The sequence below is a fragment of the Nannobrachium achirus genome (genome assembly GCF_963921795.1).
Source record: "Nannobrachium achirus genome assembly, chromosome: 9".
Taxonomy (NCBI): Eukaryota; Metazoa; Chordata; class Actinopteri; order Myctophiformes; family Myctophidae; genus Nannobrachium; species Nannobrachium achirus.
This window is the reverse complement of record NC_137818.1, coordinates 6,450,884-6,522,972: the sequence shown is the minus strand read 5'-3', so window position 1 is coordinate 6,522,972 and position 72,089 is coordinate 6,450,884. Positions and strand designations below refer to the sequence as shown.

The following is a 72,089-nucleotide window of genomic DNA, read 5'->3' as shown; positions in this document are numbered from 1 at the left end:
TATATATATTTTTGTCGCATTCTCAAGACAAAAAAATATTTTTTGTAAATTTACCCCCGTTGATTCCGGATGGGGACCCGAAACGATTTGGGTCCCCATCCGGAACGAATGGGAGTTCCATTATTTTTTTCACATTTTTGTGACAAATATTCTTGAACTCAAGTCTCCATGTCGTGAGTAATCAATAGAAAAAAAAGGTCATTTTGGGGTGAACGACTCCTTTCAGACGACACCGTTTTCTTTAGAAAACAGCAGAATAAAATGTCAGATATGTGGTCTGTTTAGAACGCTGTTCTCTGGGGTTGAAAACACAACAAAGTTAACCTCCTTCCACAGTGGAATTGTGTGAACTGGCTCAGCCTGGCGTCTCCATGGGAACCATAGACTGTAAAAATATATGGACAAAGCAAAGCCATTGGTTTCTATGCAGCGCAAATGACGCATTTTGGGTCCTTGGCATGGGCATCGCCATCATAGATTGTAAAAGCACCAGAGGAGGCTATTGGCTGCCAACGGTCACTAGCAACCGCAGGGATACATGGGAGAATGTGGTCGGAGCCTCCCGAAATACAGCACACGAAGAAGAACACAGCCGGCTGGTATCAGCTTAGTTGGCCACGCCCCCCGCAACTTTATCATCAATTTTAACATAAATGGGACCTTATTTTCACAAAACGCATATCATCGTGATTGAAAGGCAATTTTTAACTAGCGATAGGAACCATAGGAACCATGAAAATGTTAATTAAGGTTAGAAAACGAAAGGGGAAAATGAATGGGGTCCAATGGAGAACAACTAGCGGCCAATCATAGGAAGTTTTAGTTCCGTATTGGAATCATTTTAAATCGGCAGAACTATGCCCCTGATGTGAACAGGAGAAACACAGGAAACCACACAACATGTGATGTCATGGCTCACCTGCTGATAGCGAATGAGAGCTAGTCTGGTTCCAGACCCTGAATCGCTAGCCACGCCTCTTTAACAATGTGTTTGAGACAATTCAGGGGTCTGGTGGTGCTCTCATTGAAGTGGTTTTCCACGGTTGAAAATCTGTACGGCGAATCAGCGTCGCTTCAACTCGATGACGTCGGGGCTTGAGAGCAGCGTGGTTGGGGTTTTCCCAGAACTCATGTGTGATTCCAAGTAACCCAGCGCCGCCGCCAGACCGTACCGCACATTACCAAACATAAACATCGCGTCGCCCGCCGCGGTAACGTGCGATCGTATCGATCTTGCTATGAAACATCAGTAGCAGACAGGTTTTACTGTTTTTGACTACTTATTGCACCCGTATTCTGCCTGTTTCTTCTTTGGTTAGCAAGTAGCAAGCAACAGGCTAGCCACTGCCACATAACACCAACAATTACGTCATCTGCTTTGCTACTGTTGTGATTGGTCATGCGGTGAACCAATCGCAGAAGACTGCCTCTTTGGCAACGGCAACGCCCATCCCAGAAACCGCTGCAGATGGAAGCGATTTCATACTGATTTCAGAAAGATTGCATGCAGCAGTCCAACGCACTACAGTCCCTTTGAGCTGCATTCGGACGCAGAAGCATGCAGTCCCCACAACAATATGTACTATTCTGTCCCCCTGATGTAACATAAGCAGTCCCCTTAACAATATGTACTATTCTGTACCCCAGTAGATGAAACAGAAGCAGTCCCCACAACAATATGTACTATTCTTCTGTCCCCCAGTAGATGTAACAGAAGCAGTCCCCACAACAATATGTACTATTCTGTCCCCCAGATGTAACAGAAGCAGTCCCCTTAACAATATGTACTATTCTGTCCCCCAGTAGATGTAACAGAAGCTGTCCCCATAACAATATGTACTATTCTGTCCCCCAGTAGATGTAACAGAAGCTGTCCCCACAACAATATGTACTATTCTGTACCCAGTAGATGTAACAGAAGCTGTCCCCACAACAATATGTACTATTCTGTCCCCCAGTAGATGTAACAGAAGCTGTCCCCATAACAATATGTACTATTCTGTCCCCCAGTAGATGTAACAGAAGCAGTCCCCACAACAATATGTACTATTCTGTCCCCCAGTAGATGTAACAGAAGCAGTCCCCACAACAATATGTACTATTCTGTCCCCCAGTAGATGTAACATAAGCAGTCCCCATAACAATATGTACTATTCTGTCCCCCAGTAGATGTAACAGAAGCAGTCCCCATAACAATATGTACTATTCTGTCCCCCAGTAGATGTAACAGAAGCAGTCCCCACAACAATATGTACTATTCTGTCCCCAGTAGATGTAACAGAAGCAGTCCCCTTAACAATATGTACTATTCTGTCCCCCAGTAGATGTAACAGAAGCAGTCCCCACAACAATATGTACTATTCTGTCCCCAGTAGATGTAACAGAAGCAGTCCCCTTAACAATATGTACTATTCTGTCCCCCAGTAGATGTAACAGAAGCAGTCCTCACAACAATATGTACTATTCTGTCCCCCAGTAGATGTAACAGAAGCAGTCCTCACAACAATATGTACTATTCTGTCCCCCAGTAGATGTAACAGAAGCAGTCCCCACAACAATATGTACTATTCTGTCCCCAGTAGATGTAACAGAAGCAGTCCCCACAACAATATGTACTATTCTGTCCCCCAGTAGATGTAACAGAAGCAGTCCCCACAACAATATGTACTATTCTGTCCCCCAGTAGATGTAACAGAAGCAGTCCCCTTAACAATATACTATTCTGTCCCCCTGATGTAACAGAAGCAGTCCCCACAACAATATGTACTATTCTGTCCCCAGTAGATGTAACAGAAGCAGTCCCCTTAACAATATGTACTATTCTGTCCCCCAGTAGATGTAACAGAAGCAGTCCTCACAACAATATGTACTATTCTGTCCCCCAGTAGATGTAACAGAAGCAGTCCTCACAACAATATGTACTATTCTGTCCCCCAGTAGATGTAACAGAAGCAGTCCCCACAACAATATGTACTATTCTGTCCCCAGTAGATGTAACAGAAGCAGTCCCCACAACAATATGTACTATTCTGTCCCCCAGTAGATGTAACAGAAGCAGTCCCCACAACAATATGTACTATTCTGTCCCCCAGTAGATGTAACAGAAGCAGTCCCCACAACAATATGTACTATTCTGTACCCCAGTAGATGTAACAGAAGCAGTCCCCACAACATTATGTACTATTCTGTCCCCCTGATGTAACAGAAGCAGTCCCCTTAACAATATGTACTATTCTGTCCCCCAGTAGATGTAACAGAAGCAGTCCCCTTAACAATATGTACTATTCTGTCCCCCAGAACTCGGACGGCGCTGAGTCGGCTCATGCGACCTTCGCACCGCTCGACACAGCGGCTCGCTCTGCGGTGTCTCACGGGGCTCAAGGTCGCCTGAGACGGCTTACCTCCGTCATGGTTAATAATTAGCTACAGGGAGCTTGTAGCTGAAGGGGTTAATGAAGGCTATGTTTTGTAATAATAATAACCAAAAGTAACTAGTAGTGTTGTATAAAGTACTGGAAACCCATACTTAAGTAAAAGTACCGATATTCCACTTGAAAGTTAATCAAGTAAAAGTAAAAGTCACCGATAATATTATTACTTAAGTAAAAGTATGAAAGTAGCTCTCAAAAAATGTACTTAAGTATCAAAAGTACATAGTGTTAAAATGTACTTAAGTATAAAAGTAAAAGTAAAAAGTACAAGTACAAGTAAAAGTACAAAAAATATTTTCAAAATGCCTACAAAAAATTAAGACCAAAAATTCTCAAAGTGTTTTATTATTAATAGGTTGGAACATTCAGTGACCCCTTGATACCAGGGGCACAAGCACACACCTACAGTAAGAACAAAACATTTTGATCCTACGATGCAAAGGTTCAAATAGCACTGGGGTACTAGCCTGGCTCCAGCCAATAGACCCGCCCACTCTCTGAGTGAACTCAGCGCAGAGTCTGAAATCAGGCTACTGGGGTACCAAGTTCCCCAAAGCTATTTGAGATGTTTATAGATTAGAATCTTTACACACCTGCTTCCGAATAATTCATTATATAATTCCAGTTCACTGCATATTATGTAGGTGACAGTTCATTTCAATTAAGCTCTCACTCCAGTCTGCACTTTTCTGAAAAGAGTCAAGCAGCTCCCTAGTTTAAACTAGGCTATAAAATGACACAATAGGCTATAGAATGGATCTTCAGACAAGAAGTTAATTGTGAATGAAAACGTAGGCCTGTGCTTTCTTATTGTCACCTCAAAGTAAACGCTGGATTATTATTTCTTCAAATTGACTGGATTCAACCTCGATCACACAAGTAATGAGGTAACATCCAGCATATGCGTGTGAGCCACACTTTATATGCGTTGGCGCATGCTTAAAAATAACAGATCTAACTAAGGGGGCGTTCTCACCCAAAATCCGCTTAGGATCAGGGACCAAATGTTTACATTGTTGCATTTTGAATTTGGTCCAGTTAGCGTTCACACGGGACTTTTGTTAAAAGAACCAAATATGTAAACAAAATGACACGTGGACGTGGTCATACAGGCTGCTGTTGATCTATTGACAGAATAGGCTGGAAAATTACTTGCTGCCTATTCTAATTAATGTTGTGTTATTAATCACAGCCGCTTCCTATATCTTTTTTTAAAGAAGCGAAACTCACACATTTCAGGCAGTAATATAGCGATGGATGGATGGAGGAATATCTCTCTCTTTTTCTCTCACTCAAAATATATAGCCTAATATAAAGCCTACTTCTTGATTCATTTAACAATAAATAGCGCAAGAACGCGTGGCCAAATAAAAACATAATAAGCGTCACCGTTTCCACATCAAATAATCTCTCTCTGTCTCTTTCTTTCTTTACAAGCAACGGGCGTGCGTGTGAGCCATATAACTTTATGCGGTGGCGCATGCTTAAAAATAACATATCTAACAGGATGCTATAGCTTGAGATCTGTTCTTTTTAACCACAGGATTCATTTAGCTCTGAAACAGCGTAACAGTGTAAGCTTGCAAATGCAGTTATTTTTGCGCACAGCACACGATGACAGGAGTAGGCTATGGACATCTTACTGCCGTCCCAACAAATTGTGAAAAGTTTGACTCATGAACGCCTGTCCTCAGGGGAACAGCAAGTGAGAGAGCGAAAAGAGAGCGATATCCTAATCCCTTGAAAGAAAAGCCAAGTTTGAAATGTCCTTGTTGGATGCTCCGTCTACTCCCGTGGGCCGTGTTACACACAAGATGGTGACCTTACTTTTATTTGTGACAGTATTTGCGTCAAAAACAAACAATGATCACCGTGTTCGGAGAGCGACCCCTGGAGTCACCGCACGCGATGGGTCACCAGTTTCCATGTAGTGCCGCACCGCAGCATAGCACCGCAGCGCCGGCTCAGGGAGAAATGATACAGTATGAGACAGACTGCTATGATATTAAGATTTTCGATTTGTAGCGAGTAACGAGGTGTCCAATTTTAATGTAGCGGAGTAAAAGTACGATTTTTTCCTTTTAAATGTAACTAAGTAAAAGTAAAAGTTCAGGGTTGAAAAAATATAAATAAAAGTACAAATTCTCAAAATGTGTACTTAAGTACAGTAACAAAGTACTTGTACTTCGTTACTTTACAACAAAACTTAAGTTTTCACATACTTGTAGTGGAGTAAAAAAGTAAAATTTTAAAAGAGTAGAAGTGAAAGTATAGAAATTGGAAATACTCAAAATTGTACTTGTGCTTTATGTCACTGCCAAATCATATCCACTGTACTCTGTAAGAAAAGTCTGACCTGCAGGGGTGTCACAGGCGTATACTTTAGCTATTGAAAAATAGCAGATATAAAAGCTCTGCTATTTTTGAAAAGTCGTGAAAATGTGTGCAAATCTTTGAATACATTTGTAAGTAAAATTTTGCTTCTGGGGGGTCCCTAGAACTAAATATTCACATGAAAAAGTTTGAGCACCACTGACATATAAACAGTTTTTTTCAAAAAACGATTTGAAATATTCAAAGAAGTTTTCACAATTTATCAAAAATAGCAGATCTACAAGCTCGCAGCTCGCTGTGTGCTTGTATATCCTTTTCAATAGTTAAAGCACAAAATAATGCATAATAAAGCGTTCCCAGTCTAAATGGGTTAAACCCCCTCCCCCTATGAAGAACATTCATGGGGGGCCCACAGTGAATCCTTGTACCCAGGGCCCAGAATGTGGTGTGACACCCCTGCCGACCTGCCTTAACCTATTATGTGTAAATACTGTCAGTCCATCGTTTGTTTGTCTCTTTGATTGGTCAAAAACCTCAGAACTTTGAACAAAAACACATTTCACCCACTTTTCTTCCTTTTTCCTCCTCCTGTCAACCTGTGATGTGATCAATAAATGAAGCAGAATTTTAAATGGAATTTCTCTCACCTTTCACCACAAGAGAAGATGCTGTTGAAGTCCTTCTGCTCTCACTACTGTGTCTGTCTGTCTGTCTGTCTGTCTGTCTGTCTGTCTGTCTGTCTGTCTGTCTGTCTGTCTGTCTGTCTGTCTGTCTGTCTGTCTGTGTGTGTCTCTATTTATAGCAAACTTAACTCCACCCTTTGACACAGTGTCATGTCACCCTCTCAACACACCCATTTTATACACTCTCAGAGTTACAGACCTGTAAGGGTCCATTTGGTTCCATTTGTACACTCTCAGAGTTACAGACCCTGTAAGGGTCCATTTGTACACTCTCAGAGTTACAGACCCTGTAGGGTCCATTTGTACACTCTCAGAGTTACAGACCCTGTAGGGTCCATTTGTACACTCTCAGAGTTACAGACCCTGTAGGGTCCATTTGTACACTCTCAGAGTTACAGACCCTGTAAGGGTCCATTTGTACACTCTTAGAGTTACCAGATTTCATGGTATTGTTTCTTCAAATGTACTGTTTTAGTAGGATATCTCTTCTGTCAGGCCGAAACCTCCTAACTCCAAAATGTTCATTTTCATGAAAATGAGCTCAAGTGGAGTTAGGAGGTTTTGACCGAAGGGCTTTTTACTACTTTTTATTGGTTCAATATTATTCTAACCAACACAGAGACGTAAAGGGTGTTCAATAGCACATATTTATGAAAAAAAAGGAGCCAAATCGGGTGGAGTTGGCTGGTTTGGCAGAAAGTGTTGAGTTAGGAGGTTTTGTCCCAAGCACTTTTTACTACTTTCCATTGGTTTAATATTATTTTAACCGACACTCAGATGTAAAGGGTGTTCAATAGCCCTGATTTATGTGAAAATAAACATTTATGTATGTGAAAATGCAGTTAATCTAATCTGCAGTTAACCTAATCTTCCAATGTTCAATGGCAAAAATACATTTAATTTGTTAATCACAATGACGGTGTGAAGTCGTTAGACGTTAGTTACTCACCAGCGTTAGTTTCAGTGAGGTTAAGGTTAGGGTTAGGGTTAGGAATAGTTTTACTGAGGTTAATGTTGGGGTTAAAGTTAGGGTTAGGGTTAGGTTTAGGTGGTCACACCTCCGCGCGGTCCAAGCGAACAAAAAGGAGCGCTCCCTAGCTCCAGTTCAGCCAATCAAAAGCTTCCATGGGCGGGGTTTGCCCAGAACTCATGTGCGTTTCCAAATAACGCGTCGTGGACAGCCGTACGGTCCCCGACCGTGGCCTGTTCGTCTGACTCAGTGGTGGAAAAGTACTCAAATGTTTTACTAGAGTAAACGTATCTATCCTGCAATGTAACACTTTTTTTGATTGAAGAATTTATTAGAAGTTTGCAATAGAAAAAAGTACAGTTTCATGACAGTACAAATCACTGGTACAAGGTCAACTAAAAGGAGATCCTAGAAAGCCGAGGCTTATTTCCACAGGAACCACACTTTAAGTATCTCATATAACATTGAAAGACAGACGGATAGAACATAGTACTTTATCTAGGATAATATCAGTTTCAAAAGCATAACATCAAATACAAAAGGCAGAATACAAAGAAAAAGGGGGGGGGGGGAGCATGGGGGCTTAGTCTATTTACAAGTCACGGGTAGCTGCTGTCTGAAGGTGACTTTTCATACCAATTTTGAAGGAGGCTAGGGATTTGCTCTCCTTTAGGGCTTGTGGAAGGGCGTTCCACATGTTGATGGTATAGCAGGAGAACGAGTTAGCGCCTTGTTTAGTGTTAAATCTACGCTGATGATGATTAGTGGAGCTGCCTCTGGTGTTATGATCGTGAACATCCTTGACCTTTAAGAAGTAGTTTGTCAGGTACATGGGAATCTTGGAGGTGTAGTGTATCTTGTACACCAGGCCCATTGCAAGATGCTGTACTCTGTCAGCTACTTTGAGCCACCCCACGCTTTCGTGGTGATGCTCGGTAAGGTGGGTCAGAGGAGGGAGACCAAGCACAACCCTAATTAGTTTGTTTTGGGCTGTTTGGAGCTTTAGCTTTAAGGCAGCTGGGGCGTCGCGATACCAGACAAGGACTCCGTAATCAATGAGGGGCCCAATAAGAGCACCTCCTAGTGTCTTTCGGGATTTAATATTGATCAGTGGGGCAACTCTTTGCAAGAAGCGAATTCGTTGATTGACTTTATTGATTACACTGTTACAAGTAAACGTAGGGAATTCGAAATTAAAAGTACTTTGTCGTACGGGGCCGCCCAATGGCCTAAGCCAGGGGTTCCCAAACTTTTTTGTCTCAGGGTACCCCATGAATATTTATTTTAATCCGAGGCACCCCTACATTATTGCGACCGTAGGTCGCATTTACTATCAAACCCTGCACAAAGTGTAAGTCCGTCAGTCCGTCAGTCCGTCAGTCTGTCTGTCACACCTCACACGTCACACTCTTGCCCTGCTCATATCTCCGCAACCGTTGCCCCGATCCATGCCAAATTTTGCACACACACTCCTTACCTGCCAAACTACAACCTCCAAGGACCCCCGGAGCTCCAGGGACCTGGGGGACCCCCAGATGTAAAAAATGACCAAATGTGCTAAACTGACCAAATGACCACCCCAACGGGGCTGCTCACGGGGAATTCCCGGGGACCACCGACTCCTGGTGCTCCAGAACGGATGCAAAAGTGGTGGCGCCCCCAGTGGAGGACCCCCTACACTGCAGCTCACATAAAATGCCGTAACTCCGGCTAGGAGCGACCGGGACAGCCGGGGCCGGTACCTATTCGTCCGCCTTGCCGGCGCGGAGACCCCACCCCTCATTTCTCACATGGCCCTCTTCTAGCGCCACCATGAGGCCGATTCTTGCAAAACACATTTTTGGACACTGCTCCTACAGATTTTGCCCTAAAATCACGAAAATCACTACACAGTATGTCTACACTCATGTCATCAACATGGATCAGGAAGATTTTGGCAAAACACATTTTTGCCCTATTTGTGGAGATAAGTGACCTACGGTCGCTTATCTCCCGATTAGGGAGCCTTACTGGTAATTGTCACTCCCAGCACCTTATATTTATAGCATATCGTTGTCGGGTGGAAACCTTGTATGTCCAAAACCGTTCGTTTTGTATTTATCATCTATGAAATGTACAGATCTACAAGCACACAACGCCTTGCATCGCAAGGCGTTGTGTGCTTGTGTGTGCAAAATTTGGCATGGATGGGGGCAACGGTTGTGGAGATATGAGCAGGGCAAAAGTGTGACGTGTGACGTGTGACAGACAGACAGCCCGTGGAGGTTTTGATAGTAAATGCTCCCTACGGTCGCAATAAAGTTGATTCAGATTCAGATTCTGACTATGAGAGTCTGAAAACATGACTAATGACTAAATAAACATCAAACTGCCCTATCTGCTGGGTGAAGTACAACAATGTGCAAACACAGCAGCGAGACTGCTGATCCGGTCCTTGTACCCATAATATGGAGATCCCTGATGTCATCAATATTAAGCTCATGCCTGGGAATGCCCATATATGGACATATTGTGTCAGTCGAGGTGCGCGCGCACACACACACACACACACACACACACACACACACACACACACACACACACACACACACACACACACACACACACACACACACACACACACACACACACACACACACACACACTCTTAAAATATAATCTTAAGTATAGGAAAGTAGCCTGGACATGGTTTGAACATGCACAGTACTTTCACAGATATTACATTTACCCCTCAACTTGTGTTCATGCCCAAAATCATTGGATCAGGTTTTGCAGCAGTAATATACCCTAAATCAAGGGTCTTCAACAGGGGGTCCGGGACCCCTAGGGGGTCCTCAGAGTTACTGCAGGGGGTCCTCCATATCTTTGTGTGAAAGAAACATTTCTTTAGCCATAAATTCTTTAGCCATAAATAGCAGATCTACAAGCTTGTAGATCGGCTATTTTCTGCAAAGAGGTTTGGTGTAGAGGGGGAAAAAGAGCAGACTAAGTAGAGAGTGAAAGGTCAAGTTTATTAAGTATTGACGGTCCAAGTGTTTAAACATCTGAAAAAACCAATTTACATGAATCCAAACCTTCTCGGCAGGGTTTGCCTGCGTCACCGAACCATTTGCCTAGAACTGACGTGGGATTCCAAATAACGCATCATGAACCTAGCTGACCTCTCACCTTCGGACATCACAAAGCCCAGACAGCCTCAGTGCAGCTACACTGTCACACACATACAGGGGCGTCACAAGGGGGGGGTTCTTCTTCTGGGGGATGCCCGGAACTAAATATTTTGAGATGGGGGTCCGTGGCCAAATAAAATACATATCATCTTGGGGGTCCTTGACATGAAAAAGTTTGAGCACCACTGACGTGGAAACATAGATTTTCAAAATTAGCAGATCTACAAGCTCACTTAAGCTGAGCTTGTATATCTGCTATTTTTCAATAGTTAACATCCATGGGGGGCCCGCAGTGAATCCTTGTACCCTGGGCCCAGGATTTGGTGTGACGCCCCTGCACACATAGATTAGACCCAACCAAATGATAACTAGAGAAAAGGATGAATACATCACTGATTGGAAGGAGCTTACACAATCACAACACAAACACGGAACATATCTGGCCCTAAACGGACTCAGCACAGCAACTGTGCTGTGTTTGTGAACTGGGTGAATTGAGGACACATGTCATCAAACGGTGCTTCTGAGGTTCAAATATGCTGAATAAATGATGGACCTTGATGTGGAAAGGGTTGAAAAGCAGTGTTTTAAAGTGAACTCTAGGTTATCACTCTAGGTTATCCTCTGCTGTATTTCATAGGGGTGTAACGATACATTTTAACAACGATACGATACACATCACGATACATGGTTAACGATACATAGACGATATTGGTTCATTCATGGCGATACGATACAATTCGATTCATTGATTTAAAATCGATATAGTAACTATTTAGCAACAAAATTAAATCTGTGTAAAACGTGTAAAAATCTATTATTATGGAAGTAAACGCTGTGATTATCTAGCAAATACAGGGACATTATATTTCAACGCATATGAAGAAACCCACCTTGACATGAACACAGAGATTACACACATTTATCACACAAAATCTGTAGAAGCAGTGTCCAAAAATGTGTTTTGCAAAAATCGGCCTGATGGTGGCGCTAGAAGAGGGCCATACAGCTGGTGGAGCTATAGTCATAGGAACGGACTTAAATTTACCCTTCAACTTGTGTTCATGCCCAAAATCATTGGATCAGGTTTTGGGTCCGGGACCCCTAGGGCAGGGGTTCCCAAACGTTTTTGTCTCAGGGCAGCCCATGAATATTTTTTTTTAATCCGAGGCACCCCTACATTATAATGTTCACTCACAGCACCTTATATTTAGAGCATATCGTCGTTGTTGGATGGAAATCTTTTATGTCCAAAACCGTTAGTTTTGTATTAATAAACTATAAAATGTAATAAACTAGTGAAAACAGCAGATCTATAAGCACACAACGCCTCGCATCGCGCTGTTTTCACTAGTTTTGTGTAACGGTCTTGTATGATGAAGCAGGGCTTTGCTTTTCCAAAAGACGTACACATTTGAAACTTGGAGATACAAGGTTTCTGTGACAGTGACGATATTTTAGTGATTATGTTGCGAGGAAAACGTTGAGATAATAGCCATTTTGGTTAGACCTGAAAATAACTTTGTACTTCAAGTTTAAAATTATACTAAAAAGTGTCCAAATAAATTCCAAATATTATCAAATTATCTTGCGGCACCCCTGGACTGCCGTCACGGCACCCCAGGGTGCCCCGTCACCCACTTTGAAAACCCCTGCCCTAGGGGGTCCTCAGAGTTACTGTAGGGGGTCCTCCAAATCTTTGTGTGATAGAAACTTTCTTTTTCTCCTTTTTTATATTAACCCCTTGAACCCTAGTGTCCAAATTCTGAGAACTTTAGCCAAAAATAGCCGATCGAGAAGCTCACAACGCCTCGCAGCACAAGGCGTTGTAAGCTTGTAGATCGGCAAAGAGGTTTGGTGTATAGTGGAAAAAGAGCAGACTAAGTAGAGAGCGAAAGGTCAAGTTTATTAAGTATTGAAGACGGTTCAAGTGGTTAAATAACACCAATTGACATGAATCCAAAATACACTGATGATAGTGCTGTCAAACAATGAAACGATATGGAATCTATGAAAAGGTTGTGGGGGTCAATTTACAAATCAGGCATTTAGCAGACGCTTTTAATCCAAAGCGACTTACAATAGGCAGGCATCAATATAATAAGCAAGATAGGAGGGTCCCTGCTTCATCTCTCTCTCAACTAAAAAAGTCGAAAACCCCTGTAGACGGGGATCCAGTCACCAAAATTGGAGAGGACCTGTGATGTTCTGCCGCACTTTTTACTTCTGTTTTATCTATTAGTTTGGTCATTAAGGTCCACAGAATGAGAGGCCTGCTCTGCCGGAATCATCGCGAAAAAAAGTTATGGCCATTTGTATTTTCACTGTCCCATTGACTCTACTAGAAATATCTGCTTTAAGTAGCATGTGAGGGGTCAAACTAGGTGTTCTTCATCATTCTGAATCCATTGCAAGCATTTGTTTTGCATGAAAAACATTCCTTGGGCAAAAGTTTGGCCACCCAAAACTGTGAAAAGTGGAAAAAAAGTGATGACTCATCACTTTTCACAGTTTTTGGGGGCTAATATTTTGCCCAAGGAACGTCTTTCATGCAAAACAAATGCTTGCCATGGATTCAGAATGATGAAGAACCCCTAGTTTGACCCCTCACATGCTACTTTAAGCAGATTCTTTTTTCTTTTTTTAATATTTCTAATGGAGTCAATGGGTCAGTGAATACAAATGGCCATAACTTTTTTTTCGCAATGATTCCGGCAGAGCAGGCCTCTCATTCTGTGGACCTTAATGACCAAACTAATGGATAAAACAGAAGTAAAAAGTGCGGCAGAACATCACAGGTTCAACCCTATTCCTTGAGCTTTTGGGCATGTGGATCCCCGACTACTGCCCTAAACCACAGGAGTAAGGACACTCATATCATGTGTTGTGATCTTGTAGTTGTAGACCTGCTAGTTTTGTTATTCAAAACACGCTGGGTGGTTACATTGATCCACAAGCAATAAAGAACACTAGGCTTATTGTATATACTTAAATAATACAACAGAATACATTATAATCAGCAATGGTGTATGAATGAATGCATGGTTGGGCTGAACTGCAAACCTTCTCTGCAGGGTTTTTCCTGCGTCACCAAACCGAAACACCTGGAATAAAAGGGAGTCCCCTGCCCAACCAGGGGGCTTCTGAGCAGCGGGGGCGGGGTTTGCCTAGAACTGACGTGGGATTCCAAATAACGTGTTGTGAACCTAGCTGACCTCTCACCCTCTCACCACATTTTGTACTTTTACTTTTGGTACTTTAAGTACATTTCGATGCCAAAACTGTCATACTTTTACTCATGTGCATTTAGAATTGACTTTCACTTGTAAGGGTGCCCTCACACCAAAATACCTACAGTGGAATCCGCCAATGCATTTCAATGAGAATGTAGCGTTTTTTGCAGAAATCCAAAAAACGCTCCATTCTCATTGAAATGAATTGGCGGATTCCACTCTAGGTATTTTGGTGGGTGGGCACCCTAACAGAGTATTTCTATACTGCAGTATTGATACTTTTACTTAAGTAAAACATTTGAGTACTTTTTACACCACTATCACCCAGATAGATTAGACGCAACCAAATGATAACTAGAGAAAAGGATAAATACATCACTTATTGGAAGGAGCTTACACAATCACAACACAAACACAGAACATATCTGGCCCTAAACGGACTCAGCACAGCAACTGTGCTGTGTTTGTGAATTGGGTGAATTGAGGACACAATCTAAATGTCATCAAACGGTGCTTCTGTGGCTCCAATGCTGAATAAATGATTGACCTTTTTTTATACTTTTTATTGCAATTATTTAAAATTTAAATAGCCTAGGCCCCCCACATTACTATTTAAATTTTAAATAGTAATGTGGGGGGGGGGGGGGGGGGGTCCTCTATGTTGCGCACTGTTAGTTGTCTCTTTTTATGGCTGATCTCACGATCAGACCACCTTCTTCCACTTAAACAAAATAATTCACAAGACCTCGCCCGAGCCTCCTATTCTCCTTTTGCACAAAGTAGTGCATTGCAAGATAGAGGGCGCCAGATCCCTTTTAGTCACACTATACCACTACTTCCTGTTCATCCACAGAACATTGATTCTAATTGTTTTCTCCATTAGATTTCTTTTCACTTTTTTTCAACTTTTATTACTTGGGATGGTAAAAAGATGAGGCAGACAAATAAAATGTATTTTGACAAGTAATAAAAGTTGAAAAAAGTGAAAAGAAAGCACTTTAATCTAAAGGAGAACACAATGGGGCTGTTAAGTATGACATCATTTTGTAGGCAGAGCAGAATTTCTGCCCCCAGTTTCCGTGAATCTTTTTACTATTTTTTACTATTTACACATTTTTCTTCTCTTTGTTGTTGAAAGGAAAGTGTTAGAATTATACTTTAGTCGTTATTTTTGTCTCGGATCTGTTGAAATAGCGAGAGACAGAAAATGCTCTGGGGGCAGAGTTCTCCTCTGCCTACAAAATGATGTCACGGCTTAAAAGCCCCAAAGAATCAATGTTCTGTGGATGAACAGGAACCAAACAGGAAGTGTGACTAAAAGGCATCTGGCGCCCTCTATCTTGCAATGCACTACTTTGTGCAAAAGGAGATAGGTGTCGATGCTATAGGTCTCAGCAATCATTCCCTTTAGTCAAACGGCCTGATCATTTGTCCATTTATTCCATCTACTATTGAAGTCAAGCTCCTTATATTTCTAATTCTGAAAAGTTATTCTCATATAAATGATGGACCTTGATGTGGAAAGGGATGAAAAGCAGTGTTTTAGAGTGAACGGTGAGGTTATCACATCCTCTGCTATGGGAGGAATGATGCATATGCATGTATGTCTGTAACAAACATTGAATTTTGACGAAAAAACACAAGCCAACGTGGCGATGACCTCTGGCCATTGGTTATGACATCAGGCAATGTCTCATTCTTTTCAGCAATCTTCATAATATGGGCTTAATATTGATGACATCAGGGATCTCCATATATGGGCATAAAAGGGACAAGGACGGAATGAATTAGCAAGTGTGACTCGCATAGCAACAACCACACTAGTTATCATGAGACTGACACAATATGTCCATATACGGGCATTCCCAGATATGGTCTGCGCCACCAGCGGGTCAACTTTAGCTAAACTCATTTTTGGAACAAAATGCCTCAAATCATGCATACAGCGTCCGATCCCCATGAAAGGACGAAGAAGACATGCTATACCCTTTTCACATTGGCCTATTATAGCGCCACCAACAGGCCACAATAACCTACCTGACCTGGTGGAGACCTGTGCTCGGAAGAGCACTGCTTCTAATTTGCGATGTTTTTTGAAAACCTCATACCCATACCTAACACCATGCCAACAATCTAAAACTACTCACCAAGTGCATAATTGTTATGATTTTTTTTACATATTAAATCCCAGTTTATGGGCATTTTAAGCTCCCGGCAGCCATCGTGGACGCCATCTAGAAAATGATGCCTTTCCAGAAGTTTGTATTACCAATAGTAACAGAATCCATTGACAAACCTTGTTTATCAATTATTTGGGGTTTCAACCATATACTGACCCATCTAATATTTGATTCATTGCAAACAGACCACTAGGGGACGAGCCCAACTTGTTTGCGAATGGTTTTTGAAAACCTCATACCCATAACACCATGGCAGAAATGTAAAACTACTCACCAAGTGCACAGACTTTACCAATTCCTCCCCAGGTATCCACACGCTTCCTGTGTCCCATGAGCCCTTGCATGAAAGGTGGGCATCACTTCCTGTTCTCAAAGCTGTTTCATTTGTGACTGGTCACAGACATATAAAGCTAGACGCCTCCTTCGGCTAGGGGGCGTATGCATCTAGCAACCAAGGGAATCTTCGTCACTTCCGTGTTCATTGCTTCCGCGTGCGTCGGTAAGCCAATCAGAGGCAGGTGGGGGCTGGTCTTTACGTATGCAGCCTATGAGAACAGCTGAGCAGCGCAACATCGGAACTGGCTCTGTTGAATTGAATTGTGGTCCTTGGATAAGTCACGGAAAAGACACGCTGTGATTGGCCAGTAGTCACTTTGACTGACAGCGTTCCCTTGGTTTTTTCAGGAAGTCCGGTCTAGAAGTTTTGCTCCATCGCTCCAATTAACTGCAGAGGCGAAAGAGGCATCTAGCTCTTTATATCTGTGTGACTGGTTGGGGCGAAGCCAAGGAAGTTCAGATAAGGAAAGGACGCTGATGCGTTCTTTTGGCACCACGGCTGCCACTCTTTGACACTCTCGGTGGCAAAACTAGCACTGGAAGTTCGGTGAATAACATTGGAGTCTATGAGCGCCGGCTGGGACAGCTCATGAACAAAACAAAATATATTCTGAACGATAAAGACCTTTATAAAATACTCAGCTCAGGAATATAAAAGAAAAATGTCACACATTATTTTCTGCTGTGTTCCTTTTCGACGTGTACACTGTATGACTTTATAGAGGCATCCAAACGGCACAAAGTACGTTTCTGAACTAGCTAGTATCGCGAGACTCTCCACCATTCCCTGTCTGGAATCCAAATCTCGCGATATCTCCGAGACAGAAACTATACTTGCCGCTGTTTCGCTGCCTCAATAACATTATGTACTGTGCCCATTGAAAAGCATGTGATTGTAAAAATACCTGTGATGTGTCTTCTTTTATATTCCTGAATCGATTATATAACAAAGGTGGCAATCGTTCAGAATTATTTTTTTGTTCATGAGTTCATGAGCTCTCATAGACTCCAAGTTATTCATCGAACTTCCGGTGCAAGTTTTGCCACCGAAAGTGTTATGGCACATAGCCATGGTCACTGTGTTGTTCTGTTTACTGTTGAGTGAGAAAACAATGTTCACATTTAGCTAACCATCTGGGGACCCCTCTGGGGGCCCCCGATCCACAGGTTGAGAACCATTGCATTAACACACTATAAAAAAGAACCACACTGACACAAACATTTTTTTCTCCCTTTGTTTTCTTCAACAAACTGTTTTTTCTCCTCTCAAACCAATAACCGTAATATCCACACCGATCACAGACAAATTTAGACTCAAGGTTTTTTTTTTTCTCATATAACTATCGTCATTATTATCATTATCATTATGGTTGATCAATAATCATCTTTATGCATATTTAAATTAACTGTGTTTTTTTATTTTATTTTTTGTCTTTTATCCTTACATTAAGATGAGAAACAGGCACTACACCAGTTAGGAGATCATAAGTTTACGCCACTAAACTATGAACATACATACATCGTCTATACGTAGAGGCTAAACATCGCGGGGAGGGCGTTTTCTGTTTTTCCACAACATACGACTAATATGATGAGTCGCCGATCGCCCCGATCGTGTGCATAAGGAATTTATACTCATAAACATAAAAAAAAGCATTTACATAATAACACCTCTTTCACTGTCGTCCAACGTAGTTAGGATTCATTGTTCATCAACTCAACACAGTTGTACAGTTATAACAATAGAATATAATCTTTAAATTACATCGTCAAATATACAATTCTTGTGACGGGAATAGCGTCACGGCACACGGCCTAAATCCATGCTCCGGTGCGCGGGCGGCGGCACACGGGGAAAACCGGGTCGACCCGCGAACCGGCGGCGCGATCTGCGCGGCGAGTTCGCGGGTCGTCGACTCGTGTCCGGCCCGCGCCGCCGTCGTGCTGCAAAATATGAATCTGGCGTGTTATGGTTCACTGACGTGAAACTTCATACGATATGGACTTCATTTATGTCATATGTTTTTCCGTTGCCGCCATTCTCCATGAAACACATTTACATGTATAATAACACTAAACATTTTGTCTTAGTATTAAGATCAACTTGCATTATAATTTTTTTTTTATACATATATTTTTTCTCTCTTTTATACATTTACACAACTCATACATACTGGATGATAATAACGTTTTTTGTATTTTTTTAACCCTTCCCCCCCAAAAAAACAACAAAATAAATTAAAAACAAACTTGTAATGTTTGTATTTGTGCACATGTACAATTCTCAGTGTTAGCTAAACTCTTGCGAGGGTACGAACGGAACCAAATGGTTCCGTGTGTACTCTCTCAAAATGGACGAAAGAACCTTGAGGATTGTATTGTGCATGTTTGCATCGTGTGTGTGTGTGTGTGTGTGTGTGTGTGTGTGTGTGTGTGTGTGTGTGTGTGTGTGTGTGTGTGTGTGTGTGTGTGTGTGTGTGTGTGTGTGTTTACATAATGGTAGTGTGTATTTTTGCTAGGCTGGACAAATTTACACTGAGACACAAGTCAAGAGCTGGTGTGATGTGCTTTCCCTCCGTGTGTGTGTGTGTGTGTGTGTGTGTGTGTGTGTGTGTGTGTGTGTGTGTGTGTGTGTGTGTGTGCGTGTCTATGCGTGTCTATGCGTGTGCACGTGTGAGCTGGTTTGAAAACGGCGTGTGCTTGTCGTCACTATACACGCTTTGTACGCACACAAGTCGCACTCAGTAGGCGTGCGACCGCATATTTGTCGTGTGTGTGCTTGCATGCATGTGTATTGCATGTTCGTGTGTGTGTGTGTGTGTGTGAGAGAGAGAGAGAGAGAGAGAGAGAGAGAGAGAGAGAGAGAGAGAGAGAGAGACATAGAGCTGGTATGAAGTGCATTCCTCCTACATATCACTGTCGGGTGGAAACATGTTGTTTTTTTCAACCCTACTTTGATCATAGCCTTAGATTAAGACGCTCGTAGCGGACTTCCCTTTCCCCGGACAGTTCCCTACGACGCCTGCAGCGTGTGAACGTCATCAAAGTGGAAGTCCTCTACGAGCGTCTTAATCTATAAGAAGGGAATATCTTCAGAAATAGTATCATATCCTGGAATAAATTCCATACCAAAAAAATTCTTCTCCAATGTGTTTGTAAAGGTGTCTAGTAACACATCTCACAAAGACTGAACTTCAGGAGAATCCGTGACAGTTGCTGAAAGTTGGGCTCCCATTACATTAACTGTGGGATGTGTTACTACAGTAGACACCTTTACAAACACATTGGAGAAGAACATTTTTGGTAAGGAATTCATTCCAGGACTTTTTTTTTTTAAGATATTCCCTTCTTACTAAGGCTCTACTCTTGATCATTTCCCAGCATCACACAGAAGCATCAAAAGAGCTTCTAGATCGGCTACTTTTTTTTTATCTGAACCCTGAAAAGTTCCAGTTTATCGTTTTAGTTTTTGTGGGTTTCAATCGGTTTCCACCCGACAAAAAGACAACGATATGAGAGCCAAACCCGCTGATAAACACAATCATAAACACCTTGTTTCCATCGTCTGGTCTAAAACACAACATTAAACGTATCATTCATAAACAGAACAATAAAAAAAAACTATTATTCACAAATATTTCTGTTGCATAAGAGCTTCAGCTGCTACTGGCATTGTTCACACAGAGGGGAAACAAGGTGTTAATTTAACCACTAAAAGCCCTATAATATGTACTTCATTAACTTGCAGGGGTCCCACAGAATCCCCCCCCTCTTGTTTTCCCCTCTACATCACAACACGATGCATTGTGAGCTTGTAGATCTGCTATTTTAGACAAAATGTTTCCCCTATCATTACATAATTATACTCGGCATAGAGATGTGGTTTAACTCCCTTAAGTGTAAAATGGAAAGCTTACAGACACATTTCTACACTTGCAGAGTTAAATTAACACTCAGGCTGTTTGCTAGCTGTGCAGTTATTCCACTGAAGGAGTAGTTAACCCCCGAAAAATTAAACCCTGAATTCATGAAGAGTTTTTTTGTTTGTTTTTCTCCCATTCCTAAGATGACCGAGGTAGGGAGGGAGGGACGGACGGACGGACGGACGGACGGACGGACGGACGATAAAAACACTCACGATAATCGTTATCGTGGAGATTTACATTTATCGTGATATCGTCCTCCGTCATGCACTGTGATCAATTCACCTTTTATTTGCCGAGCTGCATATCCAGTACCACTTAAACCCTCTATAATTGGTAAAAGGTACTTATAATATGCATACTTGATACAGTATTTTTTTTTTCTCTCTCAAATGTCTTGGCCAACAAATATAGCCAATCTACAAGCTCACAACGCAACACGTTGTCAGCTTGTAGATCTGGTATTTTTGGGCAAATGTTCCGGCCCAGGATAATGGCTTTTGAATAATATCGTGAATCGACAAATTTATTTTGTCACAATAATCGTGATATGACATTTTCATATGGTCCCATCTCTCAAAGAGAGACTCAAGGAGTGGCATTTTATAACAGTTTGAACAATTCAGAACATTTAGGGAAAAAAATATAGTAATGACCAGTGGTGTAAAGTAACTAAGTACATTTACTCAAGTACAGTTTTGAGGTACTTTAAGCACATTTTGATGCCAATACTTTTACTCAAGTACATTATGAATTCCAGACTTTTACTTGTAACAGAGTATTTATATATTGCAGTATTGATACTTATACTTAAGTAAAGCACTTACTAATTAAAGTACTTTTTCCACCACTGGTAATGACGTGCTCAAGATATCCACACCACATGGATGGATGGATGGATGGATGGATGGATGGATGGATGGATTCCTAATTCGGTTAATAAAGTTAATTAAGCTCGTCGGACAGACATCGAAAGCAAAGCTGAAACCAAGACTCTTAATTAACCTATAAGATAAGGAGAAAAAATAAATAGCGTATATCCCAGCAGATGGAAAACGTCCAAAACAAAACCAAACCAAATTCTTCAGTCCTCCTCAGTCTTCTAAAGGACACAAAAAAAAAAAAGAGAGAGTCTGAAAGGTTGAACCGTTGCGGTTCCTCCTCTGCTGCGTCTGTCCTGGACAACCCAGCCGCGGTGTTGCATCATCGCAGCTTTTTCTTATTTTATTTTATAATCTCGCCTCAAACGCCACGATGATGACGACGATGATGAAGAAGAAGAAGCAGCAGCAGCAGCCGTCTGAGAGTCAGGGACAGTTTTTTTTTACGCGAGGTTTTCGTTTGCATAGCGCCGCATGCTGCTATGCAAGCTAGCTCCAGAGAACTGTTCAATACACGTAGCACTGACAGGACTGACTGCACACACACACACAATGGGAGGGGGCAAAAATCACCCAAAAAAATCAAATAACGAAATAATAAAAATAGAGAATACAGTTTGTGGTACTTTTCAACACTAAAACGGCATTCCCCATGAATTAGAATGACGACTTGGTACGCACACACAGCATCAGAAATGCTACACAGACATTGCATCATACTTTACTGTATGTATATATGTGTATATATATATATATATCTATATATACACAATGCAGGCTGAGAAGCTCTCGGTGTATACGTTAAAGCTCCAGCCTTGTAAATTCACTTTCGTCGCACAAACGTCAGCGTCGCAACGGTCGCAAAACTGCCGACCTGCTAGCTCACAACACGACACGTTGCGGATTTGTGTACGCGCAATATTGACGACTCATCCAACTCATTTCCCACCAGCAGGTTTTAAAGCTCACACCTGTTTAGACAGTGAGTGTGAATCTGGGTGCAGATGTCAGTGCGATAAAACAGTGCGATAAAAGGGCCTGATTTACTACGCACATATTAGCATATTAACTCGATAAATGACTTTGCTATCGGTCCGTGATACCGCGTTTTCAAGGGACGATTTGGCCGTTACCGATGTGCCCGATTTAAAAACCGTACGTCCGTAGTCGCGTCGTGAGCTTTGCACGTCGTCTGGTTTTCAACAAGTGTCGCCGCCGCCGGACCACAAATCACTTTTTAACGTTCATCTCCCGCCGCCTGCTATAAGATAAACATACCGCAGCGGAAATATGTAGCGAACACTGCTAACGATATTAGCATCACGGTATACCTGCATCGGCTAGATGTTATAAGCGTTGTGTGTGTGTGTGTTTGTGTGTGTGTGTGTGTGTGTGTTTGTGTATACCGGAATAACTGTGTTTTTCTATCTTTAAAGTCCACCCACCCCCTGTATGTTGGATAAAATATATTATAAGGATATTATTGTTATTATTATTGTCTTTAACTTTTTACATTGTTTACTAAGTTCTTAAACTGCTTGGCGGCTTGGGGGATGGGGGGGGGGGGGGGGGACAGGTTAGCGAGGAGGGATGGGCGTGGCTTCTTTTCTAGTCTCTGGTTGGCTGTGTGCGGTATACAGGTACGGTACAGGTAGGTAGGTAGGTAGGTATGGGTAGGCTTGCGATTGGACGGGACAGTTCGAGCTGCCGTCCAATGGCGTCGTGTCCTGCAGCGTATCCGGCCAAGCGTGACTAAATGGGCTCCACGTGATTGGCCGGCTACAGTCCCCTCCCGGGCCATGTGACTAAATGGGCTCCACGTAATTGGCCGGGTACAGTCCCTCCTGGCCGCTGTCCAGCCGACCTCGACACCATCCTTGGTCGTCCTCGTCCTCCGTCTTCGTCAGTTCGTCACCTGAGGAGGAGAGGAAAACAAAAGAAATAAATCGGGAGATAAGCGACCGCCAGGTCGCATGTAAAAGTTGGCCTGATGGTGGCGCTACATGGGACATATCCATGTTGATGACATGACTGTAGAGATACTGTGTACCGATTTGCGTGATTTTAGGGCAAAATCTGTAGGAGTAGTGTCCAAAAATGTGTTTTGCAAGAATCGGCCTCATGGGCAACGGTGGCGGAGATATGAGAAGGGCAAAAGTGTGTTGTGTGACGCGTGACTGACAGACTGACTGACAGACTGACTGACAGCCGCTGGAGGTTTTGATAGTAAACAAAGAAATAACGACCCGTCTTAAACTCAATGCCTGCCACAATAAAAAATCAACCCTAACCCATTTCACTGCCACCATTTTTTTTTTTTACACAAAATGTAAAAAAACTATTTTTGTGCTTTGCGCACAGATCATGCACCATGCGTGTGCACGCCGTTCACAGCTTTCAGACAAAAAAATTAGTTTGGAAATCCGTTCAGGCATTCAAGACCAATCTTGTTTCCTACAAATGTAAACAAACATGGCTGCCATGTTTAAAAGACAGAGTTGTTCTGGGGGTCAAACATGCATTTCGCGATCGCGATCATACCGGAAGTAGGTAGCAGCAAGTAAAAAAAACAAACTTGGGAAACTCGGGCGTGGCAGGGACGGACATCGGCCCAAACTCGGGACACTCAGGCTGTGGCAGGCAATTAGTTAATTAGAGATGGAGCTTGATATTTTTTATTGATAATGAGCAACTTATTGATCCTGCTTAATTTAGCCACCGCAGACACAATCCGGAAATAAGCGGCGCTTGAGTTCGATGCGTTTTATTTCATGACAAAAATAATGTATTTTACAGAGTGGGTGGGGTGCTGAGAGGTTTCCCACCACGGAGAATAGACTTTCAACAACACAAAACTACCTTTGGTTTGGTGAGTAGTGAAGTAGTTTAGTTTATTTGGACTAAGCTGAGCCCACGTAGGGGCTGATAAATCCTGGTCTAGTCTTTTAGCCAGCAGCCTGTCTGGACCAGAGCTAGGGTCAGGCTTAGGCTTAGGCTTAAGGTTAAGGTCAAAGGTCAGGGTCAGGATACTGACCTGCTTTGAAGGTGAGCTCGTCCTGCTCCTGTCCATCGTAGTCGTAGAGCGCTCTGACCCGGACCCCCACGGCGCCGCCCCTCCCCCCCGCGCTGGTGGAGTCGTCCTCGAAGGAGTTCCCGTTGCCGCCGTTCTCGTTGCCGCTGTAACCGGCCGGCTGCTCGTCATCCGACCACTCTGTGGAGTAGGCCTGGTTCTTCTCATAGCTGGACACACTGTAGACATAATGAATATTATTATTATTAAATATTAATAACATGTAGGCCTGGTTCTTCTCATAGCTGGACACACTGTAGACATAATGATTATTATTATTATTATTAAATATTAATAACATGTAGGCCTGGTTCTTCTCATAGCTGGACACACTGTAGACATAATGAATATTATTATTATTATTATTAAATATTAATAACATGTAGGCCTGGTTCTTCTCATAGCTGGACACACTGTCTTTACTGCCAGGGATGTAGATTAGGAGAGCCTCCCTGCCAAAGAGTCCACTGTTGGCCACTAGAGGGTGCTGTTCACCAAGCCATGCAGTCAGACTTGGTCTCTGGCTTGTTGTGTGAGGCTACAGGTGTTGTTGTCAATGACATGATCGTGTGTGTGCATGTGGTGCGATGTGGATTCTTGAAGAAGAGGTACTCTATTTTCATGACGTCACGTGCACGTCACGTGCATGCACATGCCATGTGTGCGCGCAGGCTGCCGTTTGTTAGATTCAATGCACTAGAATACGCATTCAAACGAAGCAAAAGCAAAAGGATTGAAGTGTTGACCGCAGCGTCAACACATCGTGAAGGCGTTCACTGCGGTTGCCTCGTACAGTAGCTACAGATTATTAATTGTTGCGACCGAAGGTCACATTATACCCTGAGAAATCTCGTAGCTTGTCTGACTGTCAGTATTGTCTGACTGTCAGTACAGGAAGTGATGTCACGGGATGTCAGTGAGTCACAGTGATGTGGTACAGAATGACTGATATATGGGCATAAAAAGGATGTCACGTGACATCACTTCCTGTACTGACAGTCAAACAAGCTACGAGATTTCTCAGGGTATAAAAGTCCATATATGGTCATTCCCAGAAAAAGAAAAAAACGTTTATTTCTGATGCCATAAATCCCAGGCCGAAAATGAGAATGTTAGGGTATCCCCTTATGCCCATATATGGAGATCCACAAGCCCTGCTTGGCATTACTTATGTACGTTTTATGTCCATATATGGAGATTCCTATATTGTCAATATTAAGGACATTATTAAAGATATTATGTTATCAATATTAAGGACATAATGGGATCGCCCATATTTGGTAATGTCCATATATGGGCATGTTTTGACATAACTATCATAAAGGGGTCTCCATATATGAGTAACTGGTCCCATATACACACTAACCTCGCCTACCAGTCTTTCTCGGGAGAAAGCCTGGTGTTCGTTCACAACAGACCGTTTGGTTTCCACCTAAAGCGTGGAAACCACTAGAAGAAGCGGCGTCGCTTTGATTTGGTTCCCCTCGTTTGTTTCCCCAATCACTATTAAAATGCTCGAGAAGCCTAGTGTAGTCTTGCCAGTCGCCACGAGTTGGACTAAAAGATGCACATACCAAACGAATTTTTCGAAAGCAAAACTACGCGCATCAAGGTGTTTATTAGGTAGGCCCTAAAACTATGTCCTTGGGTGCAGGGGAATATTTTGGGTTAAAACTGAATCCGGTCGATAGTTCCGGCCAAAGTGTAGTCCGTCTAGGACTACAACATGACGTAAAGTGGTTTCCGCTCCCGACTGGATCAAACCTCGTAAAGTGAAGTGATCCCAGACTATATACACACTGGCCAGATGGCCAAGAATTGGCGCAACCTCGCCCTTTCGCATGTCACCCTGAGGTCGCAAGTCACCCTGAGGTGTCTTACTAGTATAGTTTACTGTACAACATGTCGAACGCGGCGTGGGCACCGGGAGACATCAAATAGTTTGATGCGTTTTGGCTCGTTGTGGACCTCCTATGAATTAATAATAATAATAATGTACACATGGTTCTTCTCATAGCAGGAACCACTGGAAACATAGCAATATTGATTATTATTATCTTATATTAATAACGTGTATGCCTGGCACAACAACACTGGCGTGTCATTAGAGAACACCTACCTGCTGCGGTCACCAGGTGGCGCCACATGGTCAGTGCTAGGAGTGGGCGGGGCTCCATCTGGCTTCTTCTTCTTGACGGGAGCGCTGGCAGCGTCTGGGTTATATTCCTGTTGGGTTAGATTATATATTATATTCCTGTTGGGTTATATTATAATATTATATTATACTGGCAGCGTCTGGGTTATATTCCTGTTGGGTTATATTATATATTATATTATACTGGCAGCGTCTGGGTTATATTCCTGTTGGGTTATATTATATATTATATTATACTGGCAGCGTCTGGGTTATATTCCTGTTATGTTAGATTATAGATTATTATTATACCTCGAAGGCGGGCCAGTTCATATGCATCCCAGGTCCATGGTTGTTACTGAACCACTTCAGGTCTTCCTGTGTGTTGGCAGCCAGAATGGTACGTTCCAGATCTCTGTACACTGAGCCATAGCTGAGGACACACACACACACACACACACACACACACACACACACACACACACACACACACACACACACACACACACACACACACAGAGAGAGAGAGAGAATGGTACATTCCAGATTGTTATGTTATGTTGTTTGCCTCCTTTCTAAATTGCAACCTGTTGCGACAAGACTTCAGTACGTTCAAATAACTGTCTAAAGGCCTGTTCCCACTGGGTGCAATAAAGATGAAGATTTAAAATATATATATGGTTGTCAATTGAAGTGGAAGGCAGCATCCACACCACAACGAAAAAGACAACGATAGCCACAAACGATGTCAGATCATTATCGTTATCTTTATCACGCCCAGTGATAAGGGGTAGCATTATTTCTGTTGGGTGGATAAGCTGTTACTTTTTTCAAGATTGAAATTCCAAAGTAGCAAAAGCAGCAGAACTCTTGAAGTTATGAAGTTATGATGGGAGAGATGACGTTATAGATTATAGAATCTGATCGTTAGAATTATGATAATTAGAAATATCATCATGAGAGTCATTTTGCACAACATGGCAGGCAGTGTATGCATTTGCGTGTGTTTGTGCGTGCTCTTTCAATTGCTTCACAATGTTATTTATGACTTATGACAACACAAATGTTTTTATTTTTATTTTTTTTACAGAAAATACATGTGAAAATAGATAGTTATGGCTAAGGAAAAAAAAAAAATCAAACAATCTACTTAAAATAGATTACCCAGACTGTTTAGCTACCAAATGGCTAATGGTGCAGTTGTCAAGTAGAGCTACAATACATCTCTCTTTCATTTGATTTGCATTAGGCCTACAATGTCGTTTTGGGTATGCTAATTAGTGGGGCAGAGCCACTGGTGAAAAAGAAATACAATAAAAATTGGGGAAAATATGCGATTTCAACGGCTGCTTTCAAGATGCCATTATCTCTGGAACGGAAGGTCCAATCTGCTCAGTTTAAAGCTTGTTGGATGCGCAACTTTGAGGACATTAAGTCAAAAGTGTGCCGCGGGCCAAAAGTGCATGGCACGCGGGCCGGAATTTGAGTATCACTGGTCTATACCATATCAGGAGTTCCTTTTTTGCAGGTCTTTCAGTCCGCGTGTATCAAAAAAGCAACGCGGTTAAGGTGGAGACGACGGAGGAGAAACGGTAGAGATGCCGTTAGAAGTTGTAAACAAGCCCCCAGAACCCAGGGCTAGATTTGAAGCAACCCAGATGGTGGCCAAAGTTGGAACTGCAGCCTAAACACGCATTTTGGCCCCGCCCCCTCCACTCCAGACAATCCTTCCTCTGATCGGAGAGCAGCGTGACGTCATTTGTGGTCTCTAGTAGAGACCAATTTCCCCCAGAATGCACCTGGATTAGCTACGTGCTAGCACGTAGCCGTTGCTTCAAAACGCCACTGAGCACTTGCATTGAAATGATAGTGGGGGCGGGGCTCGTCCGCTCTCTATTTTATATATACTCTATGGTTGTAAACCAGGGGGCCAGAATAGAGGGTATGCGCGTCCACTGGGACCCACCCCCCTAATCTAGACTGAGTGGCAAAACATTGAGCAGCATGGAGCATTGGAGTTTGGAAGTGCTAGTTGCAAATCACTCAACGGTCCTGCATACCACCTGTTTCTAATTTGCACATAATGCAGGAGGCAGCAGGATGTTGTGTTGTAGAAAACGAGTGCTTCCAAACTCTGACACTTGGAAAAATAAAAACCTGCACAGAATGTCTTGACAGAAAGTAGCTCATAACATGCCTATGGTGGATTTTTATGAAACAAAAACTTTGCAGATAGAAAGAGGATAATTCAAGCTTTCAGTACAGCCGCAATGTTGGCGAGTTTAACTTTGTTTAATACAATCAGATAGGACTTTTCTGTTTGGATGTATGGGCTGTCAATGGCAGGAATTAGTGTTTTGCCACTCAGTAGGCGTGTTCCCACATAACTTCCAGCAACAGTGATGTCACGCGCATACCCTCTATAGTACATCTTCATCCCCCCGACGTTTGGCACCTCCACGCAGCCAATCACAAGCTTCCGCGGACTGATCTTGCCTTTAACCAAGGTGCTTTTTTGATACACGAGGACTGAAAGACATGCAGAAAATGGAGTCCCGTACAGTATCTGTGCCCATTAGTTGATCCCAGAATAGCTGTGATGGAGGTGAAGGATGATGTCATCAGGTAGGCCTGGGAGGTGCGCTGGCATGAAGCCAACTAATTAGAGGTGTGATCAGAGTGTCATGATGGCACGCACACAAACACACACTCGCACGCACACGCGCACACGCGCACACACGCACGCACACACACACACAAACTCGCACACACACACTGAGGGGAGAGCAGACTCCATGTTGCCGTGTTCCATCTGCTCCCTAACGCCATGTTACCTTTCAGACGTCGCCCGGCATGCGACCGTCCGCCACATAGTCACTACGGCCCGTTGAAAACACAATCTGTTGTATGTAGAATCCGAGGTTAAAGGAGTAATTCACCCCCAAAATGACTTTTTTTCTATTGATTAGTCACGCCATGGAGATTGGAGACTAGAGTACAATAATATTTTTAGTTTTTTGTCGCATTCCTAAGACAAAAATGTGATAACTATAAATTTACCCCCATTCGTTCCGGATGAAACGGGTCCCCATCCGGAATCAATGGGGGTAAATTTACTCGAATCAAATTTTTGTCTTAGAAATGTGACAAAAAACAAAAAATATGATTGAACTCTACTCTCCATGGCGTGACTAATCAATAGAAAAAAAGTCATTTTGGGGGTGAACTACTCCTTTAATGCATTTTTCTGCATCTCTGTTCCATTGAAGTGAAACTGGAAGTGAATATTACGCTGAGGCCTACAACCGCCCAAAGCATCATGGGAAACTGAGTTCCTGCATAACTCCGCGATTTGATACAAAACTATTAATAGATCAATTGACGGACATACTCTGCAATGGCACAGAACCTGAAAGTATAGTACGGGGGGAAAAAGAAGAAAAAAAGAACATACTCGTCAATGGCATTACATGTGTTTAAGCTCCTTTAACACATGGAGTTGGTGAGTGTGTTTTCTGATTTTTGCGAGAGACGAGAGGCTGCGCCACCAGGGATGTGCGAGTGTGACGCCCGGGATTCAAACCCGAGTCTCCCGCGTGGAAAGACAACATCTTAACCACTAGACCAAAGGCATATACTGTATATCCCTGTACTCTACCCGAAGTGTTAGGCCACTGCCACAAGAGGGTGCTATCTCTCAGGTTCCCATTGTTATGTTCTGTTTTCTGTGTTCTGTGTGGGGAATCTTAGAACAGCCACATCTCCAGAATTGAATAATGCTTAGTTCAGTGTGCTATCAAGCACCGAAAATAGCAGACCTCCAAGCTCACAACGCGTCACAGCAGGACTCTTTGTGAGCTTGGAGGTCTGCTATTTCCGATATTTTCACCAAAAGGCCCTTTTAGAAATGTCAGACCCCGCCTCTCTAACATTCTCTGCACGTCTCCTGCAAACCACCCCGGAGATTTCACTCATGGATAAGAAGCATCGGCTGAAGGTGGAAATGTACACATTTACCCAAAGAGTATCACAATAAACGCTAGCGACGAGTCAAACAAAACCCAACAACTACATTTCCCATGAACACGGCTGGTAGGCTGCAGAGATTTCAAACCCGTACGTGTCCCGGAATTGTAGTTTCCTTCTCAGGAGGAACGCTCTCCATGTGTGTGTAACATTTTGGTGTCAAGCAACAGCAAAGAAAGCGGCGTGTTTGACCCCACTTGGCAGCCATTTTGATTGTAGTTTTTTATTATATATATTTTTTTTTCAGTGTCCTGCCTTGTTGCCATACATGTATGTTAAGCAAATGTTGCCGTGTTAACTTGGTTAAGTAGAGTTAACTTTAACGTTAACGTGTTAACTTGGTTAACTACAGTTAACTTTAACTTTAACGTGTTAACTTGGTTAAGTAGCGTAGGCTATAGTTGCTGTCAGTGGTGTAAAGTACAGTAATTAAGTAAATGTACTCAAGTACAGTACTTAAGTACAATTTTGAGGTATTTGTACTTTTGCTTCTGCTCCACTACATCTCAGATCCAAATATTGTACTTTTACTCCCCAACATTTCTTTGAAAACTTTATGTACAAGTTACTTTCTAGATTTCGATTTTCATTACAAAGCAGATGTACAGTAACCTGACTCCGCCAGATGGTGGCAGCAGTGCGTACGGCCCTACTTTACCATCTGAGACTGCTCGGAGAGAGTTGATATCACTCGTAAAGTCCCAGACCGGACGAATCAGCGGCAGCTACGGGCGGGCTCTGAGCGGCTCTGAGCCAATAGAGCCTGACTGCAGACCACGTGGAAACCCAGGAGGCGGATTCTGGGTGTAACGTCATGCAGACAGGCCAATATGAGTGGTTGGAGTTGGCACTCCCAGACTGTGATAGACAGACGGCCCCATCCAATCACCTGCTAAAGAATTTGAAAAAATGGCCCGCCCCTTACATCGGGTCTGCCCGGACAATTCCAGATGGTAAAAGTAGGGCGGTATATGCAGTATACGCACTACTGCCACCATCTGGCGGAGTCAGGTTAGATGTACAGTACAAGCTCACAATGTGTTGCGATGGGATGCATTCTCTCTTCCTTTTTTTTTTTTTCTTTTTTTTTACACCACTGGCTGCCGTTCTCTATCGCTTGTTAAACGTCTTACCTTTTAAAGGTTCGCCACAAAAGCGTGTTCTGCAGCTCTACGGCGCTGCTAGAGTTTAGCGCTAACTTCTGCGAGCGGATGATCTCCATCATCCAGAATTTGCTGCGAACAAAACGGTTCCAGCGGAGTCACAACTCTGTCTGGCTGGATTTCATCCACTAAAGCTGGGGTTTTCAAACTTTCTTGACTCAGGGTCACCCCTGTTTCATCCACGGCACCCCTGAATTACACTGTTACTTTTTAGAATCCATAGCCTACATCATATTGCGCTACATAAATATCCACATCAATCCAGATACGGTAGGCTGTCACTGAGAAATATCCATTTCCATCAAAACTGACTGAAAATAACCTTAATAGAACTGACTGAAAATAACTTTATACTTGACGTTTAACCACTTGAACCATCCCTATTTAGTCCAGTCATTATATGAAAAAACCTAAAACAAATTGCAATAGTAGCAAACTCAACTGATTTTGTATCCTCAATATGTCCTTAGTGAGGGAAAAAAAGTCCCAAGGAATCCCATCAGGGGAAAGTTTTGAAAACGACCTACCTACCTTCACTTACTATACATACACTATAAAGGAAAATATGACTCCCAAAAAATCTGCTTTAAGTGGGATGTGAGGGGTCAAACTAGGGGTTTTTAATTATTCTGAATCCATTGCAAGCATTTGTTTTGCATGAAAAACATTCCTTGGGCTAAAAACGGATCCTAAAAGACTTGATGACTCATCACTAAACCTTCGTTTTGAGGGGCCATTTCTTGCCCAAGGAATGTTTTTCGTGCAAAACAAATGCTTGCAATGGATTCAGAATAATTAAAAACCCCTAGTTTGACCCCTCACATCCCACAGATTTTTTGGGAGTAATTTTTTTCCTTTATAGTGTAGTGTATAGTAAGTGAAGGTACGTAGGTCGTTTTCAAAACTTTCCCGTGATGGGATTCCTTGGGACTTTTTTTCTCTCACTAAGGACATATTGAGGATACAAAATCAGTTGAGTTTGCTACTATTGCAATTTGTTTTAGGATTAGCCTAATTTTGGCCTAAAATTACTGGACTAATTCTGGGGGGAAGGCTCAGTTGGCCGTAGATGTGGGGGGGGAAAAGAACTCATCAAATACAGTGCAAATCAAGTCTGTTTTACAAATCATAGTGAATTGATATTGATGAAGTGATCTTGATGAATTCAACCCTGGACTGGCATCATGGAACCCTAAGGTGCCACGGCACCCACTTTGAGAAACCCTGGACTAAAGCTATGACAACTTTGTTTTGTTACAACAAGGGTTCATATTTTAGATAGTCATTAGAGAAAAGAAAAGATGTGTGTCAAAATGTTTTCATTTACTTCTTTCTATCGTTTTAGCGATTTTAGTATTTTGATTTCAGTGGGTGGGGGCATGCGTACAAGTGGCTAAATATGTATTTTTAGACACAATAAGCCGTCAATTTCTTTATTACTTTTTACACCAGCCCCCATAAGTCACATCTGACCATGAAAGATTGCGGTGCATCTTGGGAATGAGCTTATTGTGTCTAAAAAGACATATTTAGCCACTTGTATGCATGCCCCCAACCTGGGGGCATGCAAGTCCGTAACTCTGAGAGTGAACAATTGGAACCTGTCCCCTGTCCCCCAACCCTCCCCCCTCTCTGTCTCTCTCGTCGAGGTGAACCCAGTTCTTTAGCCCAGCGCTGGGCTCCAGTGGAGGATGGAACACGGGCCGATAGCTCCGAGCAGACACCAGGCACACATTGATCCTGATCACGGGGGCGGCTGTCTCTTCTGTTCATGTATTTGTTCAGTGTCCCAGGCTGGAAGTGTTGCAACTGTTTACTTTCGGGCCAAAGTCTGGCTGAGGAAGCGGGGCTGTGGGGACTGTGGACCCTGTCCTCATTGATTGATTGATTGATTGACGTATTTTTTAGAAGTTGTGCAAGGAGGGAATATGGGAAATGGGACAGATCCATGTTGATGACGTGACTTTAGAGATACTGTGTACCGCTTTGCATGATTTTAGGCCACAATCTGTAGCAGTTTCCCAAAAAATGACCAAAATGTTGTGGAGAAGAGACCCTGTGAACTACGACATCATGGGTGTCACGGACCAAAACTAACCGATCTACAAGCTCACAACGAGTCGCAGCGAGACGCATTGTGTCGCTTGTAGATCGGCTATTTTCGACATGCAGCTATAAGTGAAAATCAAATGAATCAAGTGCAGTCTTAGTCGACTCAAATCTTATGGTAATTTAGTCCACTCAAACTAGACTAAAAGTAAAAACATTTCAGATGATTAAAACATCAATGAAAACTCTAGACAACAGCCTGACAACTCTACCAGCTTGTAGATCTGATATTTCAGCTGCAGCATACAGAGTGAAATGTTGCTCTTGTGTTGTGTTCACCTAACAAAACTATGTTTGTGCTTATCGTTTCCCGCTGCAGTTACAATAATCAGCCACAGGAGGGCCACAAACTGTCTGTCTGTCTGGACCACATGAACGCGAATGAGAGCTAGTGATGTGTCGTTCATGAGTGATTCGTTCATAAGAATCGAATCATTAGCATGACTCGTGAACGATTCGTTCAAATCCCTGAAATGGGTCGTTCACACCCCCGCCCCTCCCCCTAATAGCCCCGGCCGGCAGACAGGACGCGACGGCGGGCTGTACTCGCGACGTAATAAAAACGCTCCCGCGATTGTGTTTTTCACAGGACGATTTTGAACGAATCTTTTGAACGGATCATTACCGTGAACGTGAACTAAATGATCCGTTCATTGAAATGAACAGGATTGCCCATCACTAATGAGAGCCGCATTCTGCCTAGTTCCGGGAAAATATGCGCTGTGATTGGCTGGCGTCGCTTTGAATGACAACCGTGTGAGGCTCCTCCCCTACACAAGGGTTTTCCTCCCCTACTAATACAGACTGAACACCCTTTCCCATCATCGGCCTCAGTGGCTTAGTGAACTACGGTAGTTGCTGCGCTCAAAATCTATGCACACCAGCTTCGCATCTCGCTTGTGAAGCTTTTTTTCCGCCATCGCAGACAATCTTTTTCATGGCGATAAAGCAGGGGTCTTCAGCGGGGGGTCCGGGACCCCTAGGGGGTCCTCACAGTTACTACAGGGGGTCCTCCAAATCTTTGTGTGATAGAAACCTTTTTTCTCCTTTTTTATATTAACCACTTGAACCCTAGCATCCATATTCTGAGAACTTTAGCCAAAAATAGCAGATCTACAAGCTGACAACGCCTCGCGTCGCGAGGCGTTGTCAGCTTGTAGATCGGCTATTTTTGGAAAAGAGCTTTGGAGTAGAGGGGAAAAAGGGCAGACTAAGTACAGAGTGAAAGGTCAAGCCTTGCGCTGCGAGGCGTTGTGAGCTTGTAGATCGGCTATTTTTGGCAAAGAGCTTTGGAGTAGATGGTAAAAAGAGCAGACTAAGTACAGAGGTTAGGTCAAGTTTATTAAGTATTGACGGTTCAAGTGGCTAAATATCTGAACACACAAATTGACATGAATCCAAAATACACTGATGATTGTGCTGTCAAACAATTAAACTATATGGAATCTATGAAAAGGTTGTGGGGGTCCTTGCTTCATCTCTCTCTCAACTAAGGGGTCCTTGGCCTGAAAACTTTGAAGACCCCTGCGATAAAGTATTAGGGGAAATCTCGCTACACCCCACGGAGGTTAGGGTTTGGGTTAGGTTTGGTTGTCGAAAAGATGACATGTACTGGAGGACAGAATAGTAAATATTGACCAAGGGACTGCTTCCGCGTCCGAATGCGGCTCAAAGGGACTTCAGCCAATCACACGCTGGCAGGCTATATGGCCATATATGGCTATATTGCGTCTGGACCACTGACCTTTGGTTCTCGGTGAGGTTGAGGTGTCGTTTGATGTCCAACAGCGCCTCCTTCAGGAAGGTCAGCCTCTTGACCTCGTGCTGCTGACACTGGTCGAACACCTGCTCCATGCTCTCCATGTACTGAGGAGTGCATTTACTGAGCTCGTCCAGAGACTTCTCATACTTCTCCTTAGCCTGGAAGATAAGAATATATTATTATTATTATTACATTTACTGAGCTCCTCTAGTCTAGAGCAGGGGTTCCCAAAAGGCACCCCTGCTCACCCCATTAATATTTATTTAATCGGAGGCACCCCTACATTATAATTTTCACTCCCAGCACCTTATATTTATAGTATATCATCGTTGTCGGGTGGAAACCTTGTATGTCCAAAACCGTTTTTTATTTATCATCTATAAAATGTACTAAACTAGTGAAAACAGCCGATCTACAAGCACACAACGCCTCGCATCGAGAGGCGTTGTGTGCTTGTTGATCGGCTGTTTTCACTAGTTTTGTGCGACAGTCTTGTATGATGAAGCAGGGCTTTGCTTTACCAAAAGACGTGCACATTTGAAACTTGGAGATACAAGGTTTCTGCCCGACAGTGACGGTATTTTAGTGATTATGTTGCGAGGAAAACGTTGAGATAACAGCCATTTTGGTTAGAACTGACTGAAAATAACTTTGTACTGGCCACCCTGGTCAGAATAGCCGATGAAAACGGCATGAACTTACAGACACCGGAAGTGGCGGAAGTGCTGCGGTTAGCGGAAGTTACGTCATGCGTTGCAGTCCGTTTACATAAAGATTGTAGCTCTTAACTCGCTCTTAATAGGTGGCCTTTGTCAGAATCCATGTTTTTGTTTGGATATTGTTTATTACGAGCGCAACCGATGGGTCAGGAGAAGTAGAACAGTTTCTTCCGCCAGCGGGGAATATGAAAAAACAATAACATCCGGTGAAATTCTCCCGGCGGAAGTAGCACCGTTTCATGCCGTTTCAGCCTATGGTCTTGACCAGGCTTTTCTCTTCGCAGATGAGTAAGCCTTGCTACGCGAGGTTACGCCACGGCACCCCTGGACTGCCGTCACGGCACCCCAGGGTGCCCCGTCACCCACTTTGAAAACCCCTGCTCTAGAGACTTCTCATACTTCTCCTTAGCCTGTAGAAACAATAATATTATTATTAGTACATTTACTGAGCTCCCCTAGAGACTTCTCATACTTCTCTTTAGCCTGGAAGATAACAATAATATATCGTTATCATTATTAGTATTATCAGTATAATTAAAGTACATCTACTCAGTTCGTCCAAGGACTTATCCTACTATCCTGTGTGTGTGTGTGTGTGTGTGTGTGTGTGTGTGTGTGTGTGTGTGTGTGTGTGTGTGTGTGTGTGTGTGTGTGTGTGTGTGTGTGTGTTTACATAATGGTAGTGTGTATTTTTGCTAGGCTGAACAAATTTACACTGAGACACAAGTCAAGAGCTGGTGTGATGTGCTTTCCCTCCGTGTGTGTGTGTGTGTGTGTGTGTGTGTGTGTGTGTGTGTGTGTGTGTGTGTGTGTGTGTGTGTGTGTGTGTGTGTGTGTGTGTGTGTGTGTGTGTGTGTGTGTGTGTGTGTGTGTGTGTGTGTGTGTGTGTGTGTCTATGCGTGTCTATGCGTGTGCACGTGTGAGCTGGTTTGAAAACGGCGTGTGCTTGTCGTCACTATACACGCTTTGTACGCACACAAGTCGCACTCAGTAGGCGTGCGACCGCATATTTGTCGTGTGTGTGCTTGCATGCATGTGTATTGCATGTTCGTGTGTGTGTGTGTGTGTGTGTGTGTGTGTGTGTGTGTGTGTGTGTGTGTGTGAGAGAGAGAGAGAGAGAGAGAGAGAGAGAGAGAGAGAGACATAGAGCTGGTATGAAGTGCATTCCTCCTACATATCACTGTCGGGTGGAAACATGTTATGTCCATTTTTCAATTTTTGTGTTTTTTTTTTTGTGTGTGTGAGTTGCATTCAGTGTATAAGTCCATTAGTCTCTGCTCTAATCTGCAGTGCTCATCACCAAGCATCCATGAATAGAGGAGCAGAGATAATCATTACCAACAGGCACGTGCACACATCAAAGGGGGCTCGAGCCCCCCTGCCCTTTTATCAGCCTGTAAAACGTGTCATCTCCAGACCACGAATGCCCTCTTTCCATGCCATGAATAGAGGAGCAGAGATAATCTGCTCTGTTGTGAGAGCAAAATGAAATAGTTTTAGTTTGTTGTTATTTGTTTTTATTCATAGTTTGTAATATTTATTAGGTGACATGACCGGAAAAACATCACATCACATCATTGATTCCTATGGGACGATAATAAAACTGCGCTCTACACGTGAGCCTGTATCTTTCAAACGGATCGTCGCGTCTTTTGAGGTCAGCCGTGGATCGAATAATCTGTTATTTTTAGTGAGGTTAATGAAACACGCTCTGAATCCTGGCAAGTAAAAGTTTGTCCACTGTAAGTTAAAGTAAAGTACTTTAGTTGCACTTGTCTACTATAAGTTAAGTAAAGTACTTTAGTTGCACTTGTCCACTATAAGTAAAGTAAAGCACTTTAGTTGCACTTGTCCACTATAAGTAAAGTAAAGCACTTTACTTGCACTTGTCCACTATAAGTAAAGTAAAGCACTTTACTTGCACTTGTCCACTATAAGTAAAGTAAAGCACTTTACTTGCACTTGTCCACTATAAGTAAAGTAAAGCACTTTACTTGCACTTGTCCACTATAAGTAAAGTAAAGTGCTTTAGTTGCACTTGTCCACTGTAAGTAAAGTACTTTAGTTGTACTTGTCCACTATAAGTAAAGTAAAGCACTTTACTTGCACTTGTCCACTATAAGTAAAGTAAAGTGCTTTAGTTGCACTTGTCCACTGTAAGTAAAGAAAAGCACTTTAGTTTCACTTGTCTACTATAAGTTAAGTAAAGTACTTTAGTTGCACTTGTCTACTTTAAGTAAAGTAAAGTACTTTAGTTGCATGTGTCCACTATAAGTAAAGTACTTTAGTTGTACTTGTCCACTATAAGTAAAGTAAAGATACCTTAAAGTAAAGTAAAGTGCTTTAGTTGTACTTGTCCACTTTAAGTAAAGTAAAGTGCTTCAGTCACCTTCCCGGTGTCATGTTTGCACTTGTCCACTATAAGTAAAGTAAAGTATCAGTTACCTTGCCGGTGTCGTGTCTGCACTTGTCCACCTTCTCGTGGAGTTTCTTCTGCTGGTCAGGGGTGACCGAGGCCTCCGTCTTGCCGTTGGCCTCCCTGGTGGCGGCCAGTCTCTCCTCCTTACAGGCCAGGTGGTACGTCTTCTTAGCAGCCTCCATCTGGACACATTGTAACACATTATTACGCTTTAACTATTCAAAAAATAGCAGATCTACAAGCTCACAGCGCGGCAAGTGAACTTGTAGATGATGCGGAGGAGAGAACACACCCGAGTAACTTATAGCACAAAATAGCAGATCTACAATCTTGTCAGACCAAGTACAGAGCCCCAAAGGGTCATGTTTACTAAATATTAAATGGTTATCTGTAGGGATGCACGATTAATCAGGCCATCAAATTGGTATCGGCAATATCGGCCATAAAAATGCATAATCGGTATCGAACCAATATCAAAATAATTGATCGGTTTTAGACGATATTTTATTTTATAATATTCATATTTGAATATGAAGCTGAAAAAAGCCCTTTTTTGATGATGAAGGCTGAAGATTCATTCAGTGTTTCCTGGAGAAGCTTTTCAATTTAAATTTGGATCTTCTAAACATAAAAATATAAAATGTAGATATTTGCAGGGTCATTTCTGTTGATACAGATTCCGATACGATATTTATTGCATTATAATATAATAATGTAATATCGGTATCGGAATCAGTATCGACAGATATGACACTGTAAAATATCGGTTATCGGATTTCGACCATAATTTCATGATCGTGCATCTCTAGTTATCTGGCTAATATGTAAAATTAAAGAAACAATGAAGCTCATTATGTAAAATAACACATGAACATGAATCCAACATATTAACAGAAAATATGACCTGTAAACAAACAAAACAAAACCACACAATATTCCCATTCTAAACATTCATACTAACATACTAAAAACATTCATACTAAAATACTAAAAACATTCATACTAAAATGGAGAAAATCAACTTTATTAACGACCTGTCTCTGTCCTGGGAACACACTCTCGTGGGATCTCTGACCAGTAAACATGGGACGCGTGCCAGATTTGCCGTCAGACACCGACTCCCACTTAGGAGGCCATTGTGTCCCACAGCGTCTCTAGTGGCTCCAATTGAGATTGCATATCGTCGCTTTTGGGTGGAAACCTTGTATGTCCAAAACCGTTGGTTTTGTATTTATCATTTTGAAAACGATTTAATCTAGTGAAAATAGGCGATCTACAAGCACACAACGACCTCGCGGTGCGAGGCGTTGTGTGCTTGTTAGATCGGCTATTTTCACTAGTTTCGTGCGACTAGTTAAATTGACATTTAAATTGACTGTTAAATTTGACATTAATACAAGGTTTCTGCCAGACAGCGACGGTATCTTCTTGTATTAAACATCTTTGTCATCGTCTCAAGACTGTCATTGAGCACAGAGAGTCAAGAGCAGACAAGGTGAATCAATCCCTGATCTAATCACTGTCTCTGGGTGTGTCATTCCTCTCCTAGCTCCCTTCCTTCCTAGCTTCCTTCCTTCCTAGCTTCCTATACCTAGGAGACAGCGTGTCTCCTCTCTCCTAGCTTCCTTCCTAGGAGACAGCGTGTCTCCTCTCTCCTAGCTTCCTACCTAGGAGACAGCGTGTCTCCTCTCTCCTAGCTTCCTACCTAGGAGACAGCGTGTCTCCTCTCTCCTAGCAGTGACTCACACAGACGACCTCGCTCGTCCTTCCAGAGAGAGAGAGAGAGAGAGAGAGAGAGAGAGAGATTAACCAATTACAGACAATTAAATGACTAATCATTACAAACGTCTCTTATATTGAAATCCGACAGTTTTAGAGGAAGTCTGTTTCTATTGTAACCCAGCTGCCATGAGAGTTGTTATGTCGTTTGAAACTCTAGTCTAACCAAGTAAACAGGGACCCACGTGGATTAAAAACAATATATTAGCCACAGTTCATATTTACGATATTTAAGACTTAAACAATGAACACACTTTGGAAATACCGCATGTTAAGCTCTTGGAACCTATGCATATGCACATCTCATGCTGGCTTACCTCGCGTCACAGACTTTCACGTAACTTTGTGGGAGCAGAGCTCGTAGTTCCAATAAAACGCTTGCGGTGCAATTATCAGGTACAAACGAGATCAGCCATTGTCGGGGTCTTTTCTCTTTACTATTATTTATTTTGTCTTGCACTTGCACAAGCGACTACTGGATGTGCATCTATTTGATACATGAACATTTGCCATCATAGTTCTCCATCTATTCATTGCTTTTAAATTCGCCATATGGCACTGTTGAATATAATATAACTATTTAATGTGCAGCACTGAAACGCTTGCATTGTAGTTCTATTTGGTCATGTCAGAGCCCTGGTCGTGGATATATTTTAAAAAGTCGTCAAATATTCTTCAAAATGGGGTGCGCACCAAGCAACATATCCAGGTGCTCCCCTGAGTACTAGCCCCAAAAAGTTATGTGCACCCCTGATTATTAGAATTTAACGACAGCAGGTGTCGGCCTGACTCGGCCACTTGGCCCCAAATGACTCTCTGGCCCCCACGCAATAGCGCTGTCTATGTCCCGCTAGTTACGCCTCTGCAGATAGATTGACAGATAGATAAGTGTCCTAACCTCCTTGAGTGTCTTGGCCAAGGGTTTCTATAATAGATAGATAGATACAGTAGATATGGTTCTGACCTCCTTGAGTGTCTAGGCCCAGGGTTTCTATCATAGATAGATAGACACATAGATAAGTGTTCTGACCTCCTTTAGTGTCTTGGCCCAGGGTTTCTATTATAGATAGATAGATAGATAGATAGATAGATAGATAGATAGATAGATAGATAGATAGATAGATAGATAGATAGATAGATAGATAAGTGTTCTAACCTCCTTGAGTTTCTTGGCCCAGGGTTTCTATCATAGATAGATAGACAGATAGATAAGTGTTCTGACCTCCTTGAGTTTCTTGGCCCAGGGTTTCTATAATAGATAGATAGATAGATAGATAGATAGATAGATAGATAGATAGATAGATAGATAGATAGATAGATAGATAGATAGATAAGGTTCTGACCTCCTTGAGTTTCTTGGCCCAGGGTTTCTGGGCCTTCTTGAATCCCTCCTCGGCCTCCTTGGCCTCCTTGAAGCCTCCTATCATCTGCTTGTGGTAGGCCTCCTTCTGCCAGTTCTTCACCCGCTCCACGTCCTCGTTCACCAGGCCGTTCTTCACCTCCTGGTGGAGCTCTGACACCTTATCTGCTTCAGTCATCACCCCCAGCCACGCCCGCTCCACCGAGCCGTACTGTGGACCTATAGGAACGCAACATCGTTATGATGTCATCATGATGTCATCACCCCCAGCCACGCCCGCTCCACCGAGCCGTACTGTGGACCTATAGGAACGCAACATCGTTATGATGTCATCACCCCCAGCCACGCCCGCTCCACCGAGCCGTACTGTGGACCTATAGGAACGCAACATCGTTATGATGTCATCATGATGTCATCACCCCCAGCCACGCCCGCTCCACCGAGCCGTACTGTGGACCTATAGGAACGCAACATCGTTATGATGTCATCACCCCCAGCCACGCCCGCTCCACCGAGCCATACTGTGGACCTATAGGAACGCAACATCGTTATGATGTCATCACCCCCAGCCACGCCCGCTCCACCGAGCCGTACTGTGGACCTATAGGAACGCAACATCGTTATGATGTCATCACCCCCAGCCACGACCGCTCCACCGAGCCGTACTGTGGACCTATAGGAACGCAACATCGTTATGAAGTCATCATGATGTCATCACCCCAAGCCACGCCCGCTTATTCTAAATTTTGATCCCACAATTTTGTATCCCATTTTCACCCAGTGTCAATTATATAATGTAATCCTGGGCGCTACTCTCCCTCTGCCAACCTGGGGAGAGCAACGGACTGACCTCATGCTTCCTTCTATGCATGAGGAGTCCAGGTCGCTTCTTTTCACCTGACAGGGGGGAGGTTTCCCCGGTTGGACGTAGCGTGTGGAAGGAACACGTTATTCCAACCAGTTCCTTTCCCCTCCATCAGGCGCCCCGGCTGGCCAGGGGGAGGCAGTAGTATAGAGACCAGGATTACTGCATGTTTTTTGTGAGGGTACCTACACTAGGGGACATGTGGAGAACATGCTAACTCCACACAGAAAGGCCCTATCACCAACCCCACATAGGGTGTGGGCGCTGATGACGCGGAGGAGGGAACACGCCCCCCAGCGCCCACAGCGTCCCCAGCGGCACTCTAACCTAACGTGGACAGTTTAGTGTAGGCAGATGGGTGGGCGCGGCGAGTCTCTCCGCAAGTCTCCGACCAATAGCATGTGTTCTCCTCCCCCTCTGCTCCTCTGCTCCTCTGCTCAGCGCAGAGAACGCTGCTGCGTCATGACGTCAACACATTCGTTGTGACGTTCTCCTCACTCTGATTGGTTAGGCAAATTCTACACTTCCTCCAACAGTGATCATAACGTGATCGCCCAGGCTTTTTTTTCTTCCTATCGCCAAAAGAAGCCTGGGTTTCCAAGGCTACCCCAGCGGTAATCAAACCCAGGACCTTCTAGCTGTGAGGCCACAGCACTACCGACTGTGCCACCGTGCCCCCCAAGCTCGCGCTTTTAATAGTTAAAGCATAAAATAATGGTTAAAGTGGTTCAAAGCTAAAGCGTTAGAACAGTGCAGTTGGGGAACATGCCAGTAGTAAGTGCACTGAGCGGACCTTTCTCGATGAGCTGCCTCCATCTCTTGGACCAGGCGGTCAGCTGGTCTCCGTAGGCCTTCTCTATCTTGGCTCGTTCCTGCAGACATCCCATCAGGTCGTTGCACAGCCGGTGGCCATCGTTCACCCTGTTGACCGCTCGCTTGTAGTTCCCTACCTGGATGGACAACATAAGAGAGACAATCTTTCACCTTGTAGTTCCCTCCCTGGATGGACAACATACGATAGATAGATAGATAGATAGATAGATAGATAGATAGATAGATAGATAGATAGATAGATAGATAGATACCTTTATTATCCCACGGGGAAAATTCAGTTGCCCAGAGGCACCACAGCAGTTAAGGTTACAAGTTACAGAGAAGTAAGAAAAAGAAAAAGAGTACTGTGGTATACAGTCCAAAGAGCAAGCACAAAAAAAGATAAATAAAACATAAAGTGTCGAAAGCTATTGCAAAAAAAAAAAAGAATATATACATAAAGTGACAACGAAACATTCAATGCTCATAAGTGACACGTCACACACACAAAAAAGCTATATTTTCAATTATAACTTATCAAACAGTGCCAAACAAAAGAGTGCCCATAACAGTCACTGCTAGTCAATGCAGTCATGCAACATAAGAGGGGACACGAGGACTGACACATCACTAGTGGTGGAAAGGAGTAGTTCTCAACCTTTTCAGGCTGTGACCCCCAAATAATCATATTTTAACTGGGACCCCCCCCCCCCCCCCATCCTCCACCCCCCACCCCTGACAAGCACTAAGAGTTGAGGCATTACATTTTGTATAACATGGTTCTATTGTGAAAATAGCAGATCTACATGCTCACAACGCCTCGCAAAGCGAGGCGTTGTGAGCATGTAGATCGGCTATTTTCATAATTTCTGCCTCTAATATTTGACAATTTGTTTAATTTGTCATTTTAGAGGTATTAAAAAGTCCTAAATTGTCACTTTAGAAATGTGCAGATACCCTCTATACACGTCAACTTTATGTTGGCTTGTTTACTGTTGAGTGAGGAAAACAATGTTGCACATTAAGTTAATCATCTGGCGACCCCACAAAATAATTTGGGGACCCCACTGGGGGTCCCGACCCACAGGTTGAGAACCACTGGTGTAAAGTAACTAATTATTGCCAACATTGCCAATCATGTGGAGTGAAAACAAGTTATTCAACTGCTTTAAAAGTAATGCGATTGTTGTTGATAATATTGATCTGGACAGTTATCTGGTAGTTAGGTCAAGTGAGGTATCTGATGCAAATTAATTGATTTTCTTCTTAACCCTCTAAGGCCCACGGTTGTAATATTACAACGTTTGTATTTTATCCAAAAAAAGGTTTAAATCATTTTATTTTAGCTCCCCCTACCACCTAAACACCACCATTGGATTCTATTGTTTAGTATTACAATGCCATTGGCCACAATATTTGCATATAAATACCCCCCACAGGGGCTGACATTCACACCCGCCACACCCGCTGAAATTCCAGAGTTTTGACGAACAACATCTCACTTTTTCATGGAAGCTATACCTCACAAAAACATAAGTAAAATGCCTGTACTATTTTTTTTGGTGATCATTAGAATGTCTAGAACATGTACATATGTTATTATTGTGAAAAATATCCCCCATATGTAAATTAGAGCATGATTTATGATTTTTGATTTATGGCTATAAAATCTTACAAAAACATTTTTTTGAAAAAAACATTACATTTTCCTCTTAATAGGACTCCTACAACACCATCTGATTTTTTTCAATTTTTTATTTCAAGTATTTCTTAATGCGGGCCTTAGAGGGTTAATAACAAAACATGTGGTTTGGAACATATTACTGCAGAGCTTAGACTTAGACTGATGCTAGCAATGTATTTTATTGTGGTACAAGGTGTCCTCCCTAATTAAATCCTGTCTGTTGTATTGGTCCCTGTCCTTAAAGGATAACTTTGTTTTTTTCACAACAAGGGTCATATTTTAGATTGTAATAAGAGAAAAGGAAAGGTGAGTAAATTTTCATTTACTGCTTTCTATTGTTTTGGCACGTTTAACAATTTTGATTTCAGTAGGTCGGGGCATGCGTACAAGTGGCTAAATATGTATTTTTAGACACCCTAAGCCAACAATTTCTGTATTACTAGTTACAGTAATATAGGCTACTACTAGCCCACATACAGTAAGTCACATCTGCCCATGAAAGATTGCGGTGCATTTTGGGAATGGGCTTATTGTGTCTAAAATGACATATTAAACAGATTACACACACGCAAAGTCAGTTTGAAAACATGACCAACGATAAAAAACTCCCATACTGGGAGAGATACAACAATGTGCAAACACAGCAGAAATAATATTATAATTGTGGACTGATGCGATAAAAGAAGGCTAGGGAATGGAATACAACCACCCTAAGGACTGCAAACCACTGAGTGACATCTATAAACAGAGCTGCTGCATTTAAATGCATTTGAATTCTGAGGCAGTATAGGCCTACTATTTAAATTGTTTTGAGAAAAAAAAGATTTGCTCGAAAGTGACTACAAAAGAATGCTGCTATATACATATTTTTTCTTTTTTTCAAAAAGCTTTATACCATGTATATTTAACATGTATATCAACACAATGTGACATACCGGTAGCTCTGTTTACACAATGCAGTACCCCAATACTCCAACTGTACAGTATATACGCTCCCCTTTTTCAATAGTTTTATTATATTTTGACACTTGCTTTGGCAATGTAAACGCATGTTTTCTCATGCAAATGAAGCTCCTTTGAATTGAATTGAATTGAATTGAACTTTTGAGGGGAACTTTAATTCAAAATAGCAGATCTACAAGCTCACAAGCTTTTGAAAAGTCGTGAAAATGTGTGCAAATCTTTGAATGTATTTTTTAAGCAAACATTTGTAACTCAAATTCTGCTTCTGGGGGGGTCCCTGGAACTAAATATTTTGAGATGGGGGTCCATGATCCAAATACATAGCATTTTGGGGGTTCTTGACATGAAAAGGTTTGATATGGAAACATAGGTTTCTTGCACACATTTTCACAATTCTTAAAAAATAGCAGATCTACAAGCTCGCAGCGCGGCACTCGGTGCTGCGCTGCAAGCTTGTATATCAGCTATTTTTCATGAATCCTTGTACATACTGTAGGGCCCAGATTTTGGTGTGACGCCCCTGTGTGTGTGTGTGTGTGTGTGTGTGTGTGTGTGTGTGTGTGTGTGTGTGTGTGTGTGTGTGTGTGTGTGTGTGCTCGTACCTCCCAGAAGCTGTCCATAGCGTCGTCCCCAGCAGCAGCAGCAGCAGGCTCATCGTAGCTGACAGACATGATGCTGGACGTCACGGAGCTGTGAGAACACTGGATGAGACCGCTGTGCACTCCTCATGCACTGAAACACACACACACACACACACACACACACACACACACACACACACACACACACACACACACACACACACACACACACACACAGAGCTGTGAGAACACTGGATGTGACCGCTGTGGACTCCTCATGCACTGAAACACACCGTTATAATACACCAGATTTATATATCTGCACTCCTCATGCACTGCAACATACACCAGATTTATATATCTGCACTCCTCATGCACTGAAACACACAGTGATAATACACCAGGTTTATATATCTGCACTCCTCATGCACTGAAACACACAGTGATAATACACCAGGTTTATATAGCACTTTTCAAGGTACCCAAAGTCGCTTTACACAACAAAATAAAAATAATAATTCATGCATATCATTTTATGCTTTAGCTATTAAAAAAATTGCAGATATACAAGATGTGCAAGCTTGTTATTTTTGCAATTCTTTGAATATTTTGACCCGATTCTATAAGTGTCTTCTGAATCCTGAAGGTTTTTTGAAAAAGATATGTTTCTATGTTGGCCTTTCTGTGTGGAGTTCGCATGTTCTCCCTGTGTCTCCTAGGGTTGATACCCTCACAAAAACATGCAGTAATCCTGGTCTATATACTGCCTCCCCCTGGCCAGCCGGGGCGCCTGATGGAGGGGAAAGGAACTGGTTGGAATAACGTGTTCCTTCCACGCGCTACGTCCATACCGGGGAAATCCCCCCTGTCAGGTGAAAAGAAGCCACTTGGACTCCTCATGCATAGAAAGAAGCATGAGGTCAGTCCGTTGTCTCCCCAGGCACGGCAGAGGTAGAGCAGAGCCCAGGATTACATAGGCAATTGGCAAGGGGTGAAAATGGGTTACAAAATCGTGGGATAAAAAAATAAATAAAAAATAAATAAAACATTTTTCTATGTCAGTGGTGCTCAAAACTTTTCATGTGAAGGACCCCCAAACTGATATGTATTTGGCCATGGACCCCCATCTCAAAATATTTTATCAGGGACCCCCCAGAAGCAAATATTTGAGTTACAAATGTTCCCTTTAAATATATATATATATTCAAAGAATATAGGCACCGAGCTTGTAGATCTGCTATTTTTCAATAGTGAAAGCAGTCAATAATTCTAGGCCTAAATGGGTTAAGAGAAGAAATTAAAAGGCTAAAAGCTAAGAAGAAAATTAGCAGGGACACGATCAAAATAGCAGAGGGGGAGAGTAGAGCTAGGTGGGGAAAGCGTGATTCAAAATAACGGCGCAGTTCGGCCAGTGGAAACGCCCCTATACTCTATAGAGCTTAACAACACACACGCATATAACTAAAGCCTGTACTTGACACTTTTTTGCTGCGCTCAAAATAAACTTGACACTTGTACTTTGAAAGGCCTCTCATTTTATTTATCTTCTGTGCTGGGTGTTTTTTAATGGGTTGGCATGGTACAAAAGAGAAATTAGAATTAGTGAAAACGGCTCACAACACACTTTGAAAAGATAAAAATATACTGTCTTGTTTTGTTCACCACTAGAAAATGCAGACATAACTTAGAAGAAGGAAACAATTAAGGAAACCATAAAATGTGAATTAACGTTCATACTCAGCATTTCCTTAAAGCTTATTCGAATTCGCCTTTAGCCTACTTTAACATTAAAACCCAAACTGTCATACTCAAGATAACTTATAACGTGTCGGGTTAATAAAGTAACGCGCTACGTGCCTGACAGAGATGACAGCGTCCCCACCCGGGTGCCGCCACGAGCCAATCAGAGGCAAGCGGAAGGAGAGGGGCGTCTCCACTGGCCGAACTGCGCCGTTATTTTGAATCACGCGTGGGGAAAGCACGTCTAAAGAGGTGGGTTTTTGAGGGAGGCTTTGAACACGGCAAGGGTGGGGGCGGCTTTTATGTGAGGTGGGAGTGGGTTCCAGAGGGAGGGGGCTGCAACTGAGAAAGCTCTGTCACCCCAGGTGCGTTCTTATTTGCTTCATGGGTGAATTCCAGGAGGTTGGCATTGCCAGACCTGAGGGTGCACATGAGGGAACATGAGGATTGACGAGATCAGAGAGATAACGGGGAGCCAGGTTGTTGAGGGCCTTGTAGGTGGTGATCAGTATTTTGAAATCAATTCTGTGTTTTACTTGGAGCCAATGGAGGTTGTGGAGAAGTGGGGTGATGTGGTCTCTTGATCACCGTGTAGACAATATGCCTTCCGGTGTGTTCCACGATTTCTAGCGGAAGTGCTGCGTTTAACGGACGTTACGTCATGCGATGCGGGTCTGTTTACATTCCCCAGCGAAAAAACTAAAATAGATTGTAGCTCTTAATATGTGTAACATTGCTTGAATCAATGTTTTTGTTTGTATATTGTTTATTGCGAGCGCAACCGCCGGAGCAGGAGACGTAGACCAGATTTTTTCGTGCAGGGAATACGTTTGCAGGAACACCGCACTGTGAAAAAAATACAGCTTCCGGGAAAATTCAGCCCCACCTCCCAGAACGTCTTCTGCCTTCTATTGTCACTAGGCTTTTCTCTTCGCAGATGAGTAAGCCTGGCTACGCAAGGCTATCTCTTGATGGGGTTTCGGTGAGGAGGCGGCCAGAGTTTTGCACATAGTATAGTTTTTTTAGTACTTTGGAGGTGGCACCGTAGAGGATTGCTGTAGTGGAGTCTGGATGTGATGTGGTGATGTGGTCTCTTGATGGGGTTTCGGTGAGGAGGCGGCCAGAGTTTTGCACATAGTATAGTTTTTTTAGTACTTTGGAGGTGGCACCGTAGAGGATTGTAGTAGTGGAGTCTGGATGTGATGAAGGCATGGATGAGTGTCTCTGCAGCAGTTTGGGAAAGTGTGGGACGGAAGCGGGCAATGTTTCGGTAGCCTGATACTTCAGTCCGCACATCACCACCCCCTGTTGGTGGGTGGTTTGTAGTGTGGACTGAACCCGGGGATATTTTATTTTATTTCAAGCGCGCCTGAAGAGCGGGCGCATTGAATGGGCCAATCAGGGCTGTAGACTTGAGGCACGTGGTATGCTGGTCCGGTCCCAGCCCCCTCCCTTCGGAGCTGTTCTGCCCACGTGAGATTCCGTAGTGGACTCTGATTGGTGCTCTTCTGCCCACGTGAGCCGCTAGTGGACTCTGATTGGTCCGTGAAAACTGTCATGGCGGAGTCAGACTCGACTCTAATTATTTTAATAAACAATACAATAGTGCCGTTTCATTACGTTTTAATACCATTTTGCACTAACGTAAACATGCAGTCATATAATATGTTATGAGAAATAACGTATTTTTGCAATGTCACGCCGCGTCGCCATCGGCGACACACAGGGCTGTGTGTGTGTATGTGTGTGTGTGTGTGTGACGTCAATAGGCTTTACCCCGCCCCCGCTGAAGTAGAATCTCCGTCCCCAGGCTCAGACTCAATCCCAAAACGAAGTGTGTGATTGAGTCTGGCGCTTGCAGTCAGGCTAATGTTTCGGAGGTGTAAAAATAGTAAAATATTATCACCCTTTAAACCCATCAAGACCTGGAATTATTTCATGCTTTAACTATTAAAAAATAGCAGATTGCGCTGCGAGCTTGTAGATCTGCATTTTTCTTTTTTTTCTTTTTTTTTATCGTGAAAATGTTGCAAATCTTTGATCTCTGCTTCTGGGGGGTCCCTGGAACAACATATTTTCAGTTGGAGGTCCTCGGCCAAATACATGTAATTTTGAGGGGTCCTTGACATGAAAAAAGTTTGAGAACCACTGATTTAGAAGAAGTATTTGGAAGAAATTTTCTGAATCGGGTCAAAAATATTCAAAGATATTCTCAAAATGTTTCAAAAATAGCAGACCTACACGCACGCACACACACACACACACACACACACACACACACACACACACACACACACACACACACACACACACACACACACATTTAGCATCTTAATTTGTGTTCACATTTGACAAGGAATTCTTGAAACTCAACAATATTTCATGGTACAGAATGGATCATAGGAAGCACCGCCACCTGTCATTAAAAGATGCCCGTATCTGGCTGTATATCCAAAAAATATATATAAAACAACACCAAATTTCACACGTGTCATTGGGGACACGTGTCATGATCTTGCATATAGGGCCACCTAGAGTCCTAGAACCGGTACTGATCACAGATCCACTGGGACCCGCCCCCCTAATCTAGACTGAGTGGCAAAACATTGAGCAGCATGGAGCGTTGGAGTTTGGAAGTGCTCGTTGCAAATCACTCAACGGTCCTGCATACCACCTGTTTCTACATTGCACATAATGCAGGAGGCAGCAGGATGTTGTGTTGTCAAAAACAAGTGCTTGGAAAAATAATCATCTGCACTGCACACACTGTCTTGACAGAAAGTAGCTCATAACATGCCTATGGTAGATTTTTATGAAACAAAAACTTTGCAGATAGAAAGAGGATAATTCAAGCTTTCAGTACAGCCGCAATGTTGGTGAGTTTAACTTTGTTTAATACAATCAGATAGGACTTTTCTGTTTGGATGTATGGGCAGGAATTAGTTTTCTGCCACTCAGTAGGCGTTCCCACATAGCTTCCAGCAACAGTGATGTGACACGCATGCCCTCTATTCCTGCAGGCCTCTCACAACTGATTGATGGACAGAAAATGGCAGATCTACAAGCTCCCACCGCCTCGCTCTGCGATTGTAGATCGGCTATTTTAGGCAAAGAGGTTTGGTCAAGGGGGGAAAACATCAGACTAAGTACAGAGTGAAAGGTCACGTTTATTAAGTACTGACTGTTCAAGTGATTCAATTATGAAAACACAAATTGACATGAATCCAAAATACACTGATGATTGTGCTGTCAAACGATTAAACTAGAGTACATGGACTCTATGAAAGGGTCCCTGCTTCATCTCTCTCTCAACTAAGGGGTCCCTGCTTCATCTCTCTCTAACTAAGGGGTCCCTGCTTCATCTCTCTCTCTCTCTTTCTCTCTCAACTAAGGGGTCCCTGCTTCATCTCTCTCTAACTAAGGGGTCCCTGCTTCATCTCTCTCTCTCTCTCTCTCTCTCTCTCTCTCTCTCTCTCTCTCTCTCTCTCTCTCTCTCAACTAAGGGGTCCCTGCTTCATCTCTCTCAGCTAAGGGGTCCCTGCTTCATCTCTCTCTAACTAAGGGGTCCTTGGCCTGAAAACTTTGAAGACCTCTGCATTATAGGATGTCAGGTCAACAATGACCCGGCATCTGTCTACATACAGCAACATGCTGTCTACAATCAATCAATCAATCAATCAATCAATCAAAAATGTGCACTTTGTAGCACTGCACAAGAAAATATTTTGTTATTGTTTGAAAAAGATTTTGTCCACAATACCATGTTGTACTGATGTTGGTACCATAGGAGAGGCAAATAGTATACAGACTTCTTGTAAATTTATAAATGCAGACGTTTAGCAATCATTTAGCTCTTGAGAGCGTAAAATGAAACCAAATGGACCCGTAAGGCCCTCACGGGTCCATTTGTTTTCATTTTACACTCTCAATAGTTAAAGATCTATAAGGGTCCATTTGGTTAACAACTCTCCATCATTTAGCTGGGGGACCACCTGGAACCCCCTCAAGGACCCCCGGAATGGTTAAACAGTTCTGCTCCCTCGTGCACTGTGCTGTGCACGAGGCTTCTGTCTCGTGCACAGTGCACGGTGGCCCTGGGAATGAGAAAAGGGCAAAATGTGAAGCTGGTGAGCGTGCGTGCGTGCGTGTGTGCATGTGCTCCTGAAAGGTATATTTGCTGCATCACTGCTGTGTCTCTGTTGTCTGATGCAGGGGGAAGAAACCTGCATTGCTGCCATTGTTCATTTTGCGACTAAAACGATGATGAAAACAATTCTGTCGACTATGCCTTTTTTCGAATAAATATATACTACTAGCCCTTACCCGTTCAAAGATATGAGCTCCGAAATGATGTGCAGTGTCTGGGTTATGGGATGTGGGATGAGGGATGAGGGATGGAAAGTAACTTTAACTGGTGCTTGCATGATAATATGTAGGAGCATCAATGTAAGAAATACCCGTTACGTTAATGGCTACTGTGGTTACTGTGGTTTTTCACAGTTATGTCAGGTGTGTTCATATGCTAATGGTGATGCGATTTCAGATCAATTGCTCCAGCCACTGAGGAGAAACGCTGTTTCAGACAGACACTCACTCACTCACTCACTCACTCACTCACTCACTCACTCAGACATCTCGAAAATTATATGTTTGATATATATTATTCTGAAAAAAAAAAAACTAAGCTATGATGACTATAAGACTATATGATTAAATGTAGTAACACTTTCGTCAACAAACGTCTCAAAGGTCAGGAAGGGACTAGTGGAGAAGTCATTTTATGTTTGGCCGAAAATAAACAATCTACACGTTCACAACACGCTGCGCTGCGTTGTGAGGGCGATTTCAGGCATTCTGCGACGGCATGCCGGCTTGACTGACTAGAATAACTGTACATTTAGTCAACCATAATAAATCTTATGATATTAAAGGCCAGTCCAACGCAACTATTCGCAACCTCTTGCAACCATCGTCCCCAATGGCAGTTGGTGTGACTTGGGCTTAAAGCTGCAACTACAATTTAGGCATTTAGCAGATGCTTTTAATCATAGATTGACTAACAATAAGCAAGGTAATAAATACATCAATACATCAAATGCATAGAAATAGTTTTCTTCTCCTGTGGGCTGTTCCCTCCAGGGGTCACCACAGCCAATCATCTGCCTCCATCTCACCCTGTCCTCTGCCTCCTCTTCTTTCACACCGACTACCTTCATCACAACTGACATCACGCTCTGGCTTCACCCAGAACTGCACTAGGAGAGCGCGGAAACGTGTGCGAAGCGCCGCAAATCGGCGATGCCGTTATGTATCATTAATTTATCTAGCAGCTTTTTCCAAACTGTATCTCGCTTCCATGTCCCGCCTCCCCGCGGTGTGGTTGGCTACGTTCCTGCCTCTGATCTATCAGAGACAGGCTGACACTACCAGCTAGCCAAAAGACGCCGTGGGGAGGCGGGACATGTGACGTAATAAGGAAGCAAGATACAGTTTGGAAAAAGCAACTAAATTTTCACAGATAAATTAATGATACTTAACGGCATCGCCGATTTGCGGCGCTTCGCACACGTTTCCGCGCTCTCCTAGTGCAGTTTTGGGTATCTTTAAAGCATCTCAACAACATCTGAGCGACGCTGTATTCATCCGAGACCAGACAGTGGTAGCGCTGCGTATCAGAGAGACCCAATCTACAAGCAAGGAACTGTATTTACCAATATAAAATATAAAAATATAAAAAAAGGTAAATACAGGAACGAAAGGAGCTAGTGTCATTATATCTTCCATGGGCTTTTAGTAGCCGCTTTTTTTAATAGGTTGAATCTAGGGTTGCAATACCTCCCATAGGCAGCCATGCATCAAAACTGTTTTTTGCTATGTATTCATACGTCAAACCCACCAATATTGGGGCTGTATGGAAAGCTTGGAGTATCCTCTTTCTATCTGCAAAGTGTTTGTTTCAGACTTTGGAAGTGCTTGTCTTCTATACCGCAACATCCCACTGCCTCCTACATTATGTGACATTTAGAACCAGCTGGTACACAGGACCGTTGAGTGATGTCCCACGAGCGCTTCCAAACTCCAGCACTTAGAAAAATGAATCACCTGAACTGGATTTCTTGACGGAAAGTAGCTCATAACATGTCTACGGTATACGAAACAAACACTTTGCAACGCTGGTTGTTTAATAAGGACGTTTTTGTTTTGGCAAAATTCATAGAGAAGGCATGGCAGTTGCGTTGGAGAACACTGTACCCTTAAATAGCAGCATGGACTATCAATGTGTTCTTCTTAAGCATTTTTGTCTGTGGTGTATCTTGGTGTAGACCTATGTATGTATTATGTGTGTGAGTGTCTTGTAAGCCCGTGTGGGCTGGGCATCATTTGGTGCAGGACACATAAACAAAAATATCTATCTATCTATCTATCTATCTATCTATCTATCTATCTATCTATCTATCTATCTATAGGCAAATAGAAAGAGGATACTCCACGCGAGTTTAACGTTTAATACATTCAGATAGCAAAAAAACTGTTTTGATGCATTGAATCCCTATGGGAGGTATTGCAACCCTAAATTCAACTGATTAAAAACAATCTAGTGTTGCAATTTGCGGCTAATCTTCCATGGGCTTTTAGTAGGGCTGTCACAATTATGACATTTACATGACGATTAATTGTCACTCAAATAATTGCGTTTAACACAATTTAATTGTGTTTTTGTTGTTGACAATTACATTTCTGTTTGGCTTGTGGGCTTTGAAGTTCCACATGGTTGGTAGATATGACACAGCCTAAATATACACAGAAATTACATATTTGACAACTTTATACTTACAAAAGACATTGATAGTGGAAATGGCTATCAATGGCTCACAACGCATCGCATCGCGACACGTTGAGAGCTTGTAGATCAGCTATTTCCACTACATTTGAAAGTGTATGAACGTTTTTCAACGATTATGACAAAGTAATTGGGATTGTGTAAAATAATTGCGATTAGACAATTATGTAATAATTGTGACAGGCCTAGCTTTTTGTATTTTACGCAGCCCTTTGTACAATATGTTGCAATGTTATGTACGTGTATTGTGAAATATAAAAATAGCTCTTGCACTGGTCTATGTGCTCTATGGAAAAATAATGTTAATTAATTACTCACTATACAATCAATCACATGTATGTAGTTTTGCCTCTGAAAGGAAGTGAATTCCCTGCTGCAGATGTATGTACTGTATGCTGCTGTGCTGTAGATGACCCCTGTGTGTCTCATTTATCTTCATACCAGGAGCTCCAAAGTTAAGATAACCTGGGTGAGAGCAAGTCCTGTGTGGTCGTGTCATCAACTCTACACCACAGACACCTCCACCAGATACCCAGACAGACACAACCCCTCACAGAGGCAACTGCTATGGTAAGAGCTGTGGGCCGAGGTGGAGTCTGAAGAAGTGAGTCTTCAGTTCAGACCACGGTGAATGCTAGGGAGTGAGTCTGACACTGCGGCCCTCAACGATAACTAGACTAAGGCTAAAATGTGTCGGGTGAATAACATAATAAAACGAACTGGGTTTTTATTCAAAAGACTTGGAAGACACTTTAGACATTACCAGAGTTCACGCTGTTATTTTTTTTTTGTATTAAAATCCTCTATTTTCACTAGTTTGTGTCCCGGGAAAACTGCCTTTAGGGTCTCTAGAACGTTGGGGAACCAGTTCTCAAACCAAGTAATGCAGTGGTTCTCAATCTTTTCAGGCGGCGCCCCCCTAATAACCATATTTTAACCGGGGACCCCCCACCCTGGCGAGAGCACTAAGAGTTGAGGCATTACATTTTGTATAATGTGGTTCTATTGTGAAAATAGCAGATCTACATGCTCACAAGGCCTCACGTTAACTTGTGAGGCTTTGTGAGCATGTAGACCGGTTATTTTCACAATTTCTGCCTCTAATATTTGACAATTTGGCCAATGTTTAATTTGTCATTTTAGAAGTATTAAAAAGTCCTTAAATTGTCACTTTAGAAATGTGCAGATACCCTCTATACACAACTGTATGATGGTTGGTTTACTGTTGTACTGTTTCACACTAAGTTAATCATCTGGGAGTCCCAATGCACAGGTTGAGATCCAAAAAAAGACCAGCAACTACTGTATGTGTGACGCACGTGGAAGCGATTCCCTCGGTCCCTCGATGCATATTCACCAGAACCGAAGGAAGTGTCTCTACCTTTCTATGTCTATGTACTGCAGTGTGTAAGACGTATATGTCAAACTCAAGGCCCGGGGGCCGAATTATCTTCGGCCCGCGGGATGATATTTAATTACTATTAGAACTGGCCCACTGGTATATTGCACATGCAATGCCTGGGATTCGAACCAAGGTCTCCCACATGAATGTCCCAAATCTTACCCATCAGACCAAAGGGATATCTCTATGGACTGGGGGAGATATTAGACTTTTGATGCCATCAGGCCGAGGCAATGTGTCACTCTGTTGCACACGCACCACCATAATACTACAAGTCCCAGAATTGCCCGCGTTTGAATAAACATTGAACCAGTCCGGCCCCCTGTGCATTTGAGTTTGACATCCCTGCGTTAGACTCTATGCAGTGACCACATCGGTCATATATAACATAGCACCCAGATGACCACCAAAATGAGCATTTTAAAACAAAATGTCAAACGCCAGAGGGTTAAAAAACGACACTACAGTAAATGAAGGTGCATAACATAACAGTCAATCATAGCCTGGCTGTCATTTAGTCTGTTTACAGTAGCAACATACTGTAAGTGTCCATATAGACCAATTATTTGTTTACAAACACTGAGACCGAATGCACAGCTGACTGTTTCATCATGTAATAAATTCCCAACAGATCCCCAAACCTGTTGTTTTGGGGAGCGCTGCTTTCAGTTCATTCTAACTCCTCTTGTATGTTGGCTAGTGAGGCACGAAAAGAAAATGAATACTTGAGTAAATGTACTTAGTTTCAGAGATCAACAGCTTGTTCTTCAGCCTGGAACAAACACAACAGACACAACAGAGAGCCTTTGTTCCAGCCTTCAGTTATGACACCATCGCTCTGTCTGTCTGTCTGTCTGTCTGTCTGTCTGTCTGTCTGTCTGTCTGTCTGTTAACAGAACCCCACTGACAGACAGAACTTTCTGGCTGGTCCAATGAGCTCCATGCTAACTTGACCTCTGAACCCAGTCTATTCATGTTTGTTAACATCTAAGCGTTGATCAAAGGAGAGGCTTATAAATGTAAATGATATTAATTAATGTGACATGATGCAAACGGTAATCAGATCATGATGAGCTCTGTTCTAATGTTGCAGGTGTGTCCATGTGTTGAGATAATGAGACAATGTCAGCAATCACGCAATCACTTCTAAAATAACCTAAATCGGGAGATGAGAGACCGTCAGGTCGCATACACAAACTTTAGAAGGCAATGGTAGCCAATCAGGAGGGAATATGGGAAATGGGACAGATCCATGTTGATGACATGACTTTAGAGATACTGTGTACCGCTTTGCGTGATTTCAAGGCAAAATCTGTAGGAGCAGTGTCCAAAAATGTGTCTTAAAAGAATCGGCCTCATGCGCTAGAAGAAGGTCATGTGAGAAATAAAGGTTGTGGTTTGGCAGCCAAGGAGTGTGTGTGCAAAGTTTGGATCGGGGCAACGGTGGAGTTGATATGACTAGGGGAAAAGTGTGACGTGACTGACAGACTGACAGACTGACAGACTGCCGGACAGCCGGTGGAGGTTTTGATAGTAACTGCGACCTGGCGGTCGCAACAACAACAATAACAACAAAAATCACACCCAGTGTGAAGCGAGCAGAGCCGATCATGAGTTCATTTCATGAGACGTCTTGCAGGGCTTGGCCAATGTCCAATACTGAAGGGATGGACATACATACAATGCCAGATGTAGGAGCGGTCAGCAGCCTAGCTATGAGCCATTCTCACTCCATAGACACATACAAAACAGAACAAAGTATACAAAACTACAGCCTAGCGGTCCAAGCGCATATAGGACTCTGATGCCTGACATCAGGGATTCACGGGTTTGAATCCCAATCCTGATGACCCATCTCTCTCCCCATTTCCTGTCAGTCTACTGTCCTATAAACAAAGGCATAAAATCCCCCAAAACACCACCTTTTTAAGCAACGTTTTACTTCAGATTCAGGCTTGGGTTGTTTTTTTTTTCTCACATGGGCCTCTTGTCCATGCAAGGCCAGTGTTGTGGCCTTGGCGTCTGTAGCCACTTGGCAGGGACTACAATAGTGCCCGTCTGTGCCACCGTGCCATGGTACCGGCTGGGCAGCACTGATGAAGCCTGTCAACTTGTTATGAAAGCCAGCGCTGTCGTATGAATCGCTCTGGCTGCACCAGCTCTACATGCCATATTACAGTATTAATAATAGTTCTTCACAAGTTCTAGATGCCATATTACAGTATTAATAATAGTTCTACACCAGCTCTAGATGCCATATTACAGTATTAATATTTCTCTAACCTTTTCTCTCTTTTTTTGGTGCCACAAGGTCCCCCAAATAGAGAGCAACTCAGTCTCCAACTGCTATAGAGCTTTTAATCTGAAAGATTATAAATATAAAGCTACAGAGCTTTTAATCTGAAAGCTTTTAAAACCCTTAACCTCAAAATATAACTGACCAAGTCAGCGGATACTGTCGGCCTGGCAAAGCAAATCTTAATCTGGACAATGGCTTTGAAGTGGCAACTCGAGCAACTAGTGTTCATTACAGGCCTATTGGAATGTCTAGAGCAGTGTTTCTCAACCACTGTGCCTGGGGACCTTTGGTGTGCCCCTGAGAAGGGTCAAGTGTGCCCCTTGAAACTGCTTGAAAGCCAGTATTGTATTTATCATTTTAAAAATGTAAACTAGTGAAAACAGCCGATCTACAAGCACACAACGCCTCGCGGTTTTCACTACTGTTGTGCGACAGCCTTGCATGACAAAGCAGGGCTTTACTTTGTGAAGAAACGTACACATTTGAAACTTGGAGATACGAGGTTTCTTCCCGACAGTGACGATATTTACACCCCCGTATTATGTTGGTGTGCCCATGGATTCTTGGCACATGAAAAGTGTGCCCATGCAGAAAAAAGGTTGAGAAACACTGATCTAAAGCAACTAGTATTCATTACAGGCCTGTTGGAATGTCTAGACTAGAGCTACTAGTATTCATATGATCACAGCCTGTTGGCATGTCTAGAGCAACTAGTATTCATATGATCACAGCCTGTTGGCATGTCTAGAGCAACTAGTATTCATATGATCACAGCCTGTTGGCATGTCTAGAGCAACTAGTATTCATATGATCACAGCCTGTTGGCATGTCTAGAGCAACTAGTATTCATATGATCAGATTGATCACAGCCTGTTGGAAGGTCAGCAATCTTTTTGAAATGAAGTGCCATGTTTTTATTTTCAGTGTGCCAGGTCAACATACGTTTTAATGACACCGGCCATGCATCAAAAGTTCCGACATAATGTGATTGTCAGGACATTGTTATAACGATCATTAGACTCAGAGCAATAATCCACCTAACTGTCAAATCTGTCAAAGTTCCGAATTTTAATGAATGTAGAATTATGTGCAAGATGTCATTTGCTGCAAACTAGGTGACTTCATTTAATTGACCACATTTAAAACAATATTTGATTTTAAGATAAAAATCCTCTCTCTCTCTCTCTCACACACACTTCTGCCAGTGTGCCAGTCAGTGATCACCCTCCCCTGTGCCAGCGTTGGCACCCCTGGTCTAGAGCAACTAGTATCCATATCATCACACAGGCCTGTTGGAATGTCTTCAAGAGCAACTAGTATCCATATCATCACAGACCTGTTGGAATGTCTTCAAGAGCAACTAGTATTCATATCATCACAGACCTGTTGGAATGTCTTCAAGAGCAACTAGTATTCATATCATCACACAGGCCTGTTGGAATGTCTTCAAGAGCAACTAGTATCCATATCATCACAGACCTGTTGGAATGTCTTCAAGAGCAACTAGTATCCATATCATCACAGACCTGTTGGAATGTCTTCAAGAGCAACTAGTATCCATATCATCACAGACCTGTTGGAATGTCTTCAAGAGCAACTAGTATCCATATCACACAGACCTGTTGGAATAATGTCTAGAGCAACTAGTATCCATATCATCACAGGCCTGTAGGAATGTCTTCAAGAGCAACTAGTATCCATATCACACAGACCTGTTGGAATAATGTCTAGAGCAACTAGTATCCATATCATCACAGGCCTGTTGGAATGTCTTCAAGAGCAACTAGTATTCATATCACACAGACCTGTTGGAATAATGTCTAGAGCAACTAGTATCCATATCATCACACAGGCTTGTAGGAATGTCTTCAAGAGCAACTAGTATCCATATCAGGAGGAATGTCACAATGCATCCCAACATGACAAGTTTGACAACACAATGACATCGGATAGGACAGCATTTTAATTGTGAAAACTTGTGATAGTTATATCTCAACGTAGCTACTATAAACCATGGTGTTGCCGTGAATATAGGCATTGAGACATTTTAGCCGATCTACAAGCTCACAACCAGTTTTCTGCAAAGATATTTGGTGTATATATATGGGGGGGGGGGGATAGAGCCCTGGGAGACACCGTTTGTTCGTTGGCTGGGGTTTAAGTGATTAAGAAATGATATTTCTGAAACGTGCCGCTTACCCTGATCGGCTCCATTGTAGCAAAAAATATATATATAATAAGAGAAAAGAGAAAAATCTCCCGATTTAGATCCACGGTCCCACGGCTGAGGTGTTATTATTGGTCCATCAATAAATATAAAAAAGTAACTCCTGAGAGAAGCCAAGCGGTTCAGAGCAGCTGAGTGGCTGACGGATTATCCTCCAAACCAGCTTAGAGGAGGGAGGGGGAGGGGAGGGGAGGGGAGGGGGGGGGGGGGCTACGGGGAGGAGGGGAGGGGCTATGGAGAGGAGGGAGGAGGGAGCAGTGGTGGGGAAAAGCAGAGCCTCGTATCCACAACTTTCCAACATCCCATTGTGCATTGTGCAGAAGGCGAGCGGCATTTCCGGCGTGACCGAGTGTGATCTACAAGCTCACAGCGGTTGCATCTGCGACGCGACGTGAGCCTGTATGTCTGCTGTTAACCGGAAGTGTCCCGCAGATAATGCTACAGCAGTGGTGCCCAAAGTGCGGCCCGGGGGCCAAATGTGGCCCGCTGACAACTTCTATGCGGCCCCCAAGCTTCATTCCTAAATTGTACTATAAACGGCCCACCAGCACCGTCAAACAAGAATAATTTATAGCATCATTTGTCAGGATTCCCTTTTCCCTGTTTCTGAGGGGATCAAATAAAGACTATTTTTGTTATATTCTTCAACTTGCATGTCTTTGGTATTTTGGTAATGTGAGTTTTGTTTTGTTCAGAGCACACACTTGACAAAAGACCACTGATATTGATGATAGTTAGATAAAATATTGTGATTGCAATGCATATGTTTGTGACTTTGTTATGGTCCGACCAAAAGTACATTATGTCAGGAGATATCGTCGGCCCTTGGTTGTTTAACCCATTTAGGCCAAAATTATTGAATGCTTTAACCAGTGAAAAATAGCAGATATACAAGCTGCGAGCTCGTAGATCTGCTATTTTTGAAAAAGTCGTGAAAATGTGTGCAAATCTTTGAATATGTATTTTCAAAGCGAACGTTTGTAACTCAAATTTTGCTTCTGGGTGGTCCCTGGAACTAGATATTTTGAAATGGGGGTCCGTGGCCAAATAAATATCATTTTGGGGGTCCTTCACATGAAAAGGTTTGAGAACCACTGACATAGTAGTCTCTCAAGAACAGACTGAGCTCCAGTTAAGTGAAAAGGACCTTCTCTTTGACGATGGCTGGCCAGATTGCTGACATAGAAACATAGGTTTTTTTTCCAAAAATCTTAGAAGGATTCAAAAGACACTTATAGAATTGGGTCAAAATTCTAATTTTCACGATTTTTCAAAAATAGCAGATCTACAAGCTCGCAGCGCGGCACTCTGTGCCGCGCGGTGAGCTTGTATATCTGCAATTTTTCAATAGTTAAAGCATAAAATATTGCGTCATAATGTGTTCAGGCCAAATGGGTTAATATTTTCTAATGTGGCCCCCTTTGAAAAAGGTTTGGACACCCCTGTGCTACAGTAAAGTCTTGCAGAAACAGGTGGATAGAGAGTTCTGCCAATGCAGGGTCAGACACAGCGCAGGTCACATGGTTCATGTAACTGGAAATGTCACTTTTCCCCCATAGACTCCAATGCATTCTGTAAACTTCCTGTTCAGTGCTTTGTCACTATGCCTCAATAGAAGTGTGTGTGACTGTGGAAGACCTGGCCCCATGAAGTGAACAGGAGTGGCGCGACTCTCTCTCAATACAAGGCTCTGGGGGGAGAAGTACTCAAAATGTTTACTTAAAGGCCCGCTGACACGCCCGAAATTATAATAGTATGATATAGTAGGTCACATGGTCTCTCTGAAAACGGTCTGAAATAGTCTGAAACTCATGTCACAGTGTAATCTGCCCCTCGCCCCCCAACAACAGCTGGCGGCTGGCCAGTAGTAAGTAGGCTAAGTACAGTCAATTAATTTGATTGGCTTATAATTGTGCATTCCCACAATGACATAAAAATATTAACTCATATTTTAAGATGACTTTTTAAAGTGACAGTACCCCTTTAGGTGACAGTACCCCTTTAAGTAAAAGTGTCTGTACTGCAATATAAAAATGCTATGTTACAAGTAAAGGTCCGGTATTAGATATTAGGTAAAAGTATAAAGGTATTGGCATAAAAATGTACGTAAAGTACCAAAAGTAAAAGTACTCATTTATATGCTCCATTTCAAGTTGTCAAAATGTGTAAAATGAAAATAGCAGATCTTCAAGCTCACAATGTGAGCTTGTAGCTCGTCTATTTTCAAGTGGCCAAAACATATAGGCTGAAGTGGTTGATGTGTTTTGTCATCACAATCAAAACCTACAAAGTGATCAAATAAATGTAGTGGAGTAAAAGTACAATATTTGGATCTGAAATGTAGTGGCGTAGAAGTGAAGGTATTTTATAAATTGGAAATACTCAAAATTGTACTTAAAGGACAACTTTGTTTTTTTTTACAGCAAGAGTTCATATTTTAGATAGTCATTAGAGAAAAGAAAAGTGTTTTTACTTCTTTCTATCGATTTTTAACTATTTTGTTTTGCATGCAAGTGGCTAAATGTGTCTTTTTATACACAATAAGCCCATTCCCAAGATGCACCTCAATTCTTCATGGATGGGCAGATGTGACTAATGGGGGCTGTTGTAAATAATAACTAGAAATTGCCGGCTTATTGTGTCTAAAAATACATATTTAGCCACTTGTACGCATGCCCCCACCCACTGAAATCAAAAAATCTAAATCGCTAAAACAATAGAAAGCAGTAAATGGAAACATTTTAACACTCATCTTTTCTTTTCTCTCATTACAATCAAAAATTTGAACCCCTGTCGTAAAAACAATAAAGTTGTACTTTACGTAGAGTACTTGAGGAAATGTACTTTTCTTAGTTTTGGGACACAAGGTTCGGCAATATAATAAGCCAGAGTCAGACAAAAAGAAATGTTGATTACATTTATTTGAAAACATTTGTTTTAAACAATGTATTCCTTTTAACCAAAATATCTAAATCCAAAAATATACTTTTCTGAGAAATAAATCGAGATTCTTCTTTTTATATATATATATATATATATATATATATATCTGTATATTATAAATATAATAGATGGTATAAACATAATTAGTTCCATGCTAATTCCACCCAGCCAGCAGCACTTGGTCTCCTAGCAACAACAACGTGAACATAAAGCCTGAGTCAGAGAGTTTGACATGAACTTTAAAGACTCAGTCAGTGAAACAAAGCTGAACATCAACATGCAGTCGTGCACACAGCAGCCACGAGCACACATAGACATCACTGTACATTCTAGAAGTGTACACTCTACTGGTAGGAGTAAAAGTTGAGACAGTGTTTATCAGAGTCTAGCAGAGCTGTTCACTGGGACGTTACTGAATAAATTAACTACTTCATGAATATTCATGAATGAGCCTTCATTCATTCAAAACAGTTAGGAGCTCATTCAATGGACTCTCTCTCTCTCTCTCTCTCTCTCTCTCTCTCTCTCTCTCTCTCTCTCTCTCTCTCTCTCTCGGCCAACCACAACAAACACAGTAAGCCTGTTAGCGTTAAGCAGATTTCAGAATAAGGGGTCTAAATTTAACCCTCTAAAAAACACATGGTACAAATGACACCCTCCACCAACGCATGCTACAAACTGTACACTCTAAAACACATGGTACAAACTGTACTAAGGCTGGTGGGCAATATACCGAAAATGTATCGATATCGAGGTATCAACCACTGTAAATATATATTTCTTTCTTTTACAAATTGTAAATGCTATATTTACACATAATCATATGTTTGTACAAATCATAGCACATGTATTTAAATGCCGACTTACAAGTTTGTAGTAACTTTGCGGATAGTAAAATACATTTATTTGTAAAAAAAAATATCTTAAAAAAGTTTTTCTCAAGTTGATGTAAAAGGAAAATGCACAGTAAACCTACCACTTACACACATAATGGGATGAAGTCTTTTCCCCCACTATTTCCTATTCCAAGTAGGGTTGTTCGATGTGGCCTAAAAATAAAATCTCGATTTATTTCTCGATTTTTTGGTTAAAGAATAATACATTGTTTCAACTATGTTGTTTTCATTTAAAAAATGCAAGGACATGATTTTTTTATTTTTTTTATTTTTTATATAGCCAAATAGCAAAATCTAATGTGGTGAGCCCTGCCCAGTCTGACGTGCGCTGCACGTGCATCAAATAAATTACACATCAGAGATAAAGTAGTATTAATTTGGTGTCAGACCTTGTCGTCCTGCTTTAGGAGGACCGGGCTGTGCACTTTTTGCCCTGTGCAAGGCTCCAATGAGTAAGAATTACCCTAATTAAAGTGAAAATCGATTTTACGATTTCTTATTTTTTAAATCGTCCAAAGGAAAAAATCCCGATTTCGATTAAAAATCGATTAATCGGAAAACCCTAATTCCAAGTGTGTTTTTTTCTTATATATAACCCCAGTAGCGCTATTCCAAAGCCCCCTTGGGTACATTATTTGGGGGTGGGTAGGCTCTCAAAAGCTGTGTGGGTGAAAATATTGAAAATAGCTGACCTCCAACCACACAACGTGTTGCGCTGCGGCGCGTTGTGAACTTGGAGGTCAGCTATGTTTGATGCTTGAAACCACATTGAACTAAGCATAATCAAGTCAATACTGGAGTTGTGGCGTAACGGCATGGATTTCTACACAGAGAGGGCAATTCTTTCAACATGAGATGCTGCATTCAAGTTCAGGAGAGTTTGGACAAGGCAATTCTCTTGAATGCTGCCTTCAGGTATGGCATGGAAAGAGGGCATATGCATCTCTTTAACCATAGTGAAAACTGCATTCATGGTCTGGAGAGGACACTTTTTACTGACAGGTAAAAGGGCAGGGGCTCAAGCCCCCTTTGATGTAATTTATATAGCGCCTTTATCCAAAGTGCTTTACAATGATTGTGCATTAATTCACCCATTCATACACCGATGGCAGAGGAAACCATGCAAGGCACCAACCTGCTCACCGGGAGCAACTAGGGGTTCAGAGTCTTGCTCAAGGAATCTTCCACAGCCCGGGATCAAACTGGGGAACCCTCCGTGTTCTAATGACGGTTTCTCTACCCCTGAGCCACTGCCGTCTCGCCACATATATCATCTATTAGGCCTATATTTATATAATCTCAGGATAGACAGAGGATTACATTATATTATATTATTATGTAGCAAGCATTATTATGCTATATTAATGATAATGTGCATCATCAGTGCTGGGACCAACAGACAGTAACAAGACTCTTCTATTTGGTAGCGTTCATTAATTTGCACGGGCGCGCTCGCTCGCGCCCGCCCTCGGAAGATAGGGTAAAAACACTGAAAACGCTGGCAGAATCTCCAGGATCAATTCATTAATAGCTGGCACGAGTTGTGTTGCAACTAACACGTCGTGAGCTTGTAGATCTGCTGTTTCCTGCGCGTACAGAGTGCGTGTAAATCAGGAGTAAACTGTTGCTAGGCGACAGACAGTACTGCACACACTCACACACACACACACACACACACACACACGCACGCACGCACGCACGCACGCACGCACGCACGCACGCACGCACGCACGCACGCACGCACGCACGCACGCACGCACGCACGCACGCACGCACACACACACACACACTCATCTTCACATCACACCAACCACGTGCTCACGCACGAGTGCCTCATGCGCGCACGTGCGCGTGGGTGGGAGGCTGACCGCTGAGCGGACCAATCAGGCGACAGCTCAGGAGGCTGTTTGTATATGTGCTGTTTACTGGTGTAGCGCTCATGCACACGCTCTCTCTCACACACACACACACATGCACGCACGCATGCATGCACACTCACACACACACACACACACACACACACACACACACACACACACACACACACACACACACACACACACACACACACACACACACACAGTGATGACAGTGCAGGCTGTGGGGGAGGGGCAGTGTGTGCACAATGACATACTGCTGAGAGGAAGTAATCTCTCTCTCTCTCTCTCTCTCTCTCTCTCTCTCTCTCTCTCTCTCTCTCTCTCTCTCTGCTGCTCGCTGGGGCGTGCAATCCAATCATAACTGGACGTGAGAATCCACACTACAGCACACTGCAGTGGATCTGAAAAACAGCCCCTGTCCAACCGTCTGCCTGCGCTGAGAGCTTGTAAATCCACTATTCTCCCTGTTTGTTTGGGGGCAAAAGGATAAAATGATCGTCTATCTGACGACATTGCCACAATAGGGACGTCACTTTGAAAGTGGTTAATGCATGTAGATGGACGCGCATGGATTTGATGGAATCATATTAATCTGCCAGGACGATTCAGAGTCTGGGACAAAATTATGCACGAAACAATCTATTTAAACATGGAACCAATCTGTGTCCCTTTAGATTTTGAACCAATTTAGCCACTATGTTGAAAAATAGCACAAGCAGATCTACAAGCTCACAGCGCTTGTAGATCTGCTATTTTTGAAAAATCGTGAACATTTGTGCAAGTCTTTGATTTCCAGATTAATCTGCATTCTGCAAGACAATTCAAATATTGCATAAAATAACCCATTTAGACAGAGGCGGCAATTGGGTATGGCAAGGTATAGCAGCTGCCTTCAAATAAATTCATCATGCCTGTTGCTAAGGTACAGTCATGTTGCCATACCTTAGCTTGGGGAAATTTAGCTATTTCGACAACACAACATTTTGACAACACAACATGTCGACAACGGAGCGTCGGCAGGTTAGCTACTCACCCCACGGATGTTAGGGTTAGGTTAGGTTAGGTTGTCGAAAAGTTGACATGTAGAAATAGCGACAAGCTCCCCCTTAGCTTTTGCTGAACAGCATCAGTTAACTAACCCACACTGTTGTTATTATTTCATAATATTTTCATAATAATGATAAAGATCATGTTTAATAACTGTGTGGGCAGAAGGTTTTAAAGATCATTTAATAACTGTGTTCTTAAGTCGGTCTTAAAGATCACATTTTAGAGACAATCAGATTCAACAGCACTCCAATGAAGACTTTATGAGTCAGAAGAACTATTCATTAGCTTCCTAGAAAGCTCAACAATGCATTCAGCACACACTCACACACGCACGCAGCACACACGCACGCACTCACGCACACGTTCATACTGTCTTACTACAGCTTGTAAAGTGCACACAGCCTCGGGATACGTAAGTGATGGAAAACGATACAAGCGTCTTCCACTTGTCAGATATATTGTGTCTCAGTGGATTATCAGCCAGCAGTGAGGCATACGAATTAAATGAACTAAAAGTCATGTCATCTTCAAGGCCTGATCCAAGCCTACAACCCACTCCCGCTCACTCAGATCAGCTAAACACAGGGAAGCTGACAGAACCGTCCCTAAAACACCCTGGACGACGTTCCACGCGTCCCAGACTCTTCTCTCTTCCCTAAAACACCCTGGACGACGCTCCACGCGTCCCAGACTCTTCTCCCTTCCCTAAAACACCCTGGACGACGCTCCACGCATCCCAGACTCTTCTCCCTTCCCTAAAACACCCTGGACGACGCTCCACGCGTCCCAGACTCTTCTCCCTTCCCTAAAACACCCTGGACGACGCTCCACGCGTCCCAGACTCTTCTCCCTTCCCTAAAACACCCTGGACGACGCTCCACACATCCCAGACTTTTAAAGTACAAGAATATAGATATATAGGTATCCACATAGTTTGTGCAGCTATAGAAAGACAAACTATTTGTCTTTGAAAAGTCAAGCAGCAGCAGTACAAAGACTACTCTGTCAGAGAGAGAGAGAGAGAGAGAGAGAGAGGGGGAGGGAGAGAGAGAGAGGGGGGGGGTATCATTGAATGAATATCGTTAGATACAGATACAGAATGGTAGATAGGCTGATGATGGAGGAGAAAGAAAGAAAGCAAGCAAGCAAGCAAGCAACAGGAAGTCCATTGAATGGTTGGATCATCTCCAGACTGTTCAACATTAAACCTAACTATTGGCAGGGTGCACGCACACACACACACGCACGTCACATGCGCACGCATGCACGCACGCACGCACACGCACACATCGAGAAAGCCTGAATCTTGAATGCAAACACTGATTCCTCAATGTGAGTTCGCTGAAAGCGGGAACGCGTACAGTACTATGTTCTCCCAAATCCTTATCTATCAGAGTAACTTTATTTTCCTCAAAACTTTGGCACGTAGCCCTGTAATTGCTGGGAATGTATAGGTGTCCCCCCTACAGCCAATGAGGGAGCAGCATTCCTGGTGATGCCACTGGTGATGTCAGCAGAGTTTGATATGTAAGAGTGTTCTTGGTAACATCTTCATTAACATGTGGAAATCCTTACCGAAGGCCATAAAGGAGTGTGGATCCCTAGCATCCTTTAAAATTGCCCTGAAAAACCACTTAAAGGCAGCAGCCGTTCGCAACTGGTAAAAAGAAATATAGCCCAGCCCTACCCTCCCCTGCCCCTTCTTTGTATATACTTAATGTTTGTTTAGACTTACTGTTTTTTCTTTTTTTTTTTTGTTCTTTCATTTTATTTCCTTTACATATCTACTGCATAGTACTGTGTTCTATTCGTTTGTCATTCAATGTTATATGAGATACTTAAATGGTTTCCTGTGGAAATAAGCTTAGTCTTTTCTAGGATCTCCTTTTAGTAGACCGTGTACCAGTGAACTGTACCGTCATGAAACTGTACCTTTTCCTATGCAACCTTCTAATAAAGTCATCAATCAATCAATCAATCAATCAATCAATCAATCAATCAGCCAATAGACCCATTTCTTGTTTACAAACATTGAGACTAAATGCACAGGTGACTGTGTATCATGTAATCAATTCCCAACAATTCCCAAACCTGTTGTTTTGGGGAGCACTGGTTTCATTGGCTCATTTGGTACCGACCTGCGCGCGCATCTAGCTTCTTATCAGTGTAACGTGGACCAGATATGCATATACTGTATGAGGCCTGCCGCGCACACCTCGTGGCACGCGCTCTGCTTGCGCACAAGTAGGCCGTGTGTGGCCTGCTTGAGCGTGAGGTGCAAGTTGGCACCTGCTAGTCTGCATTGTAGTTTCATTAACTGAAAGAGCGCCTTGCCTGGGACCGTGACACTTTTATACTATTATTTATTGTCTTGGAGCGCGAGCCCACGCCGTTTCGTAGGAACAGTATTTCTAGTTATGTCAATAACACCCTGACACTGTGTGTGTGTGTGTGTGTGTGTGTGTGTGTGTGTGTGTGTGTGTGTGTGTGTGTGTGTGTGTGTGTGTGTGTGTGTGTGTGTGTGTGTGTGTGTGTGTGTGTGTGTGTGTGTGTGTGTGTGCGTGCGTGCGTGCGTGCGTGCGTGCGTGCGTGCGTGCGTGCGTGTGCAGAGTGGTGCAGTGGTTATGCAACCATTCAGTGTCCTGGTGACAGAGTGTTGAAGAGAGGAGGGGGAGGGGAGAGGATATACACACAGAGGAGAGGAGAGGAGAGGAGAGGAGAGGAGAGGAGAGGAGAGGAGAGGAGATCCCCTCGGTATCTCCTAACCTCACATCAACAGGCTTTTACATTCAGTGGAAACTATAAAGCTGTGGTTTTTGTTCCAAACGACTATTTTACAACTACAAAGTCCGCTTACATTTGAATGCTATTGTTCAACCACAAATGAAGCAATATCACGCGAGAGGGTGTGTGTTGTCGTGAATATTAGCACGCAGCCACGTGCACACATAGACATCAAAGGGGGCTTAAGTTGAGCCCCTGCCCTTTTAACCATCTGTAAAAAAAAGTGCCCTCTCCAGACCAAGAATGGGTTTTTTACTATGGTGAAAGAAATGCAAATGCCCCTCCTTTCCATGCCATACCTGAAGGCAGCATTCAAGAGAAATTGCCTTGTCCAAACTCTCCTGAACTTGAATGCAGCGTCTTATGTTGAAAGAATTGCCCTCTCTGTGGAGAAATCGAGCATCGAAAATAGCCGACGACCTCCAAGCTCGCAACGCGTCGCAGCGAAACGCGTTGTGAGCATGGAGGTCTGCTGTTTACACCAAAAGGCCCTTTTAGAAATGTCAGCCCCTGCCTCTCTAGAAAAGGAAACCCGCACACTCTGCTCCAAATGACTGAATATTTATTGACGACGTTTCGAGCTACAAGCTCTTCATCTGGTCAAAAACGTTTTTGACCAGATGAAGAGCTTGTAGCTCGAAACGTCGTCAATAAATATTCAGTCATTTGGAGCAGAGTGTGCGGGTGTCCTTTGCTTTTGTGCTATTTCTCACCCAGCACCTCATTAAGAGATGTGCGTATTTTTCTACTTTTGAGCCCCTGCCTCTCTAACATTCTCTGCACGTCCCTGTCAGCACGCCTGCGTTACCGCAGGCACGAGCCGAAGGCAAGGCCTGTATTATTATTATTATTATTATTATTTATTTCCACCATCAGTAAGAGCAGCAGACATGTAAAGCAGGGATTGTCCAACATCAAATGAGCGCTGAATGCGTCTCAGACCTCAGTGAGTCTACACTAATCCACTTACAGCTCTATGTATAGGCTCACTGAGGTAACACACACACACACACACACACACACACACACAGCTCTATGTATAGGCTCACTGAGGTAACACACACACACACACACACACACACAGCTCTATGTATAGGCTCACTGAGGTAACACACACACACTAATTACACACTGCGGTGCAGGCCTTCTACCAGTGGGTGCCGTGGCACCCTAGGGTGCCATGTAGCAAGTCCAGGGGGAGCCTCAGAATACTTTGATAATGTTTGGAATTCATTGCGACCGTGCAGGTCGCAGTTAACAATGAAAACCGGCGCATCTTGTCCATGTAGCCGCGTATCTCTGTAGGTCACGCCTGACACTGTGGTTCCCCTGACACATCACTGTGACATCACAGGTCTATGGGTTTGCTGTGATGTCAGGGGAACCACTCTTAGCAGAATGGGTTTGCCGCTCTGACATCACGCTCTGACTTAACTGTG

At 42.9% G+C, this 72,089-nt stretch overlaps 2 protein-coding genes across 8 annotated transcripts in view; both read right to left on the bottom strand.

The window, feature by feature from the left end:
- LOC308291238 (uncharacterized protein) overlaps window positions 1-6,539 on the bottom strand; it is a 222,159-nt gene extending 215,620 nt beyond the window's left edge. For all 7 annotated transcript variants that reach the window (XM_080733202.1, XM_080733206.1, XM_080733207.1 and 4 more), the window contains exon 1: window positions 6,413-6,539. The gene's annotated coding sequence lies outside the window, so the exon portion shown is untranslated. The remainder of the gene's footprint in view (window positions 1-6,412) is intronic.
- Window positions 6,540-22,946: 16,407 nt separating this feature from the next.
- Window positions 22,947-46,678, bottom strand: pacsin1a (protein kinase C and casein kinase substrate in neurons 1a; the record flags this gene model as incomplete). Its single annotated transcript, XM_080733492.1, has 9 exons — window positions 22,947-23,056; window positions 24,176-24,390; window positions 26,331-26,437; window positions 26,658-26,778; window positions 35,388-35,563; window positions 38,570-38,725; window positions 41,666-41,901; window positions 43,341-43,497; window positions 46,610-46,678. The coding sequence occupies 9 exons, from the start codon at window positions 46,676-46,678 to the stop codon at window positions 22,947-22,949; spliced, it is 1,347 nt and encodes a 448-aa protein (XP_080589618.1).
- Window positions 46,679-72,089: the final 25,411 nt, after the last annotated feature.